At 34.1% G+C, this 72,089-nt stretch overlaps 4 protein-coding genes across 8 annotated transcripts in view; 1 reads left to right on the forward strand and 3 right to left on the reverse strand.

The window, feature by feature from the left end:
- LOC115984298 (ribonuclease E/G-like protein, chloroplastic) overlaps nucleotides 1-9,428 on the forward strand; it is a 10,271-nt gene extending 843 nt beyond the window's left edge. The window contains exons 2-14 of one of the 3 annotated variants that reach the window (XM_031107267.1): nucleotides 778-881; nucleotides 1,603-1,784; nucleotides 2,326-2,578; nucleotides 2,667-3,760; nucleotides 3,848-4,165; nucleotides 4,293-4,334; nucleotides 4,805-4,929; nucleotides 5,704-5,851; nucleotides 6,572-6,644; nucleotides 7,510-7,622; nucleotides 7,936-8,055; nucleotides 8,405-8,560; nucleotides 8,702-9,428. In XM_031107267.1, coding sequence (XP_030963127.1) covers nucleotides 778-881; nucleotides 1,603-1,784; nucleotides 2,326-2,578; nucleotides 2,667-3,760; nucleotides 3,848-4,165; nucleotides 4,293-4,334; nucleotides 4,805-4,929; nucleotides 5,704-5,851; nucleotides 6,572-6,644; nucleotides 7,510-7,622; nucleotides 7,936-8,055; nucleotides 8,405-8,560; nucleotides 8,702-8,881 — 2,908 coding nt within the window. In that variant the 3' untranslated portion in view covers nucleotides 8,882-9,428. Of the gene's footprint in view, nucleotides 1-766; nucleotides 882-1,602; nucleotides 1,785-2,325; nucleotides 2,579-2,655; nucleotides 3,761-3,847; nucleotides 4,166-4,292; nucleotides 4,335-4,804; nucleotides 4,930-5,703; nucleotides 5,852-6,571; nucleotides 6,645-7,509; nucleotides 7,623-7,935; nucleotides 8,056-8,404; nucleotides 8,561-8,701 lie in introns of all 3 variants that reach the window. The other 2 variants (XM_031107268.1, XM_031107269.1) reach the window with 2 other exon arrangements.
- A 2,983-nt stretch (nucleotides 9,429-12,411) lies between these two features.
- On the reverse strand, nucleotides 12,412-15,024 carry LOC115986849. Of its 2 annotated transcripts, none has more exons than XM_031110188.1 (2): nucleotides 14,857-15,024; nucleotides 12,412-14,446 (listed from the first exon to the last, which is right to left on the reverse strand). In XM_031110188.1, exon 2 carries the CDS (start codon nucleotides 14,403-14,405, stop codon nucleotides 12,684-12,686), a length of 1,722 nt encoding a protein of 573 aa, XP_030966048.1. In that variant the 5' UTR covers nucleotides 14,406-14,446; nucleotides 14,857-15,024; the 3' UTR covers nucleotides 12,412-12,683. The 2 variants fall into 2 exon arrangements, with proteins under 2 accessions (XP_030966048.1, XP_030966049.1); XM_031110189.1 differs by having other exon boundaries at nucleotides 12,412-14,443; nucleotides 14,857-15,022.
- Nucleotides 15,025-17,615: 2,591 nt separating this feature from the next.
- LOC115987583 (U-box domain-containing protein 4) lies at nucleotides 17,616-21,060 on the reverse strand. Its single transcript, XM_031111164.1, has 2 exons — nucleotides 20,531-21,060; nucleotides 17,616-18,738 (listed from the first exon to the last, which is right to left on the reverse strand). Exons 1-2 carry the CDS (start codon nucleotides 20,890-20,892, stop codon nucleotides 17,913-17,915), a joined length of 1,188 nt encoding a protein of 395 aa, XP_030967024.1. The 5' UTR covers nucleotides 20,893-21,060; the 3' UTR covers nucleotides 17,616-17,912.
- A 3,238-nt stretch (nucleotides 21,061-24,298) lies between these two features.
- LOC115986446 (GBF-interacting protein 1) lies at nucleotides 24,299-34,510 on the reverse strand. 2 transcript variants are annotated; one of them, XM_031109476.1, is made up of 11 exons: nucleotides 34,075-34,510; nucleotides 32,462-32,505; nucleotides 31,585-31,690; nucleotides 31,100-31,229; nucleotides 30,635-30,981; nucleotides 30,362-30,541; nucleotides 29,153-29,540; nucleotides 27,574-27,874; nucleotides 27,149-27,307; nucleotides 26,075-26,560; nucleotides 24,299-25,330 (listed from the first exon to the last, which is right to left on the reverse strand). In XM_031109476.1, the coding sequence occupies exons 1-11, from the start codon at nucleotides 34,238-34,240 to the stop codon at nucleotides 25,034-25,036; spliced, it is 2,604 nt and encodes an 867-aa protein (XP_030965336.1). In that variant the 5' UTR covers nucleotides 34,241-34,510; the 3' UTR covers nucleotides 24,299-25,033. The 2 variants fall into 2 exon arrangements, with proteins under 2 accessions (XP_030965336.1, XP_030965335.1); XM_031109475.1 differs by having other exon boundaries at nucleotides 30,362-30,544.
- Nucleotides 34,511-72,089: the final 37,579 nt, after the last annotated feature.

Genomic DNA, 72,089 nt, shown 5'->3' on the forward strand with positions numbered 1-72,089 from the left:
TTTTTATTTTTTTGAATGAATGAATGATTTTCCCCCATTTTATTTTGGTCCTTCTGTTGTGTTGCACTGTCAAATCAAACTTCTTTGCTGCTGGGATGGCTTTAACACTGTAATTTGATTAATTCTGCAAAATATGTTTTTTTATGTATGTTTCACATATGTTGAAGGATTTCCAATCTATTTAGAAGCCAAGCATTTTTGCCATGTGCCCCATTATTGCATGTTGAATATAAGCAATTAAGTCTCTGGATTCCCACAGTCTCACCAAATTTATATCATTTATCTTTTTGGAAATCCTCTACTCTACACCCCCTTCCCCGAAGAAAAAAATTGTAATTGTAAATTGGAACTTTGAAATGCATGAAATAATTATTTATTATCCAATAGACATTAATCAACTAAATATATAGCACTCTACTATGAAATCAAGTTTCTTAAAATATAGATAATATAGTGTGCCCAGTTAATTTCTGAAAGTATCTGATATTTATTCATACACAGCACAAACAACTAAACAAGTGACAGACTTCACTTGGATATGTTGTCTATGGTAATTCAGAATTCTTGTGTCATGTCAGAAAGCTTACTAATTACTGTTTGCTTGCAATTCAAGCATGTAATGAATTCGATTATTATTTGTATTCATATCAGCTTAGGAGTCAAGACTGACTACTACTTATCAAAAAAAAAGAAAGAAAAAAGAGTCAAGACTGACTACTGGGCTAAGATCTCTCTGTCTCTTGCATAATGACTCATACATCTCTAGTTTTCTTACAGGTATATATGCCACCACATACCCTTTGGAAATATGTTCAGATTCACACTATGTATAGGGAGTTTTAATTCTTTCAGAAGATCCCCAATAATGGCTATAAAGAAAGGTAAATTAACATTACCATTCTGAACTTCTTGTATGTGGGACTTTGAATATTTGGGCAATATTTGGGTGTGATTGTTGGTTGCCAGTCTGATATGGTAGAGATCATAAGCTTCAGTGCTTCGGTATCTTGTTTTTTTTAGATACCTACTTCAGTCTTAGCTGTCTCATTTTATTGATCATATTGTTTCACACAGGTATGATTGTGATTATATGTCTTTCCTGTATGAATTAAGTTTTAATTATGTAAATCTGCTGTGCATTTTTCTTGCTGTTACCAATTGACGGTAGTATTCTTTATTGGTTGGCATTTCAATGAAGGACTTTTATCTGAAAGTAATGCCAACTTAATAATTATTGTTTCTTCTACTTACTGACTCAGACATGGTTGTCTACAATCAGACATTTCTAGGAATATGTGGTGAACATAAAATTATATACTTTGGCCAAGAAATATAATCTGTTTCCCACTTTAGTTGGGCCCTGTCAAAGGTCTTATTATCTGAATATAACAGTATTTTCATGTGTCATTAGTTGGTCATGTAATTTTGAATTTTGGTTTAACCATTACAAGAGAAAGCCTCTCTCTGTCTTTTCTCTTACTTGATTCTAAAGTATGAATAAAATTTTCTTCATGGGTCTTAATGTTTTGCATCATCCTTTCAGGAAATTCTTTCCTATAGTAGTGAATAACTGATGGATCTAACACATTCTGATTTTGTCAGGAAAATTAAACCATACTTTGAAAGAATCATGCAATGTTGTCTGGACTATAGAAGCTGATTTGAGGGCTGGTCAGCTTCTGTACATAACTGGGGATCCTGTTGTATTTGGCTGCTGGGAACCAGAGATGGCTATACTAATGTCTCCAACTGAACATGCAAACTTATGGAAGGCTGAAGTCCAGGTAATTTCACTGAGCTGTGATAATTGTAGCAATTTATGTTGACAAAATTTGTAATAATACAATATAATGCGATGTCAAGTGCTGTATAATATTTGCCTTCTGTGGTCAATTCCATCTGTTGTGACACCTGTTGATTTAACCAGTTTTACATACGTTAAAGTAATTACCTCTACCTAGCCAGATCTTAGAAGAAGCCTGTCAATCTGTTAGGTTTTAACTTTTTTACTAATCTAATATTTATTGGAGACTTTCTATTGGATTTTGTATGCTCTTGTCTTTTCATCTCGCCCTTTTTTTCTGATATAGGTAAAAATTTTATGTGTTTCCCCATGAATGGTGTAATCCACCAGTTGTTTTCTTTTGGTTTCTAAAGAGATTTGACTTAGAAGGATCTTTCTTATTTTGAAAAATAATTTTTTGAACATGGAATATTACTCTTCACATGAAACCAATGGGAGACACTTCAATTACTTTATTGGCTTCCAGTTATATAATTGTATTTGCTGTACATTCCCCCTAGTTACCCTTTTGTGCTTGGCAGTTGGCTTGCGGTGTAAATTTCAAGTATAATTACTTTATAAAGGGAGAAACACAGCCTTTTTGTGACATCATTTGGAGACCTGGTCCTGATTTTTCTCTCTCAGTACCTCAACCTCTTGAACAAGATAAAAACGTTGTAGTGAGGGACTTATGGATGAGGTATGATGCCAAAAGGCATCCAGCTCAAGTATGGGATTCATGGATAGAGGAGACATATCTTCCCATAAAACCTTTAATATCAGCTCCAGCCAGAGGTAATTTATCCATGTGCTTAGACTTGTATATACAGCTTCTTCCCTTAAAATGTTTCTGAACACTCAAATGCTTCCAGTGGTTTGACAGATGAATATGAGATAGTGAAATGCCTTGAAAGTGACTCAATAGAGTCAAAGCCATTCTTCAATGATCTCACAATCAAGGATATATTGTACTATAAAAGTGAGGATACCATGAGTGTCACAGCTGATAGCTCAAGTTTTGATAAAATTTTCACTGAAAGAGATCAGCCTGTTGAGGAACCCTGGTTATTCCCATCACCTCTCCTTTTTCCTGTGTCTGAGGATAAAATGCAGTCTGATGCATCCAAAAGTATTGACACTGTAAAAGATGATGTGACCAAGATGGAAGATACTAGAAATTTGTTGCCTGTAGAAGAGAGTAATCTTGTTTCGAAGGAACCCATTTCTACTGTTATTCTGATTAACTCTTCAATATGCACCATGCAAAGGATTGCTGTACTGGAAGATGGGAAATTGGTTGAGTTATTACTGGAACCAGTTAAAACTAATGTGCAGTGTGATAGCGTGTATCTAGGAGTGGTCACAAAACTTGTTCCCCATATGGGAGGTGCTTTTGTTAATATTGGAAATTCTCGACCCTCTCTTATGGACATCAAGCAAAACAGGGAACCATTTATATTCCCTCCATTTCGCCTAAGGACAAAGAAACAAGAAGTCAATGGTTCTGTTATTGGAACCCTTGAGGAGCACCCAGCTGCTCATGATATTGTAGTCAATGGTGATAGTACAGAAGTCAACTCTCAGGATGATTTTGTACAATCAATGCACAATGACTATGAGGAACTTGAAGTTGAGGATGATTTTGATGTTTCAGAAGTTCTTAAGGACAATGTAAATGGTAGTATAGTCGATTATGATGAAGCGGAAGCTGATTATGAGGACTACTTGGATCAAAGTGAACATCATATTGAAAGTGAAACCATCAATGGTTCCCTTGCTGCTGACATAAATGGTTCAAATGATTCGCAAATTTCTCATCTCCAACATAAGAAGGATTCTAGGCATACTTTCACTAACGAAAAGAAGTGGGCCCAGGTTCGGAAAGGCACCAAAATTGTTGTACAAGTTGTCAAAGAGGGATTGGGTACAAAAGGTCCCACACTAACCGCTTATCCAAAATTAAGAAGCAGATTCTGGGTATGATATTCTCTGGTTCTTTATCTTTGTGATATATTATTCAGCCATTGGTTTGTTTTTTCTCAGAATGAACTCTCCTGCTTGCAGATACTGATAACTCGTTGCAATAGAATTGGAGTTTCAAAAAAAATTTCTGGTGTTGAGCGTACACGCTTAAAAGTCATAGCAAAAACTTTGCAGCCTCAGGGTTTTGGTCTAACTGTAAGGACTGTTGCTGCTGGTCGGTCTTTAGAGGAATTGCACAGGGACTTGGATGGTTTGCTTTCAACTTGGAAAAATATAATGGAACATGCAAAATCTGCAGCCCTTGCTGCAGACGAAGGTGTTGAAGGGGCCATTCCCATTATTCTCCATACAGCAATGGGTCAAACACTCTCAGTTGTCCAGGATTATTTTAACAATCAGGTGAATTCCTCTCTTTATCTAACTTCCAATTCTTCCCTTATGTATGTTATTTTAATTGCTTTATGTTAACTCAACAATCTCACAATCTCGTTCCCTTATTGTATTCTTTATTATAATATACATTCAGGTTCGAAGAATGGTAGTTGACTCACCAAGAACATATCATGAGGTATGATATCAGCTAAATACACGAGAATACTATGTTACTGGATCAAGATTCATGCATATAATTACTTATACAAAAAAAAAAAGATTCATGCATATAATCATATTTTAGGTTTTTCGTTCTTTCCATTTCTAACAAGTCTGTGTGAGGAGAGTGGGGTTATTGCTTCTAGTGGTACATAAATTTGTGTGCATGCCTCCATGTGGCTGACCCACAGTACCATACTCCACAGAATTAAAGGGTTGAAATATATATTTAATGAGTGTATGATCGCCAGAGGATATAATACATATTTATTCGGTAAATAGGCATTCAAATTGGGATATGTAAGTAAAGAATTTTTCTACTTAATACTTTCTTTTTAGTTGCCTGTAACATTGTCACTAACTTTCTGCATATTTAATTTGCAATTTTACTAATCTTCTTTGCTGTGAGACATAACCTCTGTCAACCTTTGCTATATCATTTTTCAGGTTACCAATTACCTCCAGGAAATTGCTCCTGATCTTTGTGATCGAGTAGAGTTATACGATAAAAGAATACCTCTTTTTAGTGAATTTGACATTGAAGACGAGATCAATAATATCCTCAGTAAAAGGTAGGGGGTTAGTCAGTATGGCTAATGTTGTGAGTTTTCACATTGTCTAGCACTGTAGCTGTAGGTTCATAAATGTATGTGTTTTGATCTCTGTGTTAGTGAACCATCAATTCAAAAAGTTTAAGTTGTTAGGAAGTGGGCCAACAATGTATATCATGCAATACTACGCATTAACATTCCCAAATACATGCTTATGCCAAATTGAACTAGGTTTTGAAACAAATGTGAACGCACAGAAAGTATAGACATGAAGCCTCAAAACACAAGATAAAACGTTATGAGGTCAGAGATAACTAGATTCAAATCTTTAATAGTTAAGGGCAAGGGTTTGCTACCCCCCTGATATTTCTGCCTAACAAAAGACAATCTAATGAACTGCTGTTTCAAATGCACCCAGTGGGTTTTGAACTCACAATCTCACCCCACACATTCTTTGGGAAGTAGGAAATGGCATTTGAACTAAAGTTCATTGGAAAATATGTTCCATGATGTTAAAAACTATTAAAATACTTACTTTTGCACTAGCCTTGAGTGTTGAACTTATTATTATTGAAGAATCATTAAATTACCAAAGGGAGGGCCAACTGGTCGTGTTCTTTTGACTCAACTGATGCAATCACCTTTTCCCTCAAACTGTAAAATGTTTCTAGAAAATTCATTTTACCCTTTTTTTTGGGAATTGTTATGATTACAAGTTAATCATTGCTGGCAAACTATATATTTTGAATATTTATTGCCATTTTGTTCATGTTGATAACATCTCTTGCCTTTCAGGGTTCCTCTTACTAATGGAGGTTCTCTTGTGATTGAACAAACTGAGGCATTAGTCTCTATCGATGTTAATGGGGGACATGGGGTGTTTGGTCATGGGACTTCACAGGAGAAAGCTGTTCTAGATGTCAACCTTGCAGCTGCAAAACAAGTATGTTTGATGCTGAACCCTTACTACCACATTACATGCAACATGTTGTGTAGTTCATAAGTCACATTCATTTGCATTGTTCAGTAACTGGATCTTGAGTCCTAAATTTCATATTTCTTGCTTGCTAAAGATTACATTAATCTGTTTTTACTTTTCTAGTTTCTTTTCCAACGTATTAAAAGTTCATATCTGTTCCAAGAATATATCGGCCATTGCTTTGTGTTGTTTTTACTTCTGCTGCTCTGCAATCACTTGGGTCTAACTGAACTTCTTGTATTTCCTAAGACTGATGAAGAATATATTGACCATGTTGGATGCAGATGTATATCTGTAGGACATCATTTTAGCATTAATCCTTTGGCCATGGTATATAATATTTTGAGGTTACTGCATTGACACTTGACTCCTAATTGAAAGATTTGTACTTCACAAGCAAGGCTCTTTTTCTGTAGTATTTTCCATGTTGGACCCAGATGTATATCTGTAGGACATCATTTTAGCATTAATCCTTTGGATATGGTGTAAAATATTTTGAGGTTACTGTGTTCACACTTAAACAGTTAAACTCTGACAATCTTCTTCTCCTTTTTGTTTTGTTTTTTGTTCTTTATTTTTTGTTTTTGTTTTTGGCTGTTGTGAATTGCTTTTTATCTTTCTGATTATGCCATCTGGGTACTAGAGCTACACAACTTGTTAAAAGAAAATAACATGTTTTTTCAGATTGCAAAGGAGTTACGCCTGAGGGACATTGGTGGCATTATTGTAGTAGATTTCATTGATATGACAGATGACTGTGAGTTAGAAATCTCTCTCTCTCTCTCTCTCTCTCTCTCTCTAGTGCATGCACACATGTGCATGTGTTCCCGGGGGGTTTATGGGGGTGGATTAACCTACAATAGTTATTTGTAAAAATTTTAGCATCAAATGTTCAATTTTGTTCTTGACACATTAAGTTTATTCACATTAGGGGCAATTACTTGAGATTTCTTTTTGCTTTTGGTCTCTACTCATACAAAATAATCATAGAGATGTTTGTCAATTTTTAGTGGATTTCTCAGATCAAATGAGAGACTATTAGATGTTCATTTCTTCAGCAAGGAGAGGTTCTATGATCATCTGTATTTTGTAAACTACGGTTATTTTTAACTCCATATCAAATTAACAAATTTACAATTTAGCAAACCCACCTTTAGAATTCACAAAGTGAGTTAGGCTTAAATTGTATCAAAAACTAAGGGATATACAATCAATGGACCATATAACTGGCTAGTAAAGTTTGTAGAAATTATTAGCACAAATATAAATTCAAGCATTCACTTGACCTTGGCACTTGCACCACATGCTTCACGAGTTTCTTTGTATATAATAGACATTGGAACAAAGAAGAGATTTAAAGTTGCCCAATCATCTTTATACCAAACTTTAAGGCTCATTATGGGTGGCCTTAGAAATGTTTTGCTGACGTGATAAAGTGAGTGTTTTGTATTAAAAGCACATTAGAAAGAGGTACTCAGATCAACAGCTCTTACATGACATTGTTTATCATTATGTATTGAAGAAATTGGCACTTTGAAAGAGGAAATAGGTTTGCTGTGATTATCATTTAAGTTGCTTGGCATTATACCTAGTTATTTATCAAGTTCTATCATATCTTCCAGCAAACAAGAGATTGGTCTATGAAGAAGTTAAGAAGGCTGTAGAGAGAGACAGGTCGATGGTGAAAGTATCTGAATTATCTAGGCATGGACTTATGGAAATAACAAGAAAAAGGGTATGTTCATTGGCTTTTAAATGCTAAATTCAAATTCTCGTTACTTTCAGTTTGAAGAATCCTTTAAAACCTACATTACAATGGCTAGGGAAAGATTTACAACTCAGCCTTGTCTCAACTATTGGGAATTGGCTATAAGACATAACATGAAATGACAAACGCATAACGTTAAATATCTTATTTGCACACAAAATCATTCATCCAAAAATAATTTGCACACAAGATATTCATTTGAGAAGTTTGACACAATATTAGACGAGTTCAACTGATATCTTTTTTAATATCTAATGAATGGTGACACAATGCTGGACAGGTTCGACCTAGTGTGACATTTATGATCAGTGAGCCATGCACATGCTGTCATGCAACCGGAAGAGTTGAAGCTTTAGAGACCTCCTTTTCGAAAATTGAACAAGAAATTTGTCGATTGCTAGTAAGTTTTATAGTTTCAAAAGTATTTTGCTTTTTCTATTTATCTGCTCAAAAAGATGACACACCAAAAAACTTGTGAAGTGGACCATGATAGTGGAGGGATACAACACATTGCTAGTGCTTTTCATTCAAAAAGCACTTAACAAGAACAACAGTAGTAAGTCAGTAACTATAAGGCACTTATTTAGAATATCAGCTTTCCATGCTGGCATGCTACTGGGGGAGTTGAAGCTTTAGAGACCTCCTTTTCCAAGTTAAAATGAACATATGAAGTGGGTTCCACTGACATGCAGTGCTGTTATAGTTATTGCGTACCCTACCTATTTCACCATAGATATTAACTTTTTCAGGCAACGATGGATCAGAAAGAAGACACTGGAAACCCCAAGTCCTGGCCAAAGTTTATTTTGAGGGTTGACCATCACATGAGTAACTATTTAACTTCAGGGAGACGGACAAGGCTTGCAATCTTGAGTAGCTCCCTCAAAGTTTGGATACTTCTAAAGGTATGCCTAGAGACCTGTCTTGAAAATTCCATGAAAGTGTTTGATAGTAAAAATTATACAATTCCAAATAAAACAACTGACGAAATTATAGACCAACCTTTGATTTAGCATTCATCAATTGAGAAAGCTGTATTATGTCAGGTTGCTAGAGGTTTCACCAGGGGAGCATTTGAAGTGAAACCATTTACAGATGATAAGGCAAACAAAAACCAGCATCAAGCCACCATTTCTAGGTTAAGGTCAGCGGAGACCACGACTAACAATTCCGGCAAAAAAGTCACCCTCATTCCAGTCAAAAAATGGAAGACCAGTGGAAAGTGAAATTTTGCCAGCCTTAACTTGCTGTTTTCTGTACAAACAGGCATATTAATACCATTTTTGTTAAGAAATTAGGGAAGATATAAGGATAGCTTTTCTTTTCTGTAATTTTTTCAGTTCAGAGAGGGCTCCCACTTTGCAATTGAGAATTTTCACAAATGTAAGAGCAAATGTCTCAAATGATTAACAGTGGCAGCAATTGGCAAATCCAGAAGGGAATTACTTTACCACACTGTTCTTTGTTAGCTAACAGAAAAGTAGTTTACTTCTATTTCTCAAACCATGTGAGGTATCTCTTGTGGTTAACTTAACTATAACCCACGGTAAATTTCAAAGCATATCTTGATCGGCAAATGTAGCAGCTTAGCGAGCAGCCTATCTTGTTGATCCTTTGCCCCACAGAGACAGACTAACCAAGTGGCAATGTAATACATCTCCTGTTTCTTAACAGACCTATATTTTCTTGGTAAGCCATGATATTACCCATTTTGATGTACTACTACTACTAAATGAAGTATGAAGCACAAAACTCTGACACTAGAGTTTATTTGATTTTTGAGATTGTATCTGTATTATAATTCCGGCACCCTGTAGATGTCTGTCTCCTTTGAATCAAAAGTGTTGCAACTGATATGGGAATTATATATATATATAGACACACATACATACTTATACAAAGTGATTCTGATTTCTGATTCTTGAAATGAAATGGTACCCATGCGCGGTCTGGAAATGATTGAACTAATACCAATATATTTGCTGGGAATAATTCAACTAATTCCAATGTGTTTGTTGAGAATAATTCAAAGAAATTTATACACCTGATAGTCTTCATATGGACCTTCGGAATCTTGAAAATATTGCCGAGTAACAAGAGATTTTGTTGATTATTTTTCATTTTGATGATGGTTTTGTGAAAATAACTCTTCTTTTATTTGTGGTTTAATATCATCACCTATAAAGTTTGGCAACCATCTTACTGTGGTTTTTTGGACAACATATTTTATTCCTTCTGATTCTCAGAAATTATAATCTCATCCCATTATACCATAAGCAACCCAGGACGCAATATGAGTGAGTGGATAAAGAGAATAATACATATGGATATTAAAAAAGAGATGCAATGCAAGAACAAAATAGCAGTACAATATATAAAATTGACGATGAAAATCTATTTTGGAAAACTTTAAAACTTATTTGAATAATACTTCAAACACTAATACTCATCCAAATTCTTGAAAATAATACAAGAATAATTTTTTGAAACAAGGATAATTTTTTCTAATACAAGGAAGGATTTTTTAGGAACTGAGAAAGGTTTTTGATGCAAAGGTATTGATACTATCCGAGGCTTCAAGGCTTGGTTCTTACAACTGATAGAAATGTCATGTATATATAGGCATGCAAAAGTGAAAAAAGCCACACACACACAAAAAAAAAAAAAAAAAAAAAAAAAAAATAAATTTTGCATGAAAAAAGCCACACACACACACACACAAAAAAAAAAAAAAAACAATAAATTTGAAATAATTCAGTGAATTGTAAGAGTAAATAGTTTTGCACAATAGTGAACAGTGCCACACAGTAACTGTTAATAACAATTCTAGATTCTTTGTGTGAACAGTAATGGTACAGTGACAGATGAACAGTGTCACATAGTAACTGTCAAAAGATAATTTCCTAATACTTCCAAATATTGATATAATAAAAAGTCTTCAATAATTTTTTATATTGGATTGTAAAAGTAAAAATCTTCAATAATGCTTCTCCTTGCCAAAAAAGATGATTGATACTTCTGCAAAGCTAATGCCAAACAGTGGAAAGCTTGAATAATCTTGATTCTTCTAATACCAAATATTTTTAAAGATTGAATAATTCTAATTCTTTTGATAACAAATAGTGAAAAGATTTAATAATTCTGATTCTTATGATACCAAAAAGCTTGAATTATTTTGATTCTTCTACAAGATAACTGATGCCAAAATGAATAATTTTGATTTGAAGAGATAAGGCCGATTCTTGTGCTTCACAAGACTAATACTTTTACTAAAGAAACTCGTCTTTATATAAAATAATTGTGAAACTAATACAAAGTGATTCTGATTCTTGAAATGATATGATACTCATGTACTATCTAGAAATAATTGAACTGATACCAATACATTTGCTAGAAATAATTTAATTGATTCCAAAGTATTTGTTGAGAATAATTCAAAGAAACTGATACTCTTGATAATCTTCATATGGTTTTTGGGAATCTTGAAAATATTGTAGAGTAACAAGAGAGTTTGCTAATTCTTCTTCATTCTTATGATGGTTTTGTGAAAGTAATTCTTCTTTTATTTTCTCTATAAACAACCCAGGATGCAATGAGTAAGGGGATGAAGAGAATAATATAAATGGATATTAAGAAAGAGATGGGCTGCAAGAACAGAATAAAAGTACAATATATAAAAGCTGATAATGAAAATCTGTTTTGGAAAACTTAAAAACTTACTTGAATAATATTTCAAAACACTGACACTCATTCAAATTCTTGAAAATAATACAAGGATAATTTTTTCTAACACAATGAAGGATTTTGGGGACTAATAAGGGATTCAGAAAGGTTTTTTTTTATGCAAAGGGACTGATAATATCTGAGGCTTGGTTCATTCAACCGATACAAATAACATATATATATATATATATATGTATGTATAGGCATAAATAAGTGAAAAAACCAAAAAATGAACAGCAAATTTGTAATAATTCAGTGAATAATAAAAGTGAACAATGTCACACAATAACTGTCTGTAATAATTTCAAATTTCATAATACATCTACAATAGTGATACAGTGAAAAGTCTTCAATAATTTTAGATCTTGGGATTGTAAAAGTAAAAATTTTCAATAATACTTCTTCCTGCCAAAAAAGTCTGTTGGTCAGCCCGTTTCCCCTATTTGTTTGAGTTTGTGTGTTTAGGGTGGTCCCAACAGTGGTTCTGTAAGGCAACTTGTGAGTCATTCTAGGCTATAATGAGGTTGATAATGCTTAACAATGGATTCATTTTTTAGGAGTTCTTGCTCTAGGTCCCAAATGTCAACCCAGAGTGATATAGTGAATAATGAAGAAATTAATATATATATATATATATATATTGTGGAAATGTAGACCAATAATTTGAAATTTCCGGACCATGTTACTCAAACTATCATGGCACCCACACTATCATATATTCGAATAATTCTTTGAGAAAAAGGGGTAGATAAATGGCCCTTGAGGACTTGGATGATTTGGTTTGTTTCTCCAGTCCCAGTAGCATTTGAGAAGTTTCACAGAGCCATAATTATGGTACTTTTTATGCACTGAAATGACAGCCCCAAGTGCAAACATGGAAACTACTTTTCAACTTCTGACATTGCTCAGAGGGATACAAATTAGTGAATTGCCAAAATAAACATAGCATCATGTAGATGCATGACTATCAAAAGAAAAAATAATCATTCCAAGGCATTCTACGCAGCATATTCCATCCTGAAAAGTTAACATATGACTTGAGTACACAAATTAAATAAAATTCATGCACTAACCCAAGTTCAATTAGGATCTCAAAAGATACCAAGTAAATTAAACATTGATAGTCGCTTTTACAGGTACAAAACTCATGATTCATGCTACTCAATGCTAATAATTTAGAAGTAAAGCTTACAATTTCTCAAATGCAACATATAATAGAATAGCTAAAAGTACACGTGGTTTCATATTTCCAAAAGTAGCTAGCAGCAAAGTTTCAAACCTCCTCATATATAGTGTCCTGATGATTTAGCTGGCCGAAGTGCTGCAGGTGTTGATACCATCTTTGCAATCGTTAGTGAGATCATTGAAAGTTTCAATCTGTTTTTTACCTCTCAGGAACACTTCTGTATCAACTGATACCCTCATGTAACCATCAAATTCAACCGGATTACCATTGTTAAGCTTTGTCATCTCTGAGTTCCACTCGCTATTCTCATCCCAAAGATCCTTGTACTCGTTAAGAAAATGAGTAGAATACTTGTCCTTCAATGGGTCAAAGAACGATGTATCAGGTTCATTTGTTGCAATATAAAGGCTTCTCCCATCTTCAATCTTGTCCCTCAAGGTTGAGATAAGTGTATCAGGTGAAGTATCTGTAGCAAGATTAGGCCAGAGCTCCCTGTTTCTTGCCTTCTCTCCTCTCTCTATGTGAACTGCATCATAATCCCAATTCAACCTTGATGCAATTGCTGACACTATGTCCATCAGCCGTCTTGATTTCCATATCGAATGCCATGGTCTGTGAACAACAGACTCAGTCTCTCCTTCACAGACTCTATACCAGTAATTATCCGGCTCCACAGACCCAAACTTTCTCATAATCAAGGTATCCTTAATGCTTGCAAGTTTCATCGGTGTGACCCTGAAATCCTCCACAAGATTGAGACCTAAACCATCTTTCTTCTGCCATTTATTCCAATCTGTCCAAAACTGGTCCTTGTCCAACACAGATGCAGACTCTCTCAAATGCTCAAAGTCAAAGTAAAATCTGAAATCTTTTCCTTCCTCATCCTGATTCGATGAACTGTAAATTGAAGACAAACATATTTTTAGATCCATAACCAATGTTCGGTTCAAGTACTGAGCCTCACCCATAGCACACAAGAAACTCCACAAGTAATGGTTCATGCTCTTGCATCTATCACCACCACCCACATAAATCAAGTACTTCCCACGACTAAATGAACTTTCAGACTCAACCACAGGAAGGGTATCATTCACAGCCTCCCCAACAACAGGTAACGAAATACCCTGGTCTTGCTTCTGTGGTTTTTTCTCAAACCCAGCTTTCTGATTCTTCTTCCTCTTCCTGGCATTACCACCGGTATGGTAATCCCCAATCCCAACCACACTTAGGGTACAATTCTCAGACCTTGAAATTGCAAACCTCCTATAATCCTTATAAAAGGCAGCAGCCTTCCCATCCTTAGGCCTGAACCGCCATGCCATATCACAGCTGCTATCATTAGATCCACGAACCGGTTTCCCAAACCGATAAAAATGAATATCCTTAAACTGTTCTATAGCGGCCCTCATCATCATATGGAACACCTCCGGGTCCTTGCAATCAATAGGGCTATCCAAACTGCCCTCGCACGAGGTCACTTCAGCAGTGGCGACCGTTTTGCTATCTGATTCTGCATTTTCTGTTATATTTTCAACATCTGTAATGTTAATAAAAGTGGCAAATGCAGTTTGGTTTGCAGCCATGAAATCCTCGCCGGTCTTGACAACAGTGTTATCAGATTTAAAAGTGGCATTGGAGTTGGATGTAAGGAATGTGGTGATCTTGGTTGATGGGTGAAACAAAGGGTCTTCAGGTTCATAAGTAGCAGCAATAATTGTAAAGATTAAGACACCAATAACAAACATAGTAAAGCAAAGATTTCCAATCAGTGCCAGGGCATTCTGGCCTAAATTCTCCGGCCGGAAGTTTCCGGTTCTCGATAGGGAATACCGACCCAACATTTTAAAGAACCAAAAGCTTCTTCTACAATCCTCCAAATCTACTATTATAACAAGACAAAGCAAAAATTACCCACATCAGTTATTGGCACCAGAAGCTTCTACTAAAGTCAACCAAATCTACTATTCAACAAAGAAACAAGAATACCCAGAATGCTAAAATGGCCAAACTATGAGCAAACAATCAAATGACAAATGAATTATGACAGAATATTTAGGGTTTTAGAAATGGGTATGTATGGATGTAAAAAAATCAGATCTTGATAGCAATGTAAATGTGTGGAAACTGAGAATGACATAAAGATGGGTTTTTTTTTTTAAGATCTATGAAATTATGAATGTGGAAAGTAAGATAACATAAACAGACTAGCTGACAGTGAAAGTAATGAAAATCATAAAGCTTCTTAGTCTAAGATAGTAAGAAATATATGTGGGTGATGCTAAAATTTCTTACCTTTGTTAGATGCAGATCAAGCAAATACAACACAACAACTCATTCCTCTCTCTGTGTCTGTGAAAACTGAAAAGTCAAGTCCAACCATGTGAGTGTGAGTGTGAGCTGGTGTAAAGGTAGCTCCTAAAGAATTAAGATTTCTCAAAAGTCTATGTAATGATGTAGTAAACAATAAAAAGGAAAGTAATGATTAAACTATAACAGCCTGGACAGGGAATTCTAGAGTGAACAGGGTGTGCAATGCGCTTATAGGCTAGGATGCTTCCACGTGGACGTACAGATTACGTGGAAAAAATAAAGACACATTAGGGTATTTTGCATTCATTGACAGTACACACCGACAGTGGCAAACATGTAATATAATTATATAGTAGCAAGACAGATCTCATTTATCTCACAAATCACATATTTGTTTTTATGGGGACCGTGTTGGGAGCTTCAAGAGGACAAGACTCTAAGAGAGATCTGAAAATTTATAACTCAAATTAAAGTCCAAGGAAATTTGATTGATTAAGAGGAAGAATTCAAATTAAATATAACTCTAAGATCAATTACCTTTTGAGGACAGACGGTGGGTTAAATAAATTTTAAGGACGTTCCGTATATTTAGAAGTCTCATGTTTCATCCATCATATTATCAACTAATGAGATTTTTAAAATATTTAAGTAAAATGAAGATATTTTTACTTCCCTAATGAGATATTAGAGTAAATGTGATTATAGAGAAGAGGAAACTATACTAAGAATATCAAGATTGTTATGAGCTAATAATTTGATTAGAAAATGGGGGTAATTGTGAAGTTGGTTATATCATTTCACATTATTGTTGAATTAGTCAGATGTTAGTTTTTTAGTGGTTAAATAAACTCAATCCTAAAATATAGTTACCATCTTGAAGTTTTTGTTAATTTCAGCTAAGTCCAACACTTTTCAACTTGGTTCCTAAACCGTTATTCATTGAAAAAAATTTCTCACAATGATTAGAGACCAAGTTAGTATGTTTTGAAAAGTTTTGAAGTTAATTGGCATTAACCTAAATCTTAAGGGTGTTAACTATATTTTATCATAAACTCAAGACAAAGTTGTTTTAAGTAAAAAAAAAAAAAAAAAAAAACTTATTTTTAATTCTTGTCGCCTGATTATAGAATCGGAGACCCAAATTTTGGTCTACATTAATCTTTTTTTTCTTTTTCTTTTTTTTCCTTCTTTTGGTCCAAGTTTGATGATCCTCATTTACATCTTATTGAGTAATGCACATGAAAATTTCTCCAGACAGAAATGTACCATAACATTTGCTTCAGGGTAATGAAAATCCTACATTCCATTCTATTAGATCTATCAAGAAACAATTCATATAATCTCTTGAAGAAACGCAGAGAGAACCTTTGTTTACTAATAATCTAATATAAATATTGGGACACTAGGGTAGGGAATGGATTCATACCTGCATTGAGAACCAGGAGCACCAGAAGTTGGGGTTTTTGGATATATTCTCGAAAAATCAGATTTCATTTTTTTCCCCTCCCATTCTTAAGTCAGAAATGTTTTTGACAAGATGAGATAAAAAACAAACAACTTTCTAGAAATAAAAAAACAGAAATCTTATTTGGATTGAAAGCTTCAAAAAGTTTTTCCGGAATAACAGAGAGTTTATTTAGATTGATACCTGAAATTTCTATCTTTAGTCTAAACATTATTTTTGTAAGTAGTTATAGTCTTTGGTTGGTCAGGTCATTTTGAGACAATAATATTCAAAGCAATCATGTGGAAGATATTTAATTAGAAATTACTAACAAATGACACTTATTAAATAATGGACAAATGGACATTAGCAATAACAAAATAAGCAATGTGGTTTCCATTAATAAAATGCACAAATATTAAAAACTTCCTAATATGTTCCAAAAGGTTCATACTAATGTCACAGTAGAAAATTGGTTTAAGACATACAAATCCATTTGCCAATAAAAGGACATTAGTATAAAGTAGATAAGTAATATGAGCAAACGATAACATTACACTCACAGTAAACAAAGAATATCACAATTTCTTGTAATCTCTTTAGAATGAGAGAAGTCTCATGAGATCATCTCATAAGATACTTTTTTCAATTTGCCCACACTTTAAAAAAATGCATCTTTTCCCTAAAATTGCATTGCAACCTTAAAAATGCACCTTAGTACTAAAAAGAACCATAAACTTTCCTTAGATTTAAAAGTCAACAGAAATGGAAAGTAAAAAGAGGGGTGTTGCAAAATTAAGGCTCAAGTTGAAAAGCCAAATTTTTACACCAATTTTCTAATTACTATTCAAGATATTACGTAAAGGACATTATTCATTCCTTTGTTTTCTTATGTATTTAAATGATCTTTATAAGATTAATCATGGTCGAGAGTCAACCCATTATTTGCCCTGAACACATCGGGTGTTGAAGGAAGCAGTCATTTAATTTGGAGGCTTGAAAACGGAAGCAATGCCAGAGAGAGAGAGAGAGAGAGAAGGGTATAGTTTAGCTAGGTCAGTCTAGTTTCACGGGGGTATATCAAGCCTGCCACCTAATCAGAGACAATCCTTTTTATTCATAGTTCTTTCCGTGACCTTTCAGGGGCAGATCAGGTTGGACATGTGGATTGTTGCTCACCCCAATCATACAAGAGGTAGGGGTGATCAGGAGAGCCAAATGATTTCCATCTAGAAACTGTTTCTAAAAACAATAGAGTAGTCAGTGAAACCTTTCCTACATTTGTAATCAAAATAAATGTACAAGTAATATAGCACAGAGAGATTCTATACATAAATGATCAAAGTCAAGATATACAACACTCTCACTAGGTCAATAGATCACCCCTCAGAAAGCTAACTCCAGTAAAACCTAATTCATTTACTCCAGCGATTTCCACTTGTTTTAATAATGATCTAGCCGGGTACAAGAGCTTTAACTGTCCAAAGAAAGCATATTCAGATTAAAACTCTATCCCAGTTTCGAGTAAAACTATCTTCTTAAACCTCCCCAACCCCCCAAAAAAAGAAAAAAGAAAAAAGAAAAAAGGATTATATTATGAAGATGGAATATCTGAAGGTGTACAAGATGCAGCCCTTTGCTGGATGCAGCTCAAGCTATGCTCCATACTTCTTTGAACCATGTCTTGCAGCAGCCTCTTTGCAGTTTCAGCAGCTTTATCTGCTCCATCAACTCGTGCAGCAATGTCATAAACAATTCTCTCCAGAACTGAGGAAGCTAGTCTCTTTTCCTGGGGAGAATCTCTAAGCAAATCCAAAAGTGTATGAGCTCTTTCCCGAGCTTCAGCTGTCCCCTCTACAGTTAGTCGCAGAAGGCCTGGGATGGCACCTTCATTAAGAATGAGTTTCCGATATTTATCCCGGCAGCTCTGGCATAAAGAGAGCAAAGCTCCGACTGCATGTTCGGTGCTGACAAGAGATCCATCTTCAACCGTCTCTACAAGGGTCAAAATCCCACCATCAGAATTTGAGATTGCAATTTGTCCCTCTTCGGAGTTAGAAAGAATCTCAAGTAGGGCTGTAGTTTTTTCAGCAAACTTGGAATACTTCTTGCATTCTTTAAGGAGGTTAATTAGAGGGAAAACTGCTTTCGCATCAAGAATTGCAGTGGAATTCTCTGGGCAGGTGGACAGATTGTGTAGGGCTGTAACAGCATCAACTTTTCCCTGAACACTTCCAGAACTGAGGACCTGAACAAGTAGAGGTGCAGCTCCAGAAGCTACAATAGTGTGCTTGTTTGGGGCAGCAGCTGAGAGTGTTAAGATTGCTGCAGTGGCTAATTCCCTTATACTGCTGTTTTGGATTTTGAGGAGCTCCACAAGAGGAGGGATGGCACCAGCTGTGACTATCTTGACCTTGTTTCTGATAAGCATGATATTCAATTGACTCCATAAGAAAAATCAACAGCATATCAAACAAATCAACCAATCAAAACATTTACCCTAAGAAATAAAAGAATATCAGGCAACATTCAGAAAATTAAAAATCAGTTGTAGTAAATAAGTTTTTTTAAGCCGATACGTAAATCACTCTTGATAATGAAAATGCATCATTATTGTGAACCATTCATCAAGCAAAACTGATATATTCTACAATTGAAAGGATCCTCTCTTTAAAGGGAAAAAAAAACAAGCAATATTGCTCTCTTGAAACCAGAGCCCTAGTGCTCGATTAGAGGGAGACAGAATATATAACAAGGTCTGGAAAAACAAACCCAGAAATATTGTGTTTGAAACATGCATTCTTAAGCGTGCATTTGCCCCAATTCAGCCACTTGATACAAAATAGCATAGAGATACCCAAAAAAAAAAAAAACTTTTAAGAGAAAATGATCTCCAATAATCATCATATAAACGATGAGGAGATCACAATGAAGAAATGAACTCCATTGCAACTAATCTCCTACAAATAGATACTTAATCCCAAAGCCAGCAAAGAGAATAAACCAACAAAATTATTAAGGCTCACATTCAAAATTGACTGACAATACATCCATCCCCAATTCTCAGCAGTTGAAATATGCTTTTTTTTCTTTTTTAATTTAAAAAAAAAAAAAAAAATGCTCTATTAAAAACCCTATAGTCCCTTTTGGTTGCTGAGAAAAGAATAGGAATAAGCTCAGCTTTTGGGCTTCTCAAGCATTTATCTTTTCCATTCATTCATATTTCTTCCAAATCCAAATGAAGTAATAAATAGTTTAGAATTTCCAGCATTTTGGATGAAAGGAAACATTGTGTTCCCTTGAACTCAGCCTAACACAGGTAAATACTTTATTTGGATTGATTTTCAAAAATCTCAAAATTTCACTCAACAACAGAATCAAAATCACATCCCTATAGTTTTCATTCCTAATCCCTTTTCCTCAATTTTGACAGCAACAAAACAGACAACGAATTCAAGATTTTCGTAATTCTTCTGTCACTCTCCTAAAATGTGATGCAAACAAATAAATTCCACATAATGTCAACACTCATAAATAAATCCAATATAGAGGCTTCAGCAAGGAAACATAAAATAGGTAAAATATCACCATTATACTGTTTGTCTCAACCAAAGATTACAGAGTAGAATATATCAGAATAATAAAATAATAATAATAAAAACCATTTAGATGTTGATTTCAGTTTCATAAGAACGAAATGTTACATTAAAAGATAATACATACCCCGAAACCCAGAAAACACAAAAATCTCACACTCTTGTTCTTCCCTTCCATTTCTCAGCAATTATAACAGACAAGACATACCCCAAACTCAGATAGATTTAAAAAAAAAATCCAATAAACTTATTCATCCCCAAAAAAAAAAAAAAAAGAAGAAGAATATCAACAACTTCCACATCCCGCATATACCAACAAAACCCCCCATATAGCTTGCCAATTCGATTTCAAAAGTAACAAAATTTCACACATTAAAACAATACCCAGAAGTTGTATTGGAGAAAAACCCTCCAGATTACCAAATTTTCCATACTTCACCATTTTCAAGCTATCCTAAAACCCAAAATCACACCCCCCCACCTTGAAACACCAAAATCCAATACAAACCCGGAAATCCAATCCACAAATTTCAGCACATACACTCACCAAAATTAAAATTATTAAAAAAAAAAACCCAGATAAAAGAGAGACATAGACATGTATGTTAGAAGTTACCGTTCATTGCGTACAGCAAGGTTAAGAAGGGCAAGAAGAGAGGCTTCTCTGGCATCCATATTTGGAGAGACAAGCATGAATACAAGGGGCTGAATCACACCAGCAGCTGCTAACTTTGAACGAGTCTTCACCGATGAAGAAGAAGATGGTGACGAAGACGAAGAAGACTTTCTGACCAGCTTTCTGATATCTCTAGCAGCTTGTATTTGGGATTCAAGATCCCCATGGATAAGCTTCTCTGAAAGTTGCACTATCTGGGTTTGCTTCCTCTGGTTCCACGATGATGTCCCAATCTCCTCTTCCTCTTGCTCTTGCTCTTTCACCTCCTCCACTCCTACTGGGTCTTCCTCTTCCTGTCCCATTCTCTCTCTCTCTCTCTCTCTCTCTCTGAATGTGTGTTAACTGTGACTGTTGAGCCTTTTCTTTCTCTCTCTCTTTTTAGCTTTCCATCTTATTATTATCGGTTTCTTTCTTTCACCATTTAATAAGAGAGTTTAGTCGTTTACTTCCAAATCGGTTTTTGATGATAACTTCTCCAAAAAAAAAGATAAAAAAAAGTGTAAGCTTTTAATCGGTTTTAAGTTTTTTTTTTTTTTTTTTTTTTTTTTTAAACGACCATTCTCTCGGATATATATAGTCTCTCTCATATATATGTAATTTTCCTGTATCACACCCATTAAAATATTACAATCCTTTTAAGATGGTCTTAATGTACGAGTATAAGATTTCAAAATGTACGAGTATAAGATTTCAAATACAGGATCTCACGAATATTTTAAGGCCTTAAAAACTATCAAAATTATAACTTATTTAAATAATACATATTAATTGTTTATAAATAATTATAAAAAGAAATATAATTTCCAAACCTTTTTTATTTTTTAGAAACATTTCTAATATATTTTAGGACTAAACTTTTTATCTCTTCTTTGACTGACTATGTGTTAATAAAAGGTTATAATTTTATACATTAATAAAAAATTACAAAATTATGTCTCAAAATACAATCCGCAAAATAATGGCATGGATAATTTTTATCAATCACCACATTATAGATTGGTATCAGAGGAATTCTCCAAACTGTTTTGATAATTTTATGCTTAATTGGTAAAGTCTGACCATAAATTTTATAGCTACATGGCATTGCAATCTGTTGTATTTTATGTGGAGAATCAAGATATAATTTCTCTCTCATTTGTAAGAATTGAATTATTAAAATATATATATATATATATATATATCTCTCTCTCTCTTCATTTTGAATATCAAATGAATTATCAAAAATATCAAATGAGGGATAATTCTTAATCTGAATTTAAAATGCAATTATAACGAATCCGACTAAACTCAAATTTTGTTGAATCTTATTAAATAAATTATAAACCCAAAATATATAAAATAAAATAATTCAATTTTTATCTTCCACCATTTGACATCATGCCAAAAGCTTGTTAACAAGACATTCTTTCTATGGAGTACAGAGCTTTAGTTTATTATTATTATTATTATTATGAAGAGCTTTAGTTTATACTGAATTCTTGAGATGTCAACATTTGAATAAGTTATGCTTTTACGTATTAAGCACAAAAGTTATTAACTCATTGAGATTCTTTTTCATGGTAGGTTTTTGGAATGGGTAGAAAATTTTGTTGAAATATATAATTTTATATTGGAAAGTATAGAATAGGAAAATGAAGATCACATGGTCAAAACTTACACCACAATTGGGTCTTAATTTTCGTTTTTTACGCTGATATCTCGTGGATATATATATATATATATATATATATATATATATACAAAGGGGTAGTGTAATAGAATTATTGGGGAGCCAAACTCGAGCAAGACACGACAAGAAGAAGATGTCAAAGACAACCAACCAATGAATGAACTTGTCCTTTTGGCTTTATTTTTAACCATACATGGTTTCAACTTCAAGAATCACAGTGAGTGCAGGCTTGGATAATTATTCTATAATGATGAAGATGAAGACCAAGAATTTTCCAATAAGCTTACCAAAAACTTTCTTAGACTTATATACTAGAATATAGAAACATATACAAAAGGAATAGAATATGATTTCTTGTGAGAGAAACAAAGACTAGTAAGAAAATTGATATAATATATGCCAGCATTTCTTATAACAGTTGTTATCTTATTACAGTTACAAATTCCATGTGAGAGAAACAATGACCAGTAGGAAAATTGATATAATTTATGCCAGCATTTCTTAGAACAGTTACAAATTCCTTGTGTTTATTACAATATGGATAACAGAGAACATGTGCTATTTTTGAAGAAAATGAAAAATAATGACACATGCATTGAAGTTGGGACCAAGAAACTATAATTACTTCGAAAGAAGCAAAAACTAAAGGCTACCCAAAACTTGAAATGAATCAAAGTGTGGAAATAATGTATGTCAACATGTTAAAATAGAAGCATTAGCATAGCATGATCAAATTATATGTGGAAAGAAGAACATCTCCATCATTCCTCACTCCTCAGACTCTCGCTGATAGCTGTAAGTGATGGCTGCCATGTCACAGCATTTCGAACCCTCCTCTTTTCCCCGTGAGGCGCTGGCTGAGGATTCGAGCTCTTCCTAGAAATGGAAGTGTTCACTTCCTTCCCTTTCTTCTCTCCTCTAGAGGTACTAACCTTTTGCTTGACATCAATGCCATAGAAACTTACATCCTTTTTAGTTTTACCACTAAATTTCCTTCTACTAGCTCTAAAACAGGACGAGGGGATACTTGAATCACTTAAAAAGCCATCCTTCTTCTGTAGGGACATTATTTCACTTGAATTGTCCGAGTGTGACATGAAAGAATTGACACAAATTTTGGGTTTCCTAATCCTTTCCTATAGCTTCCTCAGTCCGGCGAGGGACAATAAAGAATTTTTGACCTGGGGTAAGGATCTCATCTGGCCTGACCACCGAATCCCATGGCCGCCTAAACACTTCCGGCCTAGCAAGCAAGACCTTCGGGTACTTCTCCATAATCCTGGCTGCCGTAATTGCCATGTAGTAGCACTCTACGTTCCCACCCGCATGGACAATTTTCAAGACGGCAGAACGTGGGAAAGGATTGAGTTTATGAACTTTGAGGATCTTCTTGAGCATGTTGGGTATGGCAATTTTTTTCTCAGTTACACAGATTACTGCTAAAAAAGAAAACTTTTGAAAAACATCATCGGTGAATTCAAGAGGTTATTAGCAGTTTACTTCTGTTTGTGCTTCCACTAATTGGGATAATATAGTAAAATCTTGTCAAGCTCTAAAAACTATGAAAGATGACATCAAGGCAGGCTGGTGATGAAGAGTCCGTTGCCCATCCTTTTTTGTCATGTAGCTTTTGTAGGTATAATAATGTTCATATTTACATAGAATATTAGGCCTGCTGAATTATTCTAGAAAAGGTGCACGGCCATAAGTAATGCAAACCCTTGAGATTGACATTCATTTTAATACAACCAAGGCAAGGTAATCCCTTCTACGAGTTCCCAAGGTCTTGCATTGGAATACATTTCAATATATATAAGTTTCACACCAAACATTAGACTCGGTGCCTCGTTAGGATCCAAATCGTCACAGTAAAATGTAATGGAATGCAATCTCATCCACTAAATAAAAATATTGTCAAACACAATACTAGCATAAAAAAATACTCAATAATTTGCATGAACACCTTTCAGGCCAATTCAAATACCAATGGGCTACTAAAATATCCAAAGAAAGAACAAGATAGTCAAGAAAGCAAAAAGTGTGAAACTCCAAAGCACAGTTTTGTGCTTTTATATTGTCTATAGAATAAGTAAAGATGTTCTTAACACTTTCCCCCAAATTGTTTCTACTAAGCAAACATAAACGATGAAAAATCAGTCAAAATGAAAATGAAACAATTGACATGTATGCTTTCGCTTATAACAATACAACAGTTATGTAAATCCTTAACTTGCTATCAAAATTCACTTTACAGGTAAGAAGACAACAGTAAGACGAGGAAGGGATGAAAATGTTTCTCCAACAAACTATATCTAAACTTCCAAAAACCCTTTAAAAACCTCAAATATCAAAGAGAAAGAATGAACGAGATACTCACCACTCAACAGTAAACTCTAGAATTGAAAGACTTCAAAATCTAAAATAAGGGGGGAAAAGATTGGAACTATGAAAAGGGGAAAACGCTGAAACCATATAGCAGCAGCAAGAAAGAGATGACCTGCACATGCCTACCTTGACTAACTTAAAAATGGTCAATATCGGTTACAGGTGGCCAGCACCTTTTATGTCCTCAACCCAATCAATCAGAAGATACTATTGCTATTAACCTTTTCCCACCTGTAGGGGATGATTTACACTTAAATCCTGCCAATTCTGCATCTTCTTGATGTTTTCCTCCATCCAAACTTGTTGGAGTTCCCCTAAAAAAATCCCAAGATTGGACTTGAATTTCTTGTTTTGCTGTTTATGAAAAAAAAAAAAACTCCATCCCTGTTTCAGTAGTTACTAGGCCAGTTGATCTGTGCTTGCTGAGTCTGCTGATAAACACTGCCACCAGGTCCCACCATATCAACAGCTCCAGCCATGGTCTGAGACTGTTGCATAATTGGGTGAACCATCGCTGCCGTTACTGCTTGCGCAGGGTGATAGACACCAGCAAAGGTGCCATGGCCAGCCTGTGTTGGGGTGAAAGTCACATGTTGACCCTGAGGTGGAAGGTTGTAAAATGAACTTGTTGGTAAGCTGGCTACATCTCTGCTGGGTGCAGCAACCCATACAGCTGAACCTTCGCTCTGAAAAAATATAAATCCATCAACTATCATGAAATGGTGCCTTTCTTTCCAGCAGTTATAAAATAAAAGGAAATGCAATTTGATGAGTTTTTATTTTTTTCCTTTTAAATTCAACACTTAGGGTGAGTTTGAGATCAGCTTTTAGCTTTTAATTTTTATGTATAGCTTTTTAAAACCTCACTCTTTCTCACTTTTTTCAAAATACAAGTATAACACATTTTCAGCAAAAAGTTTTCAATAAAAAGCTAGATAAGCTATTTCCAAACAGATACTTATTCTCCAACCTGTAAGTATATTCAGGCTGACCAAGCTCATTAAATAAGTCAAACTGTCAGACAGGTTAATTAGTTAAGAATACCATTAAAAGGTTAACCACCAACACCTCCAACAACCACAATCATCTCCACCATTTCCACAGCAATTTCTTAATGATGACCTTTTTCTATAAATAGAAAAGGTTTCATTAGTACTAATAATTACTTATACCTCAACGATGTCAACTACTGCACCACAATGCCACAACCTCCAATGCTGCTATAACTTTAGTTTATAGCATCATAACATCACAGCTATTTGTGAAATTCAAATTTGATACATAAAAAGGTGAGAAGGTCTAGCCTCAACTAATTTCTCATTATATAACCTTTTTTTTTTAATTACTTGGCCCATTTAAAATGCAACATGATAATAATAACTACTGGGGGGGTTGAGGGGAAACATTAAAAACAAGAAATAAAAGCTAACCTGCTGCCCGCTAATGTATACATTACTTTCCTTGAACTGGGACACATTGAGATCCTCATTACTGGTTGAGTTTCCTGTGGTTGCAGCAGAACTGGGATTATAACCAGCTGGTGGGGAGCCATATGGCCCATAACCACCAGGCATTCCCATGTGTGCTGGATTTCCTGTATTAGTTCCTGGTTTGTATTGTGGAAGTGAGTATTTGACCCCTGTAGCAGGTGCTGGTGGTGGAGCTGGATATACACTGCCAGCTGGAGGCTGCTGAGGAAATGCACTGTTGCCCAAATATTGGTGGAGAGGTGGTGGAACGAAGAATGGGGAATAATAATGACCATAAGGAATGTAGTTTGGAGGATAATGGGATATATGAACCCCTGCTGGACGAAAGACAGGGACTGGCTGCTGAGTTACAGCTATTGAGCTTTGCATGAGGCCTGCAGCCTGAGTTGCCAGCGGTGTTGGACCTGCTGTAGATAGGACCCCACCCTGACAATTAAGCAATATAATAGCATCAAGATTTAAAAGGTATATAAATATCAAAATATGTGTCCATGTGTCTGTGTCCAAATGAACAAAAATACAAATACAATGATAATAAATAAGACACCAACCATTCTCGATTTGAAAGTAAAATCTTCCTTTTAACATTAACAAATAATGGTTATTCCCAATACTATATTTATTGATTACTTTTTTCTTTTTCATAAGTTTATTGTAAGACTTTAATCAGCATTATTTGAGCAACACAATAATTTTCTTGAGAGCAAGGGTTACAGTTGAACTGATAACCATTGTCAAGATTGCACCTGCAGGTGCCAATGTGTGTGATGCCTACAGAGTATCTTGTTCTAGCAAGCACGTGAGATTGTTATTCAAGGAAACTGTGTCCAAAAACTCAGATGTTAACAATTTTGCCCTTTGTCATGAGATCACTCCCCAAAATTATCATTTCATCTTATTTTTGGCCAAAAACTCTAATGTTAACAAATTGATATTCTCTAGCAAGATACTAATAAAACAAGCAACTTTTCTCTCAACATGAATGATAAACTAAGGTGCTTTATCTGCACAAACCTCTTGAGGTGACTGAGAACTTGGTGGAGGCAATACTGCGACATTACCATTGTACTTGGTGGCAGCTGCAGGATTAGCAAAAGGAGAAAGACGACCATCACTATCAGCACCTGAGCGGTAGAATTGAGCATAATAACTTGGATCGTATGGTTGCTGGACCTATAGACATAAAGGCAACTATTAACCACCAGCAATTACATTTAAAGCCTAAAATAGAGTAAACCAAATTATAGTAAAACCAATCAGCAACGACCATCATTAGATCAAAGTTTGAAATCACAAGCCAAAATCATTCATAATATGTGGCATATGTAATCAAACATGTTATATTTTTTACTCACTTGAAATTAAATTTGGCAACAGGCAACCACACAAAAATTTAATATGTAAATATCAGGTAGAAGACCAAAGGTTTGAGGGCTCACAATGTAGCTTGGAACACGGGAAACATCACGCACTTGAGACTCGCAGTTTTCAACTGGTGCAAGCTGACTCCCTATCATTGGAGGGACAAAACCAAAACCATAGGTTGGAGAAGTGTGAACCATTGAGTATTGATGGCCTCCTGATGGTAGTGTAGTGTCCTGCTTAGATTCGGTATACTCTGGGATAGCACTGGATGAGACATCACCATCACCAGATGATAAATTTTCGGGTACACGTGTAGGTGATTGTGGGTGATCAGGATAATCTCCCTCCTCGGCCGTTGCCAATGCATTTTGATTGCTGGATCCAACAATATAATTTTTATATTAAAAAAAAAAGAAGTGAAATGAAGTACACTATGGCAGAATGTGCATCAAGAGAAAATTGGTAGTTGAAATGCAAGGACTAGAAGTCAGTTTGTTTCTCACAGTTAAATAAGGAAGACTATTTAAAAACTTAATCCAAGCATACCCTCCCCCACCCCAACGAAAGCATTGGGCTCTTTGTAATCACTTCGCCTACTATGGTTATATCACTGGGAAAACAAGTCAAAAAGTACTTATTTTTACTCCCCTTATTGTTTTCTTTTCTCAAGAGATTACAATTTTAAATTCTCATTATCAACTTGAAAGGAGAAGTAGAAAACAAGCCCCTGTTCCAAGAAAAACTTGGGGCCACAAAAGAGCTGACCCAAGCCAAGCTTTGCTTGTTAAAATTTACAGCTCAAGCTGGAATTGTACTGGTTTTGAGCAGTTAAACATAAGCTTGAGCTTCACTTGAGATAAGCTTGTTGAGCTCATGAGCAGTTTGATGCATTTTCATAAACTTTTTAAAATATAAAAACACTAACCATAATCGCCAAACGCCTTACTATAATAACTAGCTATGGCCCCAAGAGGTAGGAGACCAAATCATTGCAGTAGTAACAAATCAAAGTTGGAAAAAAGTATACTAATTTATAGCCAAAGTTTTTTTTTTGGTATAGGAGACTTTTTTTTTTTTTTGATAAGTAATGGAAGATATATAATAAAGAAGAACTCAGCCCCGTACATAGGAAATGTACTAAGAAGGCAAAAACATCAAGAAACCAAATTACAAAGATCAAACAAAGCAGGAAGAGATTAAACAAGAAAAAGCAGGTAAAACTAAGCACCATTCGAGAAGAGTAAGAAAGAAAAAAGACTTAAACTCAAGAATGGACCATTCACAACCGTCAAAGCTTCTAGCATTCCGCTCCCTCCAAATACACCACATCAAACAGTGAGGCACCATCCTCCAAATAACTATATTACGATGATGCCTGAAGTTGCAAGACCAACAGTCTAACAAATCCACTACCCTTTGCGGCATCACCCAGCAAAAACCACCCAATAAACAAACTTAACAAGCTTTTATTGAGCTGAGCTTTGGGCTGCTCACGAATGTCTTGACTCATTTGCAGCCTTACTTTATGTTTGGATGGAGGGGGAGGAGAGGGGAAGGTGACTAGAAAAAAACTAACTATACCTTTAGGAAAACTAACTATTTAGAAGTAGATGAAAACTAGATAAATTTAATACAATATACATCATAACAAACCTTGAGGCCTGTTCATCCACAGATTCTTCAATACCCTGTGAAATTTCAGATAGAGATGTAGAGCTCTTGTCACTCACAGGACCACTGACATAGCTTGTAGTCACTCCAAAATCAGCACCAAAACTTCCAAAACTCAACTTGGTTCTTTCAGACTCAGGGACATGGATATGGTTTGGAAGAATAACAAGCTGACGTTGTGGAAGATGTAACTCCTCCAGCTTCTTCTGCAGTTTTGAAGTTGCTTCTTCCATATCAAGGACACTAGTGTCGTGCTGTGTCTGGGCAGTGGCTTCAACCAAAATAGTGGGAGCCTCAGGTGCAGCAGCTGTTCCAGAATCTTGAACATTAATATTTGTTGGCTTTGGTTTCCATTCCTTATTAGGACCAACTGTTGAAGACAAAATCATAAACTACTCATAAATATTAAGTAAGTCATCAGAATTTCATTAATAACTCAGACTAAAACAATCAGTGTTATATCACAGAAATAGTTCTGGCTGACCGTAAAATGTTAGTAGATACAGCAAGAAGTAATTAGGCGAAAGATCGAATCAGCTCTAACTTCCTCATTTATAGCCAAAAAGATTGACAGAAACACATGCCTACAATGGCAATAATTCATTCAAAAGAGAATCAACTAGGCAATAGAGACAGAAAATGAAAAAATCTATAGTTTTCAAGTAGCAAAACACATGTACAACGTTCAGAAAACATCAGATAATTATTACAACCATAACTTAGCTTACAAATCAGCAAACTCATTGTTTTTTTAAATTAAAAAAAAAAAATGATTGGATAAGCAAATCAACAAACTCTTATCTAAAAGTACACATGCCCCAGATAAGAATAAAAATCATCTGCCCTGGACTACATAAGGACTGACTTAAAAATTCAAGGAATACAGGCAGCAACAACCAACTTTAGCATCCATGGAGAGTGTATCAGAACAAAAAAGGTCAGTAGCATAGCCATAATAAAATAGGTTCCATTATGTTAGTATTTATGTTGGCTTTTATTTTTGTTGGGGTGGGGTGTCTACATTATCATTTAAACTAATCCTTCATCAAAATCTCATAAAAACCTGTCCCACCTCTTAACATTTTCATGCAATACCCAACCCCCCAATCCCCCCCCCCCCCCCCCCAAAAAAAAAAAATTAAATAAATAAACAAAGAATGACGCAAAAGAATGTTATTTCAAATTAAATACCTTTCTGAGGGCTAATTATTTGTTGTGGCCGGTTATTGTAATTAGATGAAGGCCGACTAACTGAAGAACCACTATGAGTTAATGTAGATGAGGGTTGTGAAGACTCAGCAAGCAGATTTTTCCCAACTCCTTGGGATTTGCTTGACATCTTTCCTTGTGTGGTAGAGCTAACCTCGGCAGCTGCTACATTAATCATTGATAATAACAAAACTGAGTTGATGAAATCATAAGAAAATAAAAGAATGTAATAAATGCAATTTTCAGAGTCCTGACCAGCAGATAATTTGTTCTCAGCAAGGACAACAGCATTTGGTTCACCAGGAGGTCGATTGCTCCCTACTTCACGTTTAATTGCACCCACAGCACCTGGGAGCCGTGAATCATTAGATGGTACCAGTACCGGGTCCAAAGGTGAGAAACAGACTGCTGATGAAGATGAAGATGTTGTCAATGCTGAAAAGTTACTGGAGCTTAGTGTCGGCTGCCTGTGCGAGTCCCCAGTTCCAAAGGTAATGACAGAATTTTTGTTTGCCTCGTCAGGAGGTGGTGCATTTCCCAAATTATTAATGGAAACAGAAGATGAAATTACTTCAGGACCATTGGCAATTACAGTTGTAGAGCTGCAAGGGATATTGATCGCATAACTTGTATGTAAGTTCACTAATTTATGAATTGTAAAACTACACTTTATTTGACTTGACAAGTATAAAAGAGAGTGGAATCATAAACTGTATCTACCTTATTGCCGAAATTTTATCTTTGGTTTTTGTGTCCTGAGAGGTTTGCAAAGTTGGAGTGACAGCCTTCTCTGCAGCTTTATTGACGCCATTCTCCTTTCCAGGGCCAGAATTCCTGCCACCACCAGCATCTGACAAGAGGTATAGAGGAGACAGCATCGCTTAGTCATTATGTCCAACCCCAATAATACATTTAACTTGAGAGAGCTTTATAAGGTGGCAGGGGAACTTCTCAACCCCACATGCCAAAAGTACAGAAAGGGTGTTTCACAAAAAAGTAAGCAAATGTAGAATTTATTGACCTATTACTGAAAATGATAAATTATCACAAGCCAGTGATGGTTAGAGCAAAATTATATTTGGAGATAGTCAACAAACAAAGAGACTTAATTACAACAAGATCAACCCAAGTTTATTGGGTAAAAAAAGACAGAGTACTCCAGTTAATAATTCTCAAGCAATTTTTATTTTTAAATAGGTTTTCACCATGTGACGTGTGACGAGGGGCAAAATTCCCCCGACCACCCCTACCCCCTCGCCCCTGCGCGCCAGGTCTCCACCGTGATTCTGCAGACTCTTTGTTGTTCGGATTCTGCAAGATATAAGCAACAAAGGACAAACATTACTAGAGCTCAAAAGATGTGTGAAGCACAAAAAAAAAAACAAATACTCAACTCTCTATCCCAACAATTGTAAGTAAACCACATCATAAATATAAAACAAGATGCTGCTTTTAAATGATAGAATGTAATGAAAAACCCCCCACTCATCACCTTACCCTAAAAAGAAATCAAAACGGAAGCAAACTAAAAAAAATAACACCCCCCACCCCCCCTCCCCAAAAAAAAAAAAAATTCTTCTGTCATTGAACCTAACCCAAAACAAATTGATTTGAAATAATAAAACAAATAAAATCAAGCACACGCCCACCCATTGAAGCCCTTTTCAGTAGAATCAGTTCATGGCTATTCAGATTGAATGGCCTACACACATTTATTATTTAAATTTTGATCTGATCTCAAGTGCTCTTAACTAACATCTTACAAATATGTCCACTAATACCCCATTAAATTGATGCATGGTAAAAATCATAACAACCAGGTACAAGCATTTGCAATTTAATCCACAGTAGGCTCCCAAGTGTATTCGTGTTAGGGGGAGGGTGGGTGCCATTATTTTAGATCAGAGAGCAACGTCATTTGACAAAGTGGATAACATGAAGCAAGGCTGCACAGCCAACATATGCTCACACCAATCTAAATAAAAGCCATAACTTAGGTTGAAACCTATAAAACTAAACCTTCATATATATAAACTGAAAAATAACCTGATCCATAATCAACTTACAATAGAAATCTCTTACCTCTTTCCTCTTGCCATGTTTCCTTGTGACCACATGAAATGGATCTGTGGAACAACATACACACATGTTAAATGTTACTTTATTACTTATTAACAAACATAGCTTAACTTGGTCAAAAAATGATAAAAGCAAAAAAAAAAAAAAAAAAAAAAAGCAAGAAAAAGAACAATTATATGGCCCATAGTGTAAACATAATTTCTAAACCATTCACATTATAACAAAGTAACTCAGATGCAAATTTGCATGTAGACATAAAGGGAAAGTAAATCAAAAAAACATTTTCAGGAAGACTTGTAACTGCTTGCTTGAGCCAAGAAATTGTAAGTGATGGATAAAATGATTTTAACCAAATTAAAACTTCTCTAATAAGTTACTATCACAAAAATGGTCCTAATCTGTAGCAATAATGCTCTGCAACAAGCCCAAAATCAGGTGATTGCACCTATCAATGACCATTTTGTATATGCAACAGAAACCACATCTAGAACTAAAAAGTGTCCAAAGGAATGTTTAAACCAACCCACTAGAAAAAAGTACTTCTCCAAATAACTACAATACAGACTCTTGCATAACACACTTGGTATATTGAACTCTCTCCAAGCACCAGAAGTGGCAATAAATGCTCCATAACCAAAACTGAAAATCTATCGACTAAAAAAAGAAATCTTTAAACTAGACATAATAGACAACCACCACTATTCCATAGTATCACTATGTACAATATATTGAACATGATTTATTATGGCTTACAACTAAGTATTAGTCACTTTGTTCACATACCATAGCAACCCCCTATTCTATACAGAGTGTTACCCATTTGGGTAGCTAAGAAAATGATGTTGGTTTGGGAGGTAAAACCTTAAAAAAAAAACTCGAACTTTTTTTTTTTGGTGAACTGGTTATGCAAAACTCACTACTTCACACTACACTAATACAACTACTTGCCTTAGTCAATCTAATCTTTTGACCTCTTTTTCTTCTTCTCGGGGACCAGAATGACAGAAAACACAAATGTCTAAATTAATTTTACTTCAATGCTAAGTTTTCTGAGCTAGAGTTACAAATGAAATCAACTTAGGAAAGAAATATACATAGTTGGAAGCAATTCATAAGGAGCCAACAATGACTGTGAAATAAGACCCCATTTCATAGCTTAGTCCTTCTTTTCCGAAAATCAAATAGAATAAGATTCCTAGCATCCAACAAAAACTAAATTTCTTTCCCAGATAATATAGAATATTAGGAAGATAAAAATAAAAAAGCTTCCCTTTCAGAATTAGAAAGGAGGCAATAACACAAACATGAAATAGGAATCTCTAGCTTAACCTTAACAAAAAGTACACCAACAGTGAAAACCCATCATAGCAAAAACTAAAAAAATTCCCATTTCCCACATAACAAAACCTCAATGAAAAAAAAAAAAAAAAAACAAAACAAAAACAAAAATCAAATCAAACCCATTACAAAGTAAGCCAAAAGCAACAAAACCCAGAAGAGAAAACAACAAAAGCAACACATGGATCACCAGGATCAAACCCATGCAAGCTGCCCCCAATCAACAACCAATTAGAAAATCAAAAAGGGAAAGTAAAGGGAAAAAAAAAAAATGATACCCTGAAGAAGGAGCTTCTGAATAGTCTCATTGGGATCCATGGAACACTCCTTAAGCATTGCATAAATCTCTTCCCTACTGGGATTCACTGTGATCTCCTTGATGTCATCGATCATCTTCTCTATGTCGATTGGGATTGAAACCCCGCTGGACCCACCACCGCTCATCTTTGCAAACCCAGAAATTTAATAAACACACAAAACAAAATAACAACAAAACCCCACCAACACCAATACCACCACAGACCACAAAGTGTCAATCTTTCTTCTTCTTCTTCTTCTTCTTCTTCTTCTTATAGCTTCAAAAGACTCAAAAAAAGTCTGTTTGTATTGTTTGTACAATTACACACAACAACAGAGATTATGCAAAAAATGAAGGAAAACCAAAAAAAAAAAATCCAAATTTTTTTCCCTTTTCTTTTCAGGGGTTTTTTGAATTTGATCTATGTGAATGTAAGAAGAAAGAAGAAAAAGAAACAAAAGAGAGAGAAGAGAGAGAGAGAGAGAGGGAGATGGGGAGCACAACACAAACAATGAAGTGGTTTTGGAGTGTAGGGCTTTTTGGTTTTTCACCTTTCTTTTTTATTTTTCTTGTAACTTTCTTTTTTTTATTTCTTTTTTTTCTTTTTCCCCTTTTTGCTTTAAATTTGTGTGCAAGTTCTTATGAATCTCTATGTGCTTGTATGGGTTGTTTCCAACTTTGAATTCCAACACATTACATAAAATAGTGGTTTTTTTTTTTTTAAGGAAAAAAAAAAGTTTTAAGGATTTTTTTTAAGATAAGGTAGTGATATTGTAATCTTTTGTCAAAACTATCATACTTATTTCCAATAATTTTGTAACTCAACTGATTAATATTGATTGTAATGTCAAATTATTATAAATAAATAAATAAATATTCTAGGCATTGTCTTTTTAAGACATACAAGGATCAAACATCCCTTTACTGGTGATAATATCGAATTATAATATTTTTATAAATAAATAAATTATTTTATTCTTTATCCTTAAGACAATCCAAAAATCTCATAAATTGATAATGTAATAGATTGAAATTAGAACTTTTGAATTTGTCTGGAACTAGACAAAAACCAATGAATCCATGGCTAAGTTACCACTTTAATAAGGGATTAATAATGGTGTCTTTTTCTATGTTCTTTTTAAAATAAAAAATATATATATATATGCTGAAGATCTTTTTATATACTCATTGCTATAATGCTATGTAATGTGACTGTAGCTACAGCGTTGTAGGCCGACTGCTTGAGCTAAAAATAGGCTTTTGTGGGTAAGGTGATAATCTATATTATATACTATACTTTTAATTAATTAATTTCTCTTTTTTTTTTTTGAGAAAATTATTTTCTCTTCTTTGAGTTCGAGGATTTAAATAAGTCTTAAAATCATGACTTTGATATCTTAAAGATCAGAATTTACCATAATTATTATGTGAACAATATCTGAATTTCAACCTTCAATACATTTTCAATGATTAATGAGATTTTATAACTTTAACTATTTAATAGTTTTTGCCTAATTATTTTTTTATATAATTTGATAGATGGAAAATGGGGAATTTAAATTCTAAATATCTTCATTAGAACACCAAAAAATGACAACCAAATGAACTACAAAACTCTTGACTTCTCTTAACCATACTCTTATTTAAGTTGTCTAAATTTATCTTATCCAAAAAAAAATTACCATAGTTTATGATAAATTATTTTGCGTATTCAATGTGCTACACAGCTACACCTCCTAAAAGTGGTTTTACATAATATTTAACTTTTAAAAATTTTATATGTAGGACCCATATAATATGAGATCTACTTTTATGTAAAAAGAAAATATAGTACATTATGCACATTTAATATTTTCACGGTTATACATTCTGTACAACCTTATTTTAAAAAAGGGAGGTATATCATGTATCAGTTACATGTATCCTTTCTCTCTCTCATAACATGTATCGATCCACATGTTGGGAGTGAGAGAAAGGTTATTTGTAGCCGACTTTTATATGGTTTTAAGTGGGGACCCATACATGAGTCGATTTTTATGTAAAGATAATATATAATACATCAATACATTGTGTATATTGAATACTTTCACATTTACACGTTTTATGCAATTCTTCTAGAAAGAGAGGGGGGGAAAAAAGATGAAAAGGGAGTTTTCACATATGTACAACACTAAAAACAGTAGAAGTACCGGAACTTATTTAGACATATTCATTAATTGAATATTTGAATTTGATTCTAAAAGAAAAAGTATTTGCATTTAAAGTAGGCATTTAATCATTCCATCAATGACTTGATACTCTGAAAATTTATTTCAAAGTCTTGTTGTTACTGCAATAATTGTCATCTATAATGTATTGGAAATATGGCAATAATAGGATGATTATCAGTCAATGTGGAACAATATTCATGGGTAAATTTTACACATCTAAATTGTCACCTTCCTTCTAATATACAAAGTGCTTAGGGTTTAGGGGGAAATGGTGAGCTGCCAGGTTAGTAACAAATTATAATTATCTACCAAATATAAAAATAAAAATTTCAATAATCACCTACATCAACTTATGCAAACTTGTGCAAATTTGGATTGTTGCTATAGTAACCATGGAAATGTACACGGTTACTATTCACATGCAAATATATTTTTTAATGCTTCTTAATTTACTCATATACACAGAGAGATGGAGTAATAAAAAAGTTGATAAAGAAATAATATTGTAATGAAATATAATGTAAAATAGACAATCTGATGTAGATGTTTTTGAAAAATGGTTATGTACAATATAAAAAGTAGACTCTTATGTTAAAATAGACAAAAAAATTTATATGGGCTAATGAGAATATATATATATATATATATATATATACATATATGTGTAGGATACTGAATTTCAAATTATTTTATACTTCTAGTTTCACAAGGAAATCACGTCCCAACCTTCCATACCGTGTTATATATCTTTGTGCAAGTATTACTTTTAAGTGATTTATCTTTCCCTCGTTAATATCTGTGATGTATATATGTAGACATGAAATTAGTAAATTATTTGTTGCTTTTGCTTATGTCGTAAATAGAATTTGAAATCGCCATTGTAAAAATTATAGATAGATTGTAGGGTTTCTTTTTTTTTTTTTTTTTTTTTTTTTTTTATATAATCATTTAATTTATCACTTTTCACTTCAAATCATATTTTTTGTGTGGTTTCGTAATTTCATTTTTATAAAATATTGTGAGAAAAAGATGAAAGATAAAGGAATTTTTTTTTTTGTTTACTATGGGAGGGGAAATGGTGTTAGAAAGAGAGAAATGTCAATATCAGCAAAAATAAAATCCAAAATAAAATTGGCATGTAAAATTACATATATTAATACCTCCGTAGTCTTACAGCTATCCATTTAAATTCAATCTTTTTTTTTATACATTTTATTCAATTTATGTTAAACTCACGTATACTATATATGTGATTTTAAATATCAACATGTTAAATATAAAATATACCCAAAAATAGGTTAAATATCAAACATTTTATTTTCAAATTACACCTAGAGTATTTTTGCCAAAGTTACAATACTTAATAACTTTTTATTGGATTATACCCTCCATATTTACAAGACACAAAATGATAAGAGAATCTCATTTATAGAATAATGAAAACTCAAGTTTTTGTCATTAAAAATTATACACAAGACGTAATTTTATAAATCGTATACACATTTAATTAAAAAAAAAAAAAAACTTTAGTGTGCATGTTAAGAACAAAAAGAATATATAATCTATAACATGATTTTTAAAATATTAATCCAATAAAAAGTAACTAACTAATATAACATTTCCCTAAAAAAATAATATAACATAAATAAGAAGTTACATTAGATTAACTTGATCATGATCCTTTGAATTTTTATAACAATATATACAAGCATATTTTACGTGTTATGTACGAATATTAACTTTCAAACAACTTATCATGTATATATATATATTTTTTAAAAGTTTTTCATTAACTAGTTAATTATATATATAGTTTATTTAAGTTCAATTTGAGCTTGATCCTTTGATTTTTTAATTACAATACAAGCATTAATTATGTATTATCCTTTATTGTTACTAACTTGTAACCACATACATATGCATGGATACACTTAAAGATATACAATAAAATGCATAATATAATTCCTACGTATATAATTTAAATACTATTGATAGTCATTTTTATATTTTGTTAACTCTTTAAAAAATTTTGTAAGGATATTATTAGGTATAAAATGTAAATTGTCCATTTAAAAAAAAAAAATTTATTGTGATGCACTTATTTTCTTTACGATTCATTTATTCTAGACTTTTTGGTTTTTGTACTTAATAACTCACTTGGATGAATATTTATGATGTAATCCTACATTTTATTCTAAAATTAAGAAATAAAATTCTTTAAGAATAAATAATTTAGGACATATGGCATAAAATTAGAACTCTAATTTGATATTCTAATTTGAATTTCTTTCAGCTTCACCTATTATTATATATATAGATGATGATGATGATGATTATTATTATTATTATTATTATTTATGCATTATCTTAGCATGTGGGAATATTAATCTTCAAACATCTCATCATGTAGATTTTTTTTTTTTTAAGAGAAAAACATTTCCAGAAAGAGATAAATTATATATAAGAGAGAAAGTTTTCAACTTTTTAGATGACTTTTTTTTTTTCTTTTTCTTTTTCCTAATGTGACATTGTTAACTTTTACAAACAGCAATTCCTTGAAAAATGTTAACTTTTCAAACCAACCTCCTGGCAAAGTCTTTGTGCTTGAAAGGTTATGTAAAGTCACTGCCAATCATATAATTTTGGTGATGTGAATAACCATTTGTCATCTAATTAACATTACAAAGTAGTAGTCTAAGCCTAACAGAATAAGAAATCTCCAATCCTAAGTTAGGTAATAAAGTATATGCAAATCGTTATCAAAGATTTAGGAATTCTTTTCTATGTCAGAAAGGTGTTAGCCACTTCACAATATTTATATGATAACAGTTATCCTGTTACTTTTACTTTTGCCAACCCTATTATTTGAAATATTTAAAGGTCACGAGATTAGCTGCATGGGCAACATTATTCTTCTATCATGGTGGGTGTGTTTAAATTTGGTGGAGCCCTAGTAGGATTGAGCCCCAAGTGTTACAAGAGTATAAATCTTACCACTGATTAATAACTTAACTAAAAGAGGATCTTAAAACCATGCCTACCTATAAGGTGGGTGGTCTATTATATATAGGGCTAATTAATTACTACAATTTCTGAAAGGAGGGCATTTCCAGTTGAAGTTATGCACTGCATTTGACTGTTTTAGAGAAACTTTGAGTCTAGACCACTAACTGAGGTGTAGAGAGCTTGCTTCATATAGCTTTTAAGACGTGATTTTGTCAGTAATGATTATGTCTCTCAGTCACAATCGACATATATTTTAAGACGTGATTTTGGTTTGGATGCATGCATGTGTGAAGGCTGGACTTAGGCAACAGGCAAAACTTATCGCACATTAATTAAGCTAGCTTTGATTCTTTGAACAATTTGTTGGCTTTTGGTCTAATTAAGCTTTGGTTGAATTGGACCATGCATGGCTGCCATGCGTACTGTACGTGCGCTCACTAAGATCTAGCTTTGACGTTTTGGGGGTCTTTTGTTTTTGGACCTTTTGTGTTCATTGGACAGGGGATCAAAACAAGGTATAACTACTGGATAACCGCTTGTTTTGGAGGGAATTTACAGTTCAATAAATGCGAGGATTTTTTATGAATATGAATGTTTATGGAAATCTAAATTTATATTAAAAAAATTTATGCTTTGTAATCCTATTATGATCAATAGGAATCTTAAAAGATGATGTCGGCCAAAATCTCATGTTAGAGTTTTCACTTGTTTGTTTTAGCATAAAATGCTTTCTATCAGATTTCTAGAAAAATTGTTTATTCTTTCATGTTTGGTTTTTTGTTTTTTTAAAATGCTATGGAAAACATTTTATGGTGTTTAACTTGTACTAAAAATACCACCGCACATCTTTGATGCGATGGTCACTCTACAAGTATAAGTGTTTGTGAGATATGGGAGACAAGGGCTGGGGTTCAAGTATTTAGAAGGGAGTTTCACACACATATATATTTAGATTATATTAAAGTAGAATTTCTATTTTGTAAAAAAAAAAAAAAAATTGTACTAAAATAACCCCCCAAAAAAAAACATATATCTTTATATAAAGAAACATTAATTCACCACTATAAAATATGAATACAAAAAGTTAAAATCAACATAATAAGTAAGCACAATTAAAATAAAATTATTGAATATTACTTATAAGTACAATCAAAATAAGAGTGCAACAACAACAAAATTACTAAAATATTTTAATGAAAACAATCAACTAAACAATAATATCCATTACCCACCCAACCATTTATTTTGAGTAAGACCAACCCACCGCTCTTTACCTAGTTATACATTCACACACATAATTACAAATACTTGAACCTCTAAAAGGACCCTTATAATTTTTGATAGCATTCTAATAGAAATCCTATATATAGTTAACAATAACTATATGTGTGCGCGCATGTCTATATATATATATATATATATATAAATTATAATATTAATGAAATAAAATAATATTGCTATTATAAATAATAACATATATATATATATATATGTATGTATATGTTAATTTATTTTTGTTTGACTTTTAAAAGTTTGAGGCAATTCCTACAGTTTTGAGGCATATTATGGTAAATTTGGGGATTCTGGGAGGTATTTTCATCATTTTGATGGCTTTGAGGGGTATTTTAGTTAGGAAAGTTGCACTGACCTCTCTAAAGTTTTCTATTATTACACTCACCTTCTTTAAGATGCAAACTATTTACAATGAATTTCCTAGGATAATTGAAAAAGATGAAGAATAAGACCAATAAATAGTGAATTTCCTATTAAAAGGAGTGTGAATGATAGTTTAAGTGGATGGTAAAATAGAAAATTCAATTTAAAAAAAAATAAAAAGTTTTTAGTCATTTGCTATGGGCTAGGAGGTCAATGTAAATAGTTTACATTTTAGGGGAGGTGAGTATCTTATACTAAACCAAAGAGGGGGTGAGTGTAATAACTAAAAAACCTTATGTGAGGGTCAGTGTAATTTACCATATTTTTGTAATTCAAGAGTTTTCATGTACTTTAGTCATTTTTTTTTTTTTTTTTGATAGGTAAGAAATGTACTTTAGTCATATAAGATATTTAGGAAGTATTTTGATCATTTTGAAGATTTTAAGGTTATTTTTACATTTTTTAAGGGTACACTTGTCATTTTAGAGGTTTAAAGGAATATTGCTCATTTTAAAAGTTTCTGAGGGATATATATTTTTTAATTTTAATGGTTTTAAAGATATTTTAGTCAATTGAAATTAGAAGGTATGAGGTGGCATTTTGGAAACAAACAAAAACTACCTTGAGAAAATTGTTTAAATTCAACAACATGGTCATTTTTTTATAATATATAAAAATTGTTTCCAAAAACTTATTCACAAGAACAGGTGTTTAATTTAAGGTTAATAAACAGAGCACAGAAACAACATGTGGAGTGGAGGAGGTAGGTACGTTACTGAGGTGGATCCACATAAGTTATTTAATTTTTTTTTTTTCAATTACCGAATTTCCAACATATTTTTCATTTTGAAAGCCAACAAAAATTGATATATCCTTGAAAACAAGTTTCTAACTTTCTATAAATAACTTTCACATAAAATTTTCAAAAAGGTCCTCAATATGAATTCTAATTAATACTAATACAGTCCTTAATTACGCTCAATATCATTCATTTTGACAAAATCTTTGTAATAAAAAGTTATAAAAAATCTAGTTGATTACGAAAGCCTCATATGTTGGTGCAATGTTGGGTTCGGATCTTTTTGTTTTCCTTTCGAAAAAAAAAAAAAAAAACGTTGGGATTGGTTCTTATATATTCTTGGTACATTGATAAAATAAACAAAAAGATGATTCTAAAATTAAATAAATAAACAAAAAGATAGTTAGTATTTAAGGTAAGATTCAAGCCCTAGTTAGTAGGGCTAGCAGAGAAAGTTAAAGTAGAGAATATTGTTTGAAAAATACAATAATACAGATTGTTCCAAAACTTATGAAAAAGTTAAATTCAACACAAAGTTAGAATAAACTAGAATTTACTATTATTCGCCCCCCCCCCCCCCCCCCAAAAAAAAAAAAGAGATGAGATTTTAGAGCTTTCAAACCCAAAAATAAAATTTGCGTAGTGAAAAAGCTAACACATTTAGAGCTTGTTTGGTAAGAGACTTTTAGTAATATATTTGTATTTCTTGAAAATACGTGTGGGTAAAAAAATATGTATAATATTGTTTAAATACTGAAAATTGTTATTTAAACAACAATAACAAACGGTCCTTGGTATTTGAAATTTGGAATAGATGGTAAATGCATGAACAAGCCATTATTATTATATTCATATATAATGGTTTTTTCAACGTTGTGTGCACTTACGTGAAAATATCCAACGAACATAACATAATGCCATAATTGCATAACTTTAGGAAAAAAATTTATGATTAGTTGGATAGATCTTTGGTTTGACCTGCCTACTTAATTTCTTAATTAAGACTTGACCATATGTGTCTATCCTTCTTAATTATTAATTATAAGACGTACACGTGGCAAATTGCTTATGAAATTGTCCTGTAAATTATAATACTACAATATTAAGTGGTTGGTTAAACCAGTTGATGTGTTCTTACTAATAACGTATTTTGTTGGAGAAGATATTACTAATAATGTTTAGCTCAAGTTTGAATTTACTATATATCTAATTAAAAACATAAAGTTAAGAATTTCCTAAAAGACTTTGCAATTGTATTTATTTTCAAATTTTTTTTTTTAGGAACTTCTCTTAATTGGCAAAAGAGCTTCAATAAAACCCTAATGTAGCGTTTGGTACGGGGTAATGTTTTAGGATTCTCATGAATGTTTAAAGATTCTTATGTTTGGTTGCAAATCACGTTAGGGAATCAGATGTCAGGGGAATTTGGATCCCCTTTAAACCCCTCTCAGTAAGAATGTGAATTCCCTTTTAAAACAGGTGGGTATTCAGATTCCCAAACTTAAAGAAAATTGTATTTTTTTTAAAATTGACAATCTTAACCCTTTTTTCCATATCATTTAAGCAATTAAGATAAAATATAAAACAAATCAACAATATTTTTTCTCTTGTCTTTATCTTTTCCCACCAAAATAACATAAACAGAATAGACAATTTTGTTGATATATTCTTTAACAAATTTCTATTTAGGTTTCACGTGTGGGGAAAAAAAAAAAGGTTTCAAGGGGACCCTCCATTATTGCTAGGCATTCACTTTTGTTGTTGTGTGTGTTGCCTAACAAATTATTAATAGTTTATATTTTATTTTTTTATTATTTATTTAGAGGAAGATTTTTTTTTTAAGGGCTTGGTAGTTTACATTCAAATCTAAGAATAGAATGAGAAAAATAAATAATTCATTTAAAATTTATGAGAATAAACCAAACATTATCAACTCACATTCCTAGGAATCTTAAGAGATTCCCAATGAAACCAAACATTGGAATAACTACATTCTTAGGCATCCAGACTGCAAGGAATCACATTCCTAAGAATCTGGATGCTAAGAGTAATGTGGATTTCCCTGTACCAAACGCCACATAAGATTTGCTAAAGTCTCTAGTTGCTACGACCTAAAAAATAAAAGAAATTAAAAAAAAAAAAATATCGTGACAAGTTATCAATCATGCATGGTTACTTTAATGAGGTTTATTGATTTGAGGCCTTTAGGCAATAAGAGCATTAATATTGGGGGTGTAAAAAATTTCAATTGCCATTTTAGTAACCAAGACACTAAAATAGAGCATTACTTGAGTATGGGTATGTAAATTTTTTTAGCATTTGTGAATAGTAAGGTTGTATATATACAGGTTGTAAAAATAAAAACTAGTATTCTAAGAGAGATGCTACAACCTTACTGTTCATGGGTTGTAAAAATAAAAACTAATATTTTAAGAGAGATATTACGTCCACAATATTTTTAGAATATTTTCACAACAAATTACAAGTGGTTAGTTGTTATTGGTTCAAGTTTAAATCTAACACTAAGATTACTTTTTTACCTCAACAATAACAACCTGCTATTTAAGATTTGTTGTAAAAATATTGTAGACATATCATTTCTCATATTTTAATAGAGTAAGAGAGGAAAAGAGAGAAGAGAGAGAGAGAGATCATTAATTTGTTTATATTATTTGTTGGTATAGTTTATATTATTTTAATGAATTATATGTAAAAACAAAAACTAAAATGTTGGGTGAGTTGTAAAATGGAATAGTAAAATATTAATAGATAAAATAGATTTTGAAAATAATAAACACTTTTTTACATCTTTAGATGCTAATGCTTAATACCCTTATTACCCAAACCATATACGACCGAACAAGGTAATATATTAAAAAAAAAAAAAGCAATAGAACAAGAAAGCAACTGTTGATAATGGGGTTAAACTTTAATTTTAATTGTAATTCATGTCCAATTCACACAAAAAAAAAAAAAATGTCCAATTAACCAATCCTTTTTTTTTTTTTTTGGTTTGAGAAGCACCAATTAACCAAACCTAAATTCGCTATTTGATGCAGAAAGAAACTATTGGCATCTTTGATGCTTATTCCGACACAAATCCTTTGCAGCAATTATATATACCCCACTCTTATTCATCTCCCATTTAGTATTGTACTTATTTTCAAGTCAAAAGCATTAGAAGTATGCTATCTATTGAGTTCGGAAAACTTTAGGGTGTCAATTTATTTTATGCTTGTCGAGGTGGAAAGGGGCCCCCATTATTAGTGGATGATACAGGCACCCAGTGAGATGTGCACTCAATCGATAGGTAGGCAAAAGCTAGTCCCAGTAGTACAGGCGTCAATTGCAATGCCACCAACATAACCAATGGGTAAAATATTTTCACAATAGTTTTATAAAAAATTTTAAGTAGTAATTTGTTATTGTTTTTTATTTGACCCATCATTGACATAACAACCAATAAAAAAGGCAATTACCTAAATTTATTAAAAAAAGAAAAATCATGCCAAAAAAAAGTTTTTAAAAAAATTTCACACCACTTATACCAAAAAAGAAAAAGAAAAAGAAAAGAATAAGAGCAAAACAAATAAAGCATCACCCCCCCCCCTCTCCCAAAAAAAAAGCAATCAGCACGTATAACACGCAACAGGATACCCAAAAAAAAGAAAAAAAAGAAAGAATAAGAGCGAAACAAATAAAGCATCACAACCCCCACCCCACCCAAAACAAAAAAAGCAATCAGCACATACAACAAGTAAGAGGAAGACGGTAGTTCAGTCATTGATTGCAATTATTTCTCTCTCCTCTATTTTCTTCCCAAATTGGTGAGATAAAATTATGGTGAGTCAAGGGAGAAAACAACAAGGCCCCAACAATTTTCCATCCTCCCATTCTTTCCAACCAAACACTCGTAATTTTTTTTTTTTTTTTCCATTTTTCTCTCCTCTATTTGCTATTCTCCTTGTTTCACCCCAACCAAATGGACCCTTAAGTTTTGTTATGAAAATATTGTATTCATAATTTTATTCTAGTCAATTTGGTCTAGTTAGAGCATTCACATTGATTGTGATAAGATAGTTTAAATACTATTTCAGCACCCCAAAACACTAAAAAGTATGCTACATTAGTGGTGGTGGTAAAGTTAAAAATTTATACAAACTAGCTACAGTAAATTATCATACTATAGCACGAAGTGATAAAAAAAATTAGTTTATTCTGTGGGATCACATTTTCTCATTACTATAGTACAAACCGGTAAAAAAGAATAAAGAAAGAATATTTAATTAATTTTGGGTGAAATGAGGTGTTAAAATTAGTATAAAGTAATTTTTTAACTTGTTAAAAAATAATTTTTTTTTTAGTTCTACTAAAGTAATTTTTGAACTAAGCCTAGCCCAAGCCCAAGCCCAAGCAAGGTGGAATTTTTTTTCCAAAGCCCGTAAACTCAGCCCAATTAAGTTTTAGCTAAGCATTCGAGTTTACGGGCTTTGGAAAAAAAAATTCAACCTTGCTTGGGCTTGGGCTTGGGCTTGGCTTAGTTCAAAGCTAACACCATATACGGCAGCCGAGGGAAAAAAGTCAAAATATGGTAAAGAATAAAGGTTATTGGGAGGAAAGGAAAATGAACCAAAACTTGGATGATATTAGTATTATTTGGAAGGTTATGTATTAAAACTTGGATGATATAGTAGTATTATGGTTATGTGTTATGGAATAATGTTAAGAGTTTTTGGATGGTTATATGTAAATTTAATGGTAGTAATATTATGGTTATTTTAAGTGTTACAGGTGCATATGTTTTAACTAAGATAATGTAATAAGTGGAAGTATATGTTTTAAAGGTATATGCGTTAATGATAAAATAATATTTTTCAATATGTATATCTTACAATTTTTTTTTTAAGCTTAATTTGTTTGTTATGTATTAATATTAATAAGTATTTTTTGAAGTTGTTAACAAATTTTTTTTATATTTCCCAAAATAAAAAATGAAAAATGATTTTTTTATTTTATTTTACGTTACATCAAATACCATAAAATAATTTGTAGGGCATTTTTAAGAACACAAACAAATACATGAAAATAAAATGTTTTCTGCGTTAATGATAAAATAATATTTTTCAATATGTATATCTTATAATTTTTTTTAAGCTTAATTTGTTTGTTATGTATTAATATTAATAAGTATTTTTTGAAGTTGTTAACAAATTTTTTTTATATTTCCCAAAATAAAAAAAGAAAAATGATTTTTTTTATTTTATTTTACGTTACATCAAATACCATAAAATAATTTGTAGGGCATTTTTAAGAACACAAACAAATACATGAAAATAAAATGTTTTCTCTAAAAAGTTTAAAGTTGAAAAAATTTTAATTCGTAGAAATTTTTTAAAAACAAAACAAATGTAACCTAAATGCACCTATATTTGATTATAGGGAAAAATAGTGCGAGCAAAGAAAAACCTGAGTGTATATTTCCTTTGTTCTTTTTCCTATAGAGAAGGAAAGATAACATATGCCATTCAGATTGACTTTTAAATCATTATATAATAAAATAAAGTGGGGTGATAAAAAAAATAAAGACAAAAATCTAAATTATACTCTCTAAGTTTAACCATAATTCATTTCAAATCCTTAACTTTACTTTTGTTCAATTAAATCCTTTAATTTTTAAACTTATTGAATTAAAGTCTCTGTTAATGAAATTCCATTAACTTTACTTTCTTATAATTTTTCAAATTAAAAAAAAAAATTAAGTTAACTAATAAAAGTAAACAATATTTTTAAAATAATAATTAATAGAAAGTAAACAGTGTTTAAATGCAACTATACTTGCGTGTTCAAACTATTAGAAAAAACACAGCATCTCTTTCCAGAAAATTCTCTCGTTACAAAATTTTCTTTCTATTGCTTTGTCTGCTCTCTACAAAATATTCCTTATTGAGTAATGGTAGTTGACATACACTCTTTATTACTCATCTCACTGTACACACATTGCTACATAGACTGAAATTATGTTTTTAAACAAACAATTTCACAATTTAACTAAAATTGTGTTTTTAGAAAATAATTTCAAAAGAAAGTGCGTATGATGTGTGTAATAATAAGTGTATAATAAGATTGCACATTCTCATTTTATCTCTAGAAGCCTCCCTGCATAATTAAAGTTCAGACACATTTCTATGATGCCTGGAAGCTTGGTGAAAGATAATTATTGTTAGTAAAAGAATGTACCAGAACATTTAAGGTAGGTAATTTTAAGGCCTCGTTTGGTTAGGGTGATTGTGGGGGATGAAAAATGGGAAGGGAAAATAGAGGGAATTTTGAATATTGCCCTTGTTTGGCTGGGTGTTGATTTTGGTGGGGACCGAGTATTTTCTCCTTGGACCCACCATTTTGGAGTGTTTTGTTTTCTCACCGAATTGGGGAGAAAATGGGGGAGAAAGAGGGCTTAGATGGGAGTTTACCTATTTGCCTCTCTCATTCCTCCATAGTAGGGTGTTTTTTTTTTTTTTTTTTTTTTTTTTTTTTTTAAATTTTAAATATATATATATATATATATATTTTATAATGTAATAGGAATAAGAGAGTAAATTTTTACATATGCCATTTTCTATCATCGCATTTTTCTATTAAACCAAATAAAAGCGTTTTTTATCCTTCCACTTTTTCACCCCTAGAACCAACTTGATCTATGTAGAAATACGGGGTGTGGTGCTAATTTGGTGTATGAAGCATAAGCACAAATTCCTAGTGTGAGTGTTCAAGTGTCCTTACAAAATTGAGTGTTTTTACAATATGTTTGGTTGTAACTGAGAGAAGTGAAAAGATTGAAGGAAAAAAAAGGAAAATAAGCTCTTGCATGTTTAGAAAGATTGAGGAAAGGGAAAAGAAAAGATGTTTAATCTAGGTACATATGTATTTTTACTTAGTAACCCCAATAAAATAAAGAGTTGTTGTGAAAGGTGGTGGACAAAATTGAAATTTTATATATCATTAGTGGTGGGCTCCAAAACTTACACTTGTTTTTACTTGGCTTTCTCCTCATTTCTGCCCAATTGGGGTGGATGAGAAATGTGGGCCTAGATAGAATCTATTCTCTCAGTTTTCTCTTCTTTTCCTCCCTCTAGCACCAACCAAACAAGGAAAAATGTCATGTCACTAACATTTCTTTTTTCTTATCTTCTCTTCTTCTCTTTCCAAACAAAGCCTTAGGGCATTCACATTAGTAAGTACCAAAAACATTAAAAAGCATGCTACACTGGTGGTGGTAAACTTAAAAATTTATACAAACTAGCTATAGATTACTGTAGCACAAAGTGATAAAAAAAAATAGTTTATTCCATGGGAATCACATATTCTCATTCTTGTCGCACAAAGTGATAAAAAAGAATAAAGAAAAAATATTTAAATGAAGTGATATAAAAATAAAATTTTTAATGTTGAGTGTATTGTAAAGTAAGGTGTTCATAAGTGTCAACTAAGTGAAGTGAGTTCAAGTGAGCAGGTGTGTGTCTCATAAAAACTCTAGTGTTGGAAAAGTGTAAAAGGAAAAAGTTGCCCGTGTGTGTTTATGGGTTATGTGTGCTCAGGAAAATTATTAGTTTACATGAATATTATTGTTTTAAGTGTACATTGTAGGCAAAAATGTGTCTAGCATTTGCCACATTGGAAGAAAGTAGATAACATTTGTCACATTTTTTGCCTAAAGTGTATGCTTTATATATGGTAGGTACTATTAATATATATATATATATATATTTAAAGTCAAAGTTGAGAAAAAAATTCAATTAGATTCTAAGTTAGATTTCAATTGTTGTCTAATTTTGCACCATGTGTCCTATCTATCTAAGTTTTTTTAATTTTTGATTTAGATGAGTTAATGTTGTGCAAAAGATGAAAAGTCTAATATAAATAAACCATAAAAACCCAATTAAAAAAAGAGTATACTCGTGTATATCCAAAAAAAAAAAAAGGTAAAACTTATGTATATATCTATAGCTTAAAAAAAGTATAACTCTTACACTAGATATAATTTGAAAATGATTTCTCAAAAAAAAAAAGGTATAATTTGAAAACACACACATATATATGTATATAATTATTTTTAATTTTATTGTGCATATACATGTATTATACACTAGTATAAACTAATGTCAACTAATAATTGTCTGAGTATCTATATAAAAGCTTCTTGTCTTTGTTTAAATAAAGATTTGTTTTAGGGTCCTTGTAACAAAATCCTTTGTTTTGTTCTTCACTTTGTGTCGTTTATTTTAGATTTGCATACCACGGGTGCAAACCTACTCCGTAATAGTAATACTCTTGCGGTCTTGCCTCAAACCAAACCAAAACAAACCTCTCTCTCTCTCTTCCCACTCATGGGTAAGTGTGAATGGTACCTCTTTCTTTTCGAATTTGACTCGTTTGAACCACATAAAAATTAGATGAAAAGACAAGATTTTGAAGACCAAAATTCGTACGTCAGTTGATCTTGGTGAACCTGCTAGACATTGATCAATAAATTACTAATATAAAGTAAAAACAGTCTCAGTCTCATCTTCTTTTTCTTCACACTGTTGTTCTCTTTTATGCTTTTTCCTGGAAATGGTTAAGTAATTGGAAATTTATATATCAAACAAGTATAAAACCTATTGCAATGCATGTATATTGTCGTATGGATGGAAAAAAAAATACCATTATTCAAGGAAGGTAGGCAGGAAAGTAAAGGTAACTGTTTGTTTTCATTTGACTTGAAGTAAACCTCTTCTTTTACATATTTTCTACCGTTTGAATATGACTTCGGTCATTCTTTTAATATTTTCTTACATGCTTTTGTGTATTTATTTGTTTTTATTTTTTTTATAACCAAGGCTAAGGATGCCATATTACAATAGACTCTCTTATTAAGCAAATATTTTTTTTTTGGGTAGTCTCAATTTTTCTTACTTTCATCATGGACGTGAAATGGTATTTACTATTTCCTTATTTTCTTCCATGCTGGTTCCTTCATGCTTATTGAACCTTTATTGTTCTGTATTTAAAGGGCATTTAGGATTTTGGCACATAGACTGACTACACAGAAGCGAAATGATTGAGAAAACCGAGTTGAAGAAGGATGAAAGTTAGGGTACAAGCTTAATAGGTTTGCTATCTTGGTCTATCAAGGGTGTTCTCAATGTGCTCTTTAATAACAACAGGTTTGTAAACACATGTAGATTATAATATGAATATTACTTTTATAGTTATATGCAATTGTTTTTATAATGTCAACACGTGGATGATAAAATGAATATATAATACATGGAGTCATTATTATTTTTGCTAATTATTGTTGCACATAGCTAGTTACACAGCTTGTGAAATTGTGTATACGATTTCATGATTTCAACTTGTGTGTACATGCACACTATTTGTGAAAATCATTACTCTATTATTTTTGACAATGATCGATTGTACTGAAGCGAATAAGAAACTAAAATGGTGGAGTCAATGGTGGAGAAGACTGAGGTGAAGAAGGAAGAAATTCCAGGTAGAAGCTTAGTAGATTTGGTAGTCTCTTGGTCTCTCAAGGATGTTCTCAATGAAGATCTTCATAAACACCAGGTTTGTCCACCATGAAGTTCTCACCCTCCTCTTTCTAATTAAGATAAGTTTCAACACATGTGGATTAATATGATATGAATAATGTTTTCAGGTGGAAGGGTAATATTGATTTCTTAAAAAAAAAAAAATTCAATAATTATAATGTGCCCTATTATAGGTATATCACTTTTACCAAGATTCACCACTGACACCACTTTTATTATGTTGTAATCACAATACACATTATGAGCAATTCTGAAAATAAAGTTGTAAAAAATGTTTTGTTCCTAGATTTATTCTTAAAATTCGTTGTATAGCCACATATGTATAACAGAAAGAATAATACCTCTGACCAGAAGTAGATTTGTATATTAAATAAAGTATTTTTATTTTTTATTTTAATAAAAAATAAAGTTAATCTAAAATTACACTGACCCTACTAGTCATTCCCTTATTGCTCAGTAGCCGATTTAGGATTTAAAACAGCATGAGAGAGGCCAATACTACATGACTTAACAAAGGTTTGTTGAATACAAATCTTAGTTCCACTTTATGCTATACTAGGATTTTTTTTTCCTTCTAAAGTAATTAAAGTTTTAAATGAGAAGAAAAAATGAAAAAAGAAGACTAAAGTGACCTAGTTGGTGGATTATAAAGTAGAACACTAAGTCTAAGAGTGAGATAGGTCATTTTTATTCAAATTTTGTATTTAGTTCCTTATATCTTGTCAAGTAAATCTTGATAGGAAAGGAGAACATGCTATGACTAAATAGTATGACATCAAGCTGTTAGCCTTACCAAATAGTTGAATTATTATGATTTGATTTAACTAATTTGATACAAAATTTTGGTTACCTATTTATTCTGTATGTTACCATTTTTAATAAAGAGATATAGTGCTGCAACTATTTTCATATCATGTAATGTTTATCACATATCTACATGTGCTTATCTTTCCTCTGATTAAAAATTTTCACTTAGGTAAGAAAGATCCCAGAAACATTCACCTCAACCACAGAATACTTGACCTCATTCTGTGATCCACTTGTTGAAGAAACTCATGCTGACTTGTTGTCAAGCATGTCAACAGTATCCCAAGCACCTATGCGTGCAATATTTTCTGTCAGGCAATCTGTGAAATGTAAACCACCCAAAGACCTCTTTTACCATGTTACACTTGAAAGTTTGAAAAAAATTTGAGAATCATGGTGTTAGATATGAACTTGAAGTTAGAGATATTATTGCCATAATAGATGTAAGACCAAAATGCATTGATGATTTAGAAAAACCAAACAGGTCCTATCTTGTTGCTATTGTTCTGAGCATGAGATACAAAAGGTTTTTGACAATATTATCCTCAAAGCCTATCTTGTTTGAACATGACAAGAACAAGAAGAGACAGATTCTTTATGCTTCCCTTGATAAACATGACCACAAATATTCGTATATGGAGGGCCTTGAACTCTAAGTTGGAAGGTGGGAACTTAAACATCATTCAGAATGTGCTGCAATCTAGCTCTATGGTAAGAATTTTGGTGATTGCTTATTTCGTATGGCATATTAATATTAGGCTTAAATTCGCTGTTGTTGGTCCCTAAACTTTTAGCACATTAGCAATTTTAATTCCTGAAGTTTAAAGTGATCACTTTTAGTCCTTTAGAAGATGTGTCCAAATTAAAAACTAACACGAAATCAGTCCATAGGGACTAAAAGTGGTCACTTTAAGCTTGTTAAGGACTAAAATTGACCACTTGAAATTTTTTTGGAACTAAAAGTGATCACTTCAAACTTTAGGGACTAAAATTGGTCTTAAACTAAAGTTTTGGGACAACAGTTATTTTGGCCTTGCTATTTTTATTGGCAATAATTTTTTTTTTTTTTTTGACCTCCCTTTATTTATATGTAGGATGCTACAAATTGTACTACCTTCCTTATTGAAGAAAATTGCAGTGCTGCCTTTGCAGCTATTAGTTCCAGAATCTGCTCTTCTGATTTAAATGACTCCCAAGAAGATGCAGTTCTTAGCTGCTTGGTAACTAGGGAATGCAATCATCAGAATACTGTCAAACTAATATGGGGCCCTCTGGGAACTGGGAAAACCAAGACAGTTGATGTGCTCTTATTCTCTGCTTAGAATGAAATGAAAACACTTACATGTGCCCCAACTAATACTGTTGTTTTGAAGTGACACAGAGGCTTCTAAAGAATGTGACAGATCGAGTCACTTGAATACTTATGGGCTTGGAGATGTGGTTTTCTTTGGAAATGGGAAGCGAATGAAGATTCTGGATTGCCATAATTTCCTCGATATATTCCTTGATAATCGAGTTAGCATACTACATAAATGCCTTGTTTCATCATCTGGTTGGAAAGGTAGTTTAACATCAATGAGATGGTCAATTGACTCGTGTAGTTATCTTGAAGCTGATCCTCTGCTGTCACTACCAGAATCATTGGCTTCACTCCGTCTGAGGGATGATTCAGAATCATCATCTACAACTTATATGTAAGTAACAATTTCAAATTTTCAACTATTATTTATTAGTCAATTTCTCTTAAGAATAGCTTAAACAAATTTAAAAAAAGAGTATGCATTAGATTATCAAATGGGAGTTACCATGCTGTTGGAGTAAGGTGTCAATTAGGAACATAATCAGAAAGTTCTGTTTTGCTTTCGGTGAACTAGCTCTGCTACTTGCCAAAATCATGATATTGAAAATATTGTGACCAACAATTGCTAGCGGATTTAATTTTAGTCCCATAATCCCCCAATACCATATATATCATGACACATCAAATCCGTGTATCATGCTAGTATTTGAAGATATCCCTATAGAGGACTAACATATGTTTAAATATTAGGGGTTTTCTTTCCCTTAACTTGTTTGTGGAACTTGGTCAAGTGGAAATTCCCTAGGTTGTACAGTATTATATTCACTAAATACTTTTCATAATAGCTTTGTCATTATCAATATACTGGAGTAATTCCAAATTTATGACAAATCTAAATATCATTAGTGATTATTATTGCTACTACTACTTTGGTGTGCAACATTATAATTTTTTCCCTTAATAACCCTATTTTGCAAATGATATTTTGAGGTTCCAAAATGCATAATCAGAACTTTAGTGTCATTTTTTTGTTACTTTCCTTCCTATGACGACAAGACATGCATGTTTAATTGAATAAGGCTAGTTTGAAGGACTAACGGTTTCTCCTATCAATGATATTCAGAAATAACTCCTCCATGGGTAGAGATGTTGTTAGGAAATGGCTAAGAAAGTTGCGTAATGAGTAATGAGGTAGGTTTACATTCTTCATGGGAATAGAATATCGATTCTTTATTTTTAACATATATTCAAAATATTCTAAAACAAAATTAAAGCATTAATAGATCCAAAATATTTTCATGATTAATAAAGGATGAGTTGTTGTTAGGTAAGGCTTGATCAATTAATTAACATCTAAGATGTGTATTTTAATCAATTAGCTATAGTTAATCTAAATTTTCTGTTTTGGGCTGCTGACGATTGTTGACTACAGCTCAGCTTTATGAGTCTGAAGCATATTATATTACATGAATTGTTTTCTTCATTAAAAAGAAACAGAAAAAGAAAAAGAAAAAAGAAGAGATCCAAATTCAATGATGACTACATCTCATCTTCTAACATATAAGAAAATATATATCACATGAATTGTTTTCTTCATTAAAAAGAAAAAGAAAAAGAAAAAAGAAGAGATCCAAATTCAAAGATGACTACATCTCATCTTCTAACATATAAGAAAATATGTATCTTACCTGACTCGTATTAAATAAGTCATAGCATCCATTCTTCATTTCTCTTCATTTCAGCAGTTCTTATCTTTAGAGAATAAGAAAGAAATGGGATATGATTAGAAAGGACGGGAACTTCAAAATCCAGCAAAAGGGCTAGAGTGTTCAGCTTTCGGGTATGGTACACATGTTTTATTGCATTTTTTTTTTTTAACATATGCTAATGATGTAAGACAGATCCTAAGTTTAATTGCAAAGTATTTGGGATACATTCATGCTTAAAATTTTGAATTTTATTTAATCAATTGATATCAGAACAATCTCTCTATGTTCATTAGCTATATGATTTTTTGACTTTATTTAACAGATATAGTTAACGTCTAGAGATCATTGAAATTGTGTCTATAATGCCAAAATCTCCAGTTTGTTTGAAATTTTTTTTTTTGTGTGTTATCTAGCTACCTACTCAGGTTCAAAAATAAAAAATATATTATATCCAAAATCAAGCTTTGTCTAATATTATTCAACCTTCCTGCAAAAGATCAGAACATAGAAATATGGCAGTAAGCTATCCATCAAGCCAAATTTGTTCTATAAATCAACATGCACAATTCCAATTCCAATTCCCATTGCATTCTATAAACATTTTTCTCTTTAGTACTAATTCACTGCAAAAATTGTACGAATATAAAGGTAGAAATTCATAGGTAGATTAGAGATAGAAATTGCACAAAAGAATATAAAGATAGAAATTCATAGGTAGATTAGAGATAGGGAAGAAGACTGTCTAACTGGATAAATTCCCAAAGTTGACACAACATGTTCCAAGAAAACTTTTCAAATGGTAGAATGTGATAGTCAGCTTAAAATAATAAGATGCCATTTGGCCCATTTCGGGGTTCCCTTATAACAACACATTTTGGTGATGAGGTGTTAAAGCCGTTGAGGCTCTAAAAGAGCTAAAACAACCGATCATCATTCTTCTTTTTTAATTTTTTTTTTCTCATTCACTCTAATAAGGACTACATACTTATTGGGTACAAAGGAATGGCAACAATTATTTATTTCCTTTTATATATATATATATATATATAAAGCAGTGAGCTAGAAGCTTTTGTGACCTGATTTATTGTGATACAATTCCGTAAAGAGCTTCAAATTGATTATCCTACTACAGTTCCATAAAGAGCTTAGTACATACTTCAAGAGTCATGTCTAATATCTACAAAATCAAGTGATTGGAACCAATTCTTAGAGTAAACTCCAAATTTCAATCTCCATTAAAACTGTTTTAAGTTGGTCAATTAACTTGCAAAGTCAAATCTGCACTCTACTCTATTCATACTTTGTTAGGCTTAAATATGAATTGCAAAATTATCAGGTGGCATATATATAAGCTTAATTTGAAACACTAATGGTGCGTTTGTTTGGAGGTGAAATAGGGTGGATGAAAAACTTTGGAGAGAAAATGGGAAGGAAAACTTTTTTGAGTGTGTTCGGTTGGGTGGGAAGGAAGGAAAATAAATGGTGGGGTTTAGGTATTTTCTCCCCTGACCCACCAAAAAGTTTTCTCCATAAAATGGAGAAAAAATTGGACGGAGGAAATGTGGTTGTTTAATGGACAAAAATGCCCATGTTCAGTTCTTTTTTTTTTCCTAGACGTTGCTTTTTTGTTTTTTGATTTCTTGGGCAGTGGGTGGGCATGTTGCCTATATATATATATATATATTTTTTTTTTTTTTGGGCTGTGGGTTTGATAGTTGTTTTGTTTTTGTTTTTGTTTTTTTGGGTTTAAGTAGACATGATTTTTTTTTTGGGACATGATTTTTATTTTTTAATAAATTGGGTGATTGTTTTTTTTTGGTGGTTGTTTGTCACTTTTTTGTATTAATTGACTATCATTTTTTAACAAGGGTGTATGAGTAAATTTATACAAACTCATTTTTCCACTCCCAACCAAACAAAAATGAGAGAAATTAAAATCTTCTCTATCCTCCTACTTTTCCATCCTCTCACCATTTTCTATCCTTCCACTTTTCCTCCCCTCCAACCAAACGGACCCTATGTGTGCATCATTGAAAAACTAATTTATTTTCTTTTTATTTATATTGAGACAATAAAAAATCACCTTAAGATAAAGAAAGCCTGGAAGGTGAATTGGTGAGGGAATGAGATTGAATTGGAAATCCCAACTTGAGATTTAGCTTGAAACCAAAACCCATTATGTTTGTCAGAACCAAAAGGGAAGAGAAACATGGTATATATCTACAAAATCAAAACTCAAATTTGAGAAAAAATATTGATGAATTGATAATGGTGATGATGAAATAAAAATTAGATTGATGATGCATAAAAATCGTCAGTGAATTGATTGTCCACATGTGCGCCAATTAGGGTACTTAAAGAATAAGAGATGATAAACCAAAAGAGAGCACCAATGGGGTGCTGGCCAAAGACTCTCCGAAGGTTAAGCCAGTGATTGAAGAATCTCCAATAACTTAAAAGTGTAAGAGCTAGGAAATTTTTTTATGTACCTTGGAGAAGCGGAGACTCGGTACTTATATTATGGTGTAGAGCTGACCAGGATCCCATGAATATAGGAGCTTTCCTTGTAGGGAAGAGATAGAGTTAATGTTTCGAGATCTTAGGGCTTTTCTTCCTATACTGGGGATATACGAATATGTAGAAAGATCTTTGGACGTGATGTGCAAGTTCTTTTTATCTAGGGATGCATAAGTGGAGAACATGCAAATGGTGTGGAGCTAAGTGTAATCCACCGTAGGTATTGGATAGCTCGACAGGTGATTCCATACCTAACGAAAGAAATGGAAGGTTCCCTCATTGGCATCTGACTCGAAGGGGGGGATCTCCAACCCAGAGGGCATCCTTATCTCAAAGGATGCTACAAACCTGAAGGACACTTTCATCCTAAAGGGCTAAAGGAGATAGATAATTTCTTAGATAAAATATTCCCTATCAGCTGCCCCCTATTCTGTATTCGTCGGGATGACAGGATCAATTAGTGGCTCACCTTGAGCTTGTGCCATTTGTGAGGGCAAAAGAGTCTTTTTATGGTGTGCAAGTGACACGTGGCGTTTCCTAATTGGGTGACATGAACAGTTGCTTCATTTCTTGTGCCTCTTTGCCTATAAATAGCTCAATGCCCTTATTGACCTTACTGTTTATTCTTTTTACTTTCTGACATCATGTGGAGCTCTCGTTTTCTCGTTGGTTTTTGGGATTGTCTATCGCTTCTAAAGCCATCCATTTCAATAATTTGTCCATCGTTCTTCGATCATCACCTCTATTGGGTAAGTCTCTATTCTTTAAACCTTTCTGCTTATTTACATATAGTTGGAGTGGTCGTTGGTCCAATGTTTGGTCGTCATGTGAGTAGTTTCTTAGTTTTCATATGTCTCTTGTAGGTGAGAGGACGTTAAATGATAGTTAAGCGACAAGTGAGTATTCGTCGTTTGTCCATCTAGAATCGGGCGACGATGAGGTTTCCCCATCGGGAAATGAATCCATGGCCGACTACCTAGTTGGTTCCTCTAAAAGGGAGCCATCAGCTAATTCATTCGAGAAGGACGAGGAAGTGGCCAGTCCATCAGGGCACAATTTTAGGGAGTTCGCCCTCCCTAGGATCTAGGCTGTGAACGAATTTCCCCCTAAAATGACGAAGGAGGTCTTTAGAAGGCTCCATCCTCTCGTCCAAATTTCGACGATGTCCCCATATGAAAGGCAAATAAAAGGGAGAAGTGTTATTTGAGAGAGGTTGAGGACATCGGTTTTTATGAGGCTGCCTCACAGTGAGATCCATCATCGGCTAGCAGATTACTTAGGTATATCCGTATGCCAAATATGTCCTAACACATGGAGGATATTTCTTGGGTCGAAGTGTTATGGGGCCAAATGAGTGGAGGCTGTCGTGGTCTTTCTCTTGACAAGTTCTTCTATTGCTACAATCCCCAACATATTTCTATGTCACAGGACTTTTATAATTTCATGTGTCGCAAAGCATCATTGGAATTGGTATATGATATGCTTGATTCCAATCACAATTGGAAAAACAGGTATTTATTTGTTCAAGGGTCCAATTGGGTGTGTAAACCTAACGAGTGGGAAATTATAGGTGAAGGTTACGATAATACCTAGGCAATAATGGACAAGTTTGGTGAGTCATCAGGTTGTCTTCCTTGTTTGTTTCGTCGGTTTTATTCTTTTCCTAATCTATTTGTTTTCAATTCTGTAGCCTAAACCCGTTCGACGATATCACCCGGACAAGAAAAATTTATTAATCATATTCTTGAGATCCCTATCAAACGATAAAGGTGGAAAGATCTTGTCACACTTGACAATCTCCAAGTTTTTAATGAGGGACTTGAACTGACGAATAAGGCTAGGTGTTTGGATGCTTAATCTCAAACTCGTGAGTTTCTTTATATGTCTACTTTATTCATCAGTTTTCTCAACTAACTCGTCATTTTATTGTTGTGTTTCCTTAGAGATGGATGCTGGAAAGAAAAAAGCAAATGGAGATAAGGAAAGCGGCTGCACTCCAAGCTTTACAATTTAGGGGGTCATCAGCTCCTCTGGCAAAAGTAGGTCAGAAGAGGAAACCCCTGAGCAACAAAGGTCGTCTGAACAGGAACACTTTTGATACTGTGGACCATCTGGAGCAAGCGAAAATGGTCCAAAAAACGCTTAAGCCTCCTCGTCATGGCATAGGCAAAGGTCTTATGACATCTTAAGGTCCCGACGCCAATCCTCTAGCCCCCCTAATGATGAGAAACAAGGGGTTTACTGTGGGTAGTGCCTGTAATTTCATTAGGGAAGTGGACCTCAATGAGTGCTCAGAGCATGAAGCTGAGGCCTTTGGTGACTTAGGTCTCCTTAACTTGACAAGGGTGAGTTTGGTTCCTGTAGTTCCTTTCTATTTGTTTACACACACACACACACACACACACACTCACATTATTTTTAACAAGCCTAATCCTCTCGTCCATCTCATTTTAGGCCTTGGTGAGGATAAGGGTGTGAAACTTAACAATTGGTGCCCAACCATCGAGTCTACCAAGAGATCGATCCATGGAAGTGGGTAGCAATCCTTTGGACAAGCTCTATTTAGATTGGTAAAATCCACACACATCCTCCATTTACCATTGGCTTTTTTGACCATTACTACGTTAGCTAACCAGTTGGGGTTAGTAGACTTCTTTGATGAACCCTGCTTCTAGTAGCTTGCAAACTTCTTTTGTTATGGCTTTGTCCTTCTTATGAGTGAAGACTCTCTTTTTCTGTCAGACAGGAGGGAATGATAAGGAGACATTGAGCTGATGGACCATGATACTTGGATCGATTCTTGGCAGGTCCTCATGGCTCCAAGCGAAGGCGTCCAAGTTGTTTTTCAAGAAGATTATGAGCTCCCGATAGATCGAAGGGTCTGCTTGGGTGCCGATGCTAGTGATTCTATCTAGGTGACTTTTGTCTAAAGAAATGTCTTCCAATGCCTTCGTTGGTTCCATTATCACTCGTCGTACTTTGATATTCAAGGTCAGTAAATGATCATCCATTTCTAGCATGGGTATGTAGCATTCGTGTGTTGCCATCTAATCCTTGTGCGCTTCTCCCATCTTGTATTCTATCAAGAACTTGACAAGTAGATGGTAGGTGGAGGTGGCCGTTCTCCATGCGTTGAGCGTAGGTCGTCCAATGATGGCATTGTAAGTTGAAGAGCAGTTGACAACCAAAAATGTGATCTCCCTTATGAGCTACTGTGGGTAGCTATTAATTTTGACTGGCAATGTGATTGACTTGATGGGAACACCTTGGTTTTGCCAAACCCTATGGTTCGATGGTAGGAGCCATTTCTTGTCGATTCTCATCTGGTTAAAGGTGGGATAGTAGAATATGTTGGCTGAGCTCCCATTGTCCACCAACATCCTTGGGGTGGTATAATCAGCTATGGACAGGGTGATGACCAAAGCATCGTCGTGTGGGGGATGGAGTTGTCAAGCATCTTCTTCAGAAAAGGTAATAGGCGGATTCTCAACCCTTGATAGCTTAGGGAGGCGATCGGTGATTTGTACACTCTGCACCATGTAGAGATAAGTCTTTCTTGCATTTCTAGAAGACCCAGCCATTGTGGTTCCTCCTATGATCACCTTTATTTCTCTGAGCAAAGCTCTTGGGTGTTCTTCTGCCTTACCATTGGGCTCTAGGACCTCTGGCTAGGTTCCTTTCAGCTCTCCCTTGTCCGACGAACTGTTGTAACTTTCCTTGTTTGAAGAAAGCTTCTATCTTTGCTTCAAATCATAGCATTCGGAGGTGTCATGCCCATGGTCCCAATGGATGCGGCAATACTTATCCTTTAAGCGCTTGTTAGGATCACTTTTCAACTTGTCCAGCCACCTGAGTGCTTAGTCATCACTTACTTGCATGAGGACCTGCTTGAGCGGGGTGTTCAGTGGGGTGAAGTTGGTCATCTTTCTGAAAGGAGGTCTTGAACTCCTGTCTTCCCTTTTGTCACTTTTCTGACTTCCTTCCACCATTCGGACGGGGGTTGTCCTGTCTCTCCCTTTTCTTCAATTTGCCCACTTGGGCTATCATGGCATCTTCAAAATTCATATACTTAGTAGCTCTATATAGCATGTTCATCATCGTCTTCAGGTTGTTCTTGTAGATGAAGAAGAGGAATTCCCCATACTAGCCTCCATTAGTAAAGGTCGTGACCAAGACCTTGTTATCGGCTTCGTCAATCAAAAGGGCTTCCCTGTTGAATTGAGTCACATGCGATCTTAAGCTCTCATCTTCTCATTGCTTGATGTTCAAGAAACTTTTCGAGGACCTCTTGTATCTTTGTTCGCCAATGAAGGGCATGACGAAGTGCCCACTTAACTTCTTGAAGGTTGCGATAGAGTTTGGAGTAATCTTGCTAAACCACACCCTAGCCAGCCCTTTAAGTGTGGTTGGGAATGCTTTGCACATTATCTTGCTGAGTACTCCCTGTAGGTGCATTAGAGTTTTGAATGACTCTAGGTGATCAAGTGGATCTTTTTTCCCATCGTATTCCTCCACCTATTCCTCCACCTAAGGCATACAAAATTTAGGCAAAAGAGGACAAGATGTGACATGCACCATGACGGGAGAGTCAGTATGGTGGACTAGTTCATCCAAGTTGGTGGACACTTGCTCCCTCATGACATTCATCATCATGTCCATCTTATCTTTCATTATGTGTATATCTAGTGCCATGCACATTGCACTGCTCTCCAATTTTGACTAACGGTCAGTATCCTTCCATCAATTGCATCTGTTGGCGACATTTCTTTCTTCTTGATCTCCCCCTTCATGTTGATCTCCCGTTAAAAGGTGACTATCGTCGTGCTCGTCGTTTTGTTTTTTGTCATGTTGATCATTGTTTTGGGCACGACGCTTATTCACTAGGTTCATTTGCTGTTTGAGCTCTTGATTTTGCTGGGTAAGTTGCTCAACGGCCACAGTAAGGCTTTGCACTTGCCTCTCCAAGGCGTTGGAGGGGTTTCCAGACTCTGGATTGGTGGTAGTCATTGACCGCATCTAGAACATGCAATTCTTTGTCTTAGAAGCAGTGATATGGCCAATCACTCGTTCCCACAGACGGCGCCAACTGATGAGCACAAAAATTGTCAGTGAATTGATTGTCCACATGCGCGCTAATTAGGGAGCCTGAAGAATAAAAGTTAAAGAACCAATAGAGAGAACCAGTGGGGTGCCAGCCAAAGACCCTTCAAAGGTTAAGTCAGTGAAAGAAGAATCTCCAATAACTCAAAAGTGTAAGAGCTAGGAAATATTTTTAAATGCCTTGGAGATGAGGAGACTCGGTACTTATTTTGCAATGTAGAGCTGACTAAGTTCCCATGAACTAATGATGAACAAAAATCAGCGGTGAAGTGATCGTCCATACACGCGCCAATTAGGGTACTTAAAGAATAAGAGATGAAGAACTAATAGAGAGTATTAGCAGGGTGCTGATTAAAGACCCTCTAAAGGTTAAGTCAGTGATAGAAGAATCTCCAATAATTCAAAAATGTAAGAGCTGGGAAATTTTTTTTCGTACCTTAGAGAAGAGGAGACTTGGTGTTTATATAGTGGTGTAGTACCGGTGAGGTACTGGTCATTGACCCTTCGAAGATTAAGTCAATGATAGAAGAATCTCTAATAACTCAAAAGTGTAAGAGTTAGGAAATTTTTTACGTACCTTGGAGAAGAGGAGACTGTAGCGATATAGAATTTACCAAAATCCCATGAACGTAGGATCTTTCCTTGTAGGGAAGATATGGAGTTAATGTTTCGAGATCTTAGGGCTTTTCTTCCCATACTGGGAGATACGAATATGTAGAAGGATCTTTGGATGTGGTGTGCAAATTCTTTCCATATAGGAATGCATAAGTATAGAACACCCAAATGATGTGGGGCTAAGTGTAATCCATTATCGGTATTGGATAGCTCGCCAGGTGATTCCATACCAGATGGAAGAAATGGAAGGTGCCCTTGTAGGCATTTGACCCAAAGGTGGATCTCCAACCTGAAGGGCATCCTTATCTCGAAGGATGCTACAAACCTGAAGGATACTTTTATCTTGAAGGGAAAAAGGAGATAGGGAATTTCTTGGTTAAAATATTCCCTATCACAGACTTTATAGGAAAACTGACAATGAAGAAATTACATATGTATGCTTTGAATCTACTACCATCTCAATTGAAATTTTAAGGGAAACAATTAAATTAAAATATATCAATTAAAAAGCACACAATATTCTCCTCAAAATTCAAGTTGTTATATTTAACACGAAGAAATATAAAGTAAAACAACATGCTAACAACATCAACAATGGTATTGGTTGACTCATTGAAACATGATCCAAACACCATAGACAGATAAAAAAGAAACATATAACTCAAAAAATCAATACTTCAAGAATATCGATTCTATATAATTTTACATTTTCTAAATTCATGAAGATATAATGGACTGGGTTGAAATTTCCCTAGAGAATGACCTTTAATTATATACTAATGAAGGGAAAATAAATGTCTTACCATGAAAGAAAAATAAAATCATTAAAGGAATTAACACAATATATTTGGGTCCAAACAAATAATAAGCTTTCAGTTTAAGTTGTGTCTCTATATCTTATGTTAAGGTGTTATCTCCTTGGCTTTGTTGATTTATTATAACATGAATCTTGGGTAGTATTTGGTTTGTAGGGTCTTAGATTGTTTGGATTGTTATTTTCTTGGGTAAATTCCAGACAGCTACCATGAGGTTTGGGCTGCTAGTAATTAGGTCCATGACTTCTCGAATCTAACCAACTTAGTCCCTAAAAGAAAACTTTGTCCCTAAATAGCTAAACATTGTTATTTATCTCTTCCCTTTCTTTTCTCTCCAACTCTCTTCTCTTGTCCCTTTATCTCTCTCTCTCTCTCTCTCTCACCACACCAAACCCAGGTGATCTCCCTCTCTTCTCTCTCGTTCCTCTCTCTCTCTCTCTCTCATTGAACCTTGGTGATTGACGAAACCCATAACCTTTTCTCTTTAAATTTCCTTTGGTTGTTATGTTCAGATGATTTGGGTGTGAGTTTGAAAAATGAGATTTTGGGTATATTGTTCGTAGATCTATGAGTTTGCCATTTTGATTTGGGTTTTGGGGTTTCCAGTAAATAATGGTTGAACGAGGGCAACCCCCCACGAGCTTGGCCATGGGTAGGCATGTTTGGGAAAAGGCCTTGGGACCACACCTCACGTGCTCAATGGTGTGAGGTGGGGCCCCAAATGCATCATCGGGGTGTTGCTGATGTTACTGTTTTTGGGTGGAGAGAGAGAGAGAGAGAGAGAGAGAGAGAGAGAGAGTTAATGCTAAGCTAACTTTTAGCAGTGATAGTTATTTAATTGAGTTCCTAACACCAGTGAAGGCTTATGGGTTTTGCAGGTGACCAAGTTTAGTGAAAGAGAGGAACGAAAGAGCAAAGAGTTAGAAGAGATAAGTATCATCGTTTGGCTATTTATGGATAAAGTTATATTTTAGGGACGAAGTTGGTTAGTTTTGAAAATTCTTGGACTTAGTTGGTATTAGCCCAAACCTTAAGGTAGTTGTTTGGAATTTACCCAAGATTCTTTTAATCTTTGATCATTGTAATCATATTCTTGAAATATAAGATTACTTCTCCCAAGATATCTAAGACCAGAATATCTTCTAAAATCTCTAAAATGACAACAATATCCCTCAACCGCCCAAATAACCCCTAGATCTTTTAAATGACCAAAATATCATTTGAAACCTTTAAAAAAGAAAACCTAAATCTCCTAAATGACCGAAGTACACCTAAAATCTTCAAAATGACTAAAATATTCCCACGATTATCATAATAACCAAAATATTCCTAAAAATAAAAAGATCATAATAATCCTCAAGATCTCCAAACTAACCATGGTTTTTAAAATGGTAACCAACCATCCAATTCAACAACAGACATCCCACCTCCCAGATTCTGTCCAACATGATAACCATTAAGACTAACTATTATATTTATTTTTCTTTTAGTGCATTAAAAGTTTTTATTTTATTATATCACATTTCTTTCAATCAATTTTTATTTTTAGATAAATTTATTTATGATTTAGGAATTGTACTTTTACACGTAAATGCGCTATTTATGAATTTATTTTTAAAATGGGCTTATCATAGACTAAATTAGTTTCTACTTAAAGGATTAATTAACACAACTTTTTTATATTTGCTTATGATTATTATTTTCTAGGGTAAACTATGTATTTAGTTCATATCTTTTACACCATATTTCAATTTGATCTCTAACTGTTCAATTTTCTCAATTTGGTCAATAACCTTTCAGTGTCATGTTAATTTAGTTCTTGCCATTATCTCTTAGATAAATATTATTAATGTGGCAAATGACCAAAATAAAAAATTAGTTTACTTTGATGTGGTAATAAAATAACTTTTTATTTTGGCCATTTGTCATGTCAAAATTTCTATTTAAAAAATAATGGCAGAGACTAAATTGACACGGTATTAAAAGGTTAGAGACCAAATTGACGAAATTGAAAGGTTAGAGATAAAATTAAAATATGATGTAAAAGTTAGGGACCAAATACTAGTTTATCCTATTTTCTATTAACCTTATTAAAATAGTTAAAATTCATTTGAAAGTTGTTCAAATTTCCTTAGACATTTCTTAGTTATCTTTTTGTATTTTAATTATTATAACCCCTTTAGCAATACATAAATGGGCCATATATATATATTAAAAGCCAAATTTGAGAGAATTGAAATTTAATTAGAGTCTAATTTTGTGCCACGTGTCTCATCTAATCTAAGTTTTTAAAATTTTGTTTCAAGTGAGTTAATTAGTGTAAAAATTGGATTTTATTTAGAGCTTAATTTTGCACCACATATCCCATCTAATTAATTTTTTTTTTTTTTTTTTTAATTTTGGGCCAAGTGAGTTATTTCAGTGCAGAAAACAAGAAGTCCAATATAAATAAACCATAAAAAAACATAATCATATATCTAACTCTATTTATAAAATTAGAGGAAGAGAGAGTTTGAATGGTTTTATATTTATGAGCCATTTTTTTGTGTAACTAAAAATAATTCAAATTTATAAGTCATTTATGTAATATATCATGACTATGTACGGTTCACTACTAATGAACATATATGTATTTTTAAACTATTTCTATTCAAATATTTTGTATGCGAAGATTTTGAACGTAACAAATTGTAATTGAGTTGAATGATCCTATGCACCTATCCCAATTCAATTTATATAGGATATATTATTGGACCAATTTATTATTTTATTTTGTGTTATATTTAATAGAATTTTACGAACAGTGATTGTGAATTAATATTGTATATGTAACTTGAATGGTGGTAATATTATTTTTATTTTAAGTGTTACAGGGCATATGTTTTAACCAAGATAATCTAATAAGTGGAAGTATATGTTTTAAAGGTATATGTGTTGATTACCAAAAAAAAAAAAAAAAAAGAAGGTATATGTGTTAATGATATAACAATATTTTTCAATATGTATAACTTATAAAAAAAATATTCTTCAAAGGTTAATTTATTTGTTATGTATTAATATTATCAAGTATTTTTTTTTTGAAAATGTTAACAAAATTTATTTTTCCTAAAATAAAAAAAGAAAATGATTTCTTTAATTTTATTTTACTTCACATCAAATGCCATAAAATAATTTTCAAAGCATTTTTAGAAATGTAATTGTAAGGACACAATTCTCTGGCGGCCCAATAAGGATGTTGGGCTCACGCATGAAAGATCCCTCACAATATGATTTGTAGAGAGTGGGCTTGAAAAGCTAGCCGTTGGTCACGGGGCGGTGCTCGGTCCTGGTTTTAGAGGAATTCGTGTAGAAAAAGGATTTGGGCTTGAACCTTTAAGCCCTACAGCATCGCATCCTATGGGATGGGCCTCCTCGGACTTGATCCGAGGACCATTAGGGTCTTATCCCGGTTACCCGACGATGGGTTTTTTCTGTAATCTCAGGTGTTGTTGAGATGTTCTCACCCAGATCGTCTCCCTTTTTTGGAGGTGGAATGGGCGTCCTCCTCTAGGTTCACTTACTCTTTCTTTTATACTAGCTTACGTCCGCTGTCCTTCGTCCACGTGTAGGGCCAATCTTTATTAGACTGATATTTGTCCCATCAGTCTAGTCCCAGAATTGTGGGGGATGGTTGATAAAGCTGTAGAATACGGCTCTGTTAGGTGCAGAGCCTTATCCGGGAAGGGTAGTGTAGGGATAATTCTCGCCAGATATTTTAGATCTCCTTCCATATTTATTCCTTCATTATTATTTTTTTTACCCCTACCCTCAATGGGGCTTTGGGTCTGTCGAGGACGAAACTGTGCTCGGCTGCATCTCCGGGCCATTACCTTTTTCGGCTTGGGCCTTTAGACTCCCCACGGGCAAGTGGGTCTGGCCCATAGATTATTGGGCCCCACAATAGCCCCTCAAAACCCTGCTGTCCAACATTCTGATTGGAATGGGAGGTTTTGGTAATACCAGGCCCTTATTGTGACTCACTTAATTCAGCCTTTGACTGACGCTGGCGACTCTTCACCTGCCCAAGAAGTGTACCGGTCTACAAGGTGCTCCTCTTAATTTCTTCATCATGCGTTTAGGCCGTTTGGTTATCCGAAGCGCGTCTTTAATATCTTCCCTTCACGAGACTTCCCAGATTCAACGGTTATGGATGGCGTGGGGGAACGGAGCGGGTGTATTCTTGTCTGCAGACTCCCTCGGGGATCTGAACACATTAAGTATTCCCCTCTTCGGCCCCTATATAAAGAGGAGAAACAAGAATCGTTTCTCCCACAGATGAATCCCTTTAAGATTTGAAAACCCCTTAAATTCCTTCCGGAGTTTACTTTTACTTTCCGGTTATTCCTTAGCCTGAAATGCACTCGCCTTAGCAGTAAGCGATGAAAAAACCATTCCCTTCCCAGAAACGCCTTGTCTTGATGAAGCTCGAAAAGGCTCGATCAGGGCAAGGATGACGGAGACTTAAGATTTGTCCCTCCTTCCTTTCAGCTAAAATCCGAAGCAGGGGCTCATCACGTCAAACTTTCGGCGTGACTGAGTCGAGAATTCCCATCATCATAACCAACCGCTCTATTACGAGCATACCTAATATGGCTCCAGTGTGTTAAGAGTCAGGAACGAGGCAGGGACTAAGTGTCTCTGCTTCTTCCTCTCTTCGTTCACTGGTGGCCCTCTCCGCTTCCCTTTCTTAGTCTTCCCAGCACCAGATCCATTCTGGTGCTTTCTCTTCTCCCTCTTTTGCTCATTTTCTTTCTTTTCATCTCTTCTCTCTTTTTCTCCTCCTTCTTTACTCATGTCCTCCATCTTCCTCATTCATCTCCTCCATCTTCTTCATTGATTTCTTCCTTACTATTTCCTTCTCCTTTCATCTTTTTCAAAGAAGGTTCTTATCGTAATATGAGCAGTATTGAGGCAGAGATTGGAGAGACTTTGAAGACGAATTTAAAAGACGCCTGACTGTTTACTTATCTGTACTGCGGATGTTACCGTTGCTTAGGCAGTTCACATTTTGTATAGGCTTGTTTGAGCCTCTCTTTGTACGTTGTAATGATTTTTCATATTAATAAAAGTTGTTATTTTACTTCGCATGTTCTGTCTATGTTTTTACAAATTTGCAAGCGCTGCTCGGCACAATAATATACCATTTGAATCAATGATAACTAAAGCCAAAATACTTGCTAATAAAAAGATGTCACCATAACTTTAATAGAATTGTTTGACATAGCAATGCGCACCTGTAAATAGCGATACTTGTCTGAAACGAAGCCGAGATTAGAAATGGATGTTCTATGTGGTGTAGGAAGTAATTATTCAAAGACATATCATCCGCCAAAATGAACAGCCCCCTTAGACTTCCGAATAGTGGAGTGTCCCGCCATCATCCTAACACTTTTATCGGCCTTAACATTTTACAGTATTTGAGCTGGGGACTTTCCCATCCGAGCAGTTCCCCATAGGCTTGAGTCCGAGGACCATGCAAGGCCTTGGTTCTGTCCAAAACTTGTAATATTTCTTTTTTGTACTTGGTTTCCCCATAGGCTTGAGTCCGAGGACCATGCAAGGCCTTGGTTCTGTCCAAAACTTGTAATATTTCTTTTTTGTACTTGGTTTCCCCATAGGCTTGAGTCCGAGGACCATGCAAGGCCTTGGTTCTGTCCAAAACTTGTATTTCTTTTTTGTACTTGGTTTCCCATAGGCTTGAGTCCGAGGACCATGCAAGGCCTTGGTTCTGTCCAAAACTTATAAGGTTTATTTTTTGTACTTGGTTTCCCCATAGGCTTGAGTCCGAGGACCATGCAAGGCCTTGGTTCTGTCCAAAACTTGAAAATTTCTTTTTTGTACTTGGTTTCCCCATAGGCTTGAGTCCGAGGACCACGCAAGGCCTTGGTTCTGTCCAAAACTTGTAATTTTTTTTTTATTTTTTGTACTTGGTTTCCCCATAGGCTTGAGTCCGAGGACCATGCAAGTCCTTGGTTCTGTCCAAAACTTGTGATTTTTTCTTTTTTGTACTTGGTTTCCCCATAGGCTTGAGTCCGAGGACCATGCAAGTCCTTGGTTCTGTCCAAAACTTGTGATTTTTTCTTTTTTGTACTTGGTTTCCCCATAGGCTTGAGTCCGAGGACCATGCAAGTCCTTGGTTCTGTCCAAAACTTGTGATTTTTTCTTTTTTGTACTTGGTTTCCCCATAGGCTTGAGTCCGAGGACCATGCAAGTCCTTGGTTCTGTCCAAAACTTGTGATTTTTTCTTTTTTGTACTTGGTTTCCCCATAGGCTTTAGTCCGAGGACCATGCAAGTCCTTGGTTCTGTCCAAAACTTGTGATTTTTTCTTTTTTGTACTTGGTTTCCCCGTAGGCTTGAGTCCGAGGACCATGCAAGTCCTTGGTTCTGTCCAAAAAAACTTGTGATTTTTTCTTTTTTGTACTTGGTTTCCCCATAGGCTTGAGTCCGAGGACCATGCAAGTCCTTGGTTCTGTCCCAAAACTTGTGATTTTTTCTTTTTTGTACTTGGTTTCCCCATAGGCTTGAGTCCGAGGACCATGCAAGTCCTTGGTTCTGTCCAAAACTTGTGATTTTTTCTTTTTTGTACTTGGTTTCCCCGTAGGCTTGAGTCCGAGGACCATGCAAGTCCTTGGTTCTGTCCAAAACTTGTGATTTTTTCTTTTTTGTACTTGGTTTCCCCATAGGCTTGAGTCCGAGGACCATGCAAGTCCTTGGTTCTGTCCAAAACTTGTGATTTTTTCTTTTTTGTACTTAGTTTCCCCATAGGCTTGAGTCCGAGGACCATGCAAGTCCTTGGTTCTGTCCAAAACTTGTGATTTTTTCTTTTATTCGGTTTACTTTTCGACCATAAGCCCCTATACCAGGGCGGGGAAAGTTGGCTTGAGGCCGGAAGCCCCTAGAGATCCCCGCGCCCTTGGCACTGTAAGGCGTAGCCCCTAGCAGAAGCTTATGCCGGAGCAACAACTGTATGTCGCTGGAGTCGGAGGAAGCCCCAGGAATTTCTGCTTGCTAGAGAGCTGGCTCCACCGCCACCTGCGCCAACGCGCAAGCTCTCCCCACAGATGGCGCCAATTGTAAGAACACAATTCTCTGGCGGCCCAATAAGGATGTTGGGCTCGCGCATGAAAGATCCCTCACAATATGATTTGTAGAGAGTGGGCTTGAAAAGCTAGCCGTTGGTCACGGGGCGGTGCCCGGTCCTGGTTTTAGAGGAATTCGTGTAGAAAAAGGATTTGGGCTTGAACGTTTAAGCCCTACAGCATCGCATCCTATGGGATGGGCCTCCTCGGACTTGATCCGAGGACCATTAGGGTCTTATCCCGGTTACCCGACGATGGGTTTTTTCTGTAATCTCAGGTGTTGTTGAGATGTTCTCACCCAGATCGTCTCCCTTTTTTGGAGGTGGAATGGGCGTCCTCCTCTAGGTTCACTTACTCTTTCTTTTATACTAGCTTACGTCCGCTGTCCTTCGTCCACGTGTAGGGCCAATCTTTATTAGACTGATATTTGTCCCATCAGTCTAGTCCCAGAATTGTGGGGGATGGTTGATAAAGCTGTAGAATACGGCTCTGTTAGGTGCAGAGCCTTATCCGGGAAGGGTAGTGTAGGGATAATTCTCGCCAGATATTTTAGATCTCCTTCCATATTTATTCCTTCATTATTATTTTTTTTACCCCTACCCTCAATGGGGCTTTGGGTCTGCCGAGGACGAAACTGTGCTCGGCTGCATCTTCGGGCCATTACCTTTTTCGGCTTGGGCCTTTAGACTCCCCACGGGCAAGTGGGCCTGGCCCATAAATTATTGGGCCCCACAGTAATCAAATACACA

Source organism: Quercus lobata, chromosome 4, assembly GCF_001633185.2.
Source record: "Quercus lobata isolate SW786 chromosome 4, ValleyOak3.0 Primary Assembly, whole genome shotgun sequence".
Lineage (NCBI taxonomy): Eukaryota > Viridiplantae > Streptophyta > Magnoliopsida > Fagales > Fagaceae > Quercus > Quercus lobata.

Bases quoted from the DNA above. Each gene is read 5' to 3' on its own strand.
- LOC115986849 (XM_031110188.1), bottom strand. From the start codon at position 14,405: ATGTTGGGTCGGTATTCCCTATCGAGAACCGGAAACTTCCGGCCGGAG.
- LOC115987583 (XM_031111164.1), bottom strand. From the start codon at position 20,892: ATGGGACAGGAAGAGGAAGACCCAGTAGGAGTGGAGGAGGTGAAAGAG. The intron at 18,739-20,530 runs GTAACTTCTAAC...CATGCTTATCAG, and splicing joins CTTGCTGTACGCAATGAACG to AAACAAGGTCAAGATAGTCA.
- LOC115986446 (XM_031109475.1), bottom strand. From the start codon at position 34,240: ATGAGCGGTGGTGGGTCCAGCGGGGTTTCAATCCCAATCGACATAGAG. The intron at 32,506-34,074 runs GTATCATTTTTT...GTTGTTCCACAG, and splicing joins TCAGAAGCTCCTTCTTCAGG to ATCCATTTCATGTGGTCACA. The intron at 31,691-32,461 runs GTAAGAGATTTC...TATATCTTGCAG, and splicing joins AACATGGCAAGAGGAAAGAG to AATCCGAACAACAAAGAGTC.